We start from the raw sequence: 72,089 nt of genomic DNA on the forward strand, positions 1-72,089 counted from the left end.
TTTGGGTTTTACCAGTAGCTGCTTGCTCTGTGGTTTTGGGGGTTCAATGGCTCAAGACCCTGGGTCTGGTGGAAATTGACTATCAGAAACTCATGATTGGTTTCTGGTTAGCAGGTGCAAAACATGTCTTTCAGGGACTCAAGGCCATCGAACTACATGTGATACCCGACAAAGAACTAATGGGCTTACAGGGGTTAGCTTATCTCCTACAGATTGAGTCGTTCGGTGTGACCGAGTCGTCAAGTCAGGTCCCTTGTTTGGCCATCCAGGAATTATTGAAGCAATACGACCGAGTTTTTCAGGAACCCCAAGGCCTTCAGCCGATCCGCTCACACGACCACCAAATACCTTTGTTGCCCAATGCCCAACCAGTGAGCTCTCGTCCTTACCGCCAGCCTTATTACCAGAAATCAGAAATTGAGAAACAGGTAAGAGAGCTGCTTCACCAAGGTTTAATCAGGCCTAGCCATAGTCCGTTCGTGTCACCAGTGTTACTAGTTAAAAAAAGTGACGGAACTTGGCGCTTCTGTGTAGATTATCGGGTTTTGAATGATATAACCATCAAAGATAAGTACCCAATTCCGGTCATCGACGAGCTTCTGGATGAGTTATATGGGTCTTCTATTTATTTGAAATTGGAACTTCGGTCCGGATACCATCAGATACGCGTACGTGAGCCGGATATTTGTAAAACAGCTTTCCGAACTCATAAAGGGCATTATGAGTTTTTGGTGATGCCTTTCGGACTTACGAACGCACCGGCGACCTTCCAAAGTTTAATGAACGACCTCTTCCTGCCCCACTTACGTAAGTTTGTACTTGTGTTCTTTGATGATATATTGGTTTATTCAAGAACATTAGAATATCACTTGCAACACTTGTCTATTGTCTTGGAGATTTTGGCTACTAGCAGGCTTTATGCCAAAATGACCAAGTGTTGTTTTGGAGTGTCCAAAGTCAATTATTTGGGCCATGTCATCTCCTCTTCTGGGTGGCAGTTGACGATTCCAAGGTCCAAGCTGTGTTGGATTGGCCGACGCCGACGAATGCGAAAGGGGTACGCGGGTTTTTAGGCCTCGCGGGATATTATCGGAAGTTTATTAAAAATTTTGGTGTTATGGCCGCCCCTCTTCATAAATTGGTGGGAAAAACACCCTTTTATTGGGATTCAGTGACCGAAAAAGCTTTTCAGCAGCTCAAGCAATCCCTCACGACCACTCCAACCTTGGGGTTACCGGATTGGTCTAAGCCTTATAATGTAGAGTGTGATGCTAGTGGGGTGGGTGTTGGGGCCATCCTTACTCAGCAAGGACATCCCCATCGCATATTATAGTATTCCATCAAAAGGGTCCATGTTGGCTTGGTCCACTTATGAAAAAGAAATGCTTGCAATAGTCAAGGCGGTGAGGAAGTGGAGATCGTATTTGTTAGGCCGGCCTTTTGTGGTCAAAACGGACCATATCAGCCTTAAGTATTTATTAGAGCAACGAGTTTCCACACCGGGCCAAACTCGATGGCTTCCAAAGCTTATGGCGTATGACTTCAGGGTTGAGTATAAGAAAGGGGTGACTAATAGAGGAGCAGATGCATTATCCAGGCAGACCGAGTTTAATTTATTGGCCATTTCTCATGTGACAGCGGGTTGGTGGGCAGAGTTGCAGCAGGAAATAAAGCAAGCAGCCTACTATCATAATTTACCGGGGTGTTTTCCTACAAAAATTAGATCTCACTTGGTGCAACGAGATGGGGTTTAGTTTCGGGGGAACGTGATTTTGTTAAGCCCAACTTCATCTCTTATTCCTAAAGTCTTGCAACATTGTCATGCGTCTCCTGAAGGAGGACATTTTGGATTCCACAAGACTTTAGCCCGGGTAAAGGAAAGTTTTTGGTGGTCCGGGATCAAAGACGGGGTGAAAAGGTTTATTCAAGATTGTCACATATGTCAAAGATTCAAAACAGAAAGTTGCCGACCTGCTGGTTTGCTCCAACCGTTGCCGATTCCGACTCGAATTTGGGAAGACATCAGTATGGATTTTATAGAAGGGTTGCCTTCTTCTAACGGGTTCACTGCCATTATGGTAGTTGTGGATCGCCTATCTAAGTATGCTCATTTTGTGCTGATCCGACATCCATTTACTACAGCTACAATTGCTAAAGAATTTGTATCACATGTTGTCAAGTTGCATGGCATTCCCTCCACCATAGTAAGTGACCGTGATAAAGTCTTTATTAGTTCATTTTGGCAAGCACTATTTAAACTGCAGGGAATAGATTTATGTTTAAGTTCTAGCTACCACCCCCAAACAGACGGTCAAACGGAAGTTGTCAACAGAACCCTTGAGCAGTACCTTCGTTGTTTTGTGGGGGATCGACCAAAAAAATGGGCAGATTGGCTTCCATTGGCAGAATTTAGTTATAACACATCAGTTCATTCGGCCACCAAGATGACCCCTTTTGAAGTTGTGTATGGCCGTCCTCCTCCTTGGGTTCTTACTTATGTTCCGAGCACTTCTAATGTTCATGCTGTTGAGGAGTTTTTGATTGATCGAGACAAATTATTGCATGATTTACGTTCCAACTTGGTGGTAGCTCGGGATCGGATGAAGTCTAAGGCTGATTTAAAGAGACGTGAAGTCTAAGGCTGATTTTGAAGTTGTGTATGGCCGTCCTCCTCCTTGGGTTCTTACTTATGTTCCGAGCACTTCTAATGTTCATGCTGTTGAGGAGTTTTTGATTGATCGAGACAAATTATTGCATGATTTACGTTCCAACTTGGTGGTAGCTCGGGATCGGATGAAGTCTAAGGCTGATTTAAAGAGACGTGAGGTGGAGTTTTCTGTGGGGGACATGGTATATTTGAAGCTTCAACCGTACCGGCAGACGACGGTGGCAGCCCGTTTATCGGCTAAGGTTGGCCCCAAGTTTTTTGGCCCATATAAAGTTATTGAACGGGTGAGACCTGTTGCGTATCGGTTAGAGTTTCCATCAGGGGCCCTTATCCATAATGTGTTCCATGTGAGTTTATTAAAAAGATGTAGAGGTGATCCTTCCATTCCAGTTCCATCCGAAGCCGGTCCAACGGCCTTGCCACCAGCCGGGCCACAACCAGAAGCTGTCCTAAAAGAAAGGATAATAAAAAAGGGAAAGCATAGGCCCAAGACGGAAGTTTTGGTGCAATGGAAAGGATTTCCTCACGAAGACACTACTTGGGAGAATAAATGGCGTTTTCAGAAGGCGTATCCCAACTTTCCCCTTGCGGACAAGGTGAGTTCAAGCGGTGGGGATTGATGTGTACCGGGCCAATGTTACAACGGGATTTTATGCTAAATTAATTATGTTATGTTATTTATTTATTTTTTCCAGTCAGTTTATGTTTAGCTTGTGTGTCTTAAGGAGTGGTTATCGATGATCTCCTCCATGTGGTAGTGGTTAAGAGTAATTTCCCTCAGAAAATTGTTCCAGATCTTCTCCCTTAGATTCTCTCTGTTTTCCTTCTTAATTTATGGCTATTGAATCAGATTGATCGGACCACATTACTGCCCCTCCCTCTCCCACCATTCTCCACTCTCCTGGTACAGTTGAAAAATCTCAATCGATTCGTGGCTTTTAGTTTGTACCAATGGAGATGTTCTATTTATACGGACGGGTGAGTTGTTTTCCTTCTGATTTGGGAATTTCATGCGTGTTTACAATTGTTGTATGCCTATATTCATTCAACACATGTTTTGTGGGTTCGACATTGCATTTTTTTATACAATATATGTGTGTAACAGTGAGTGAGCTTTGGTTTTAATGTTGGTATGGTAATTTTTTGAGCTAATGCTAATGTCTTTTTAGGTTATCATTGCAGTAGCCTATGTCATGGTTAAATGATTGCATGGTGGTAGTCGAGATGCCTCTAAAGAGTTTTAGGTCATAGTTTATTTATGATTAATACAGTCAAGTAAATAGATTAATCATGACCGTTTATTTTAAGACCTATAGACTAAACAGTACATTCAATCACATTCAGGCTACTGCTGGAATAGAACCCGAAGATGTTGGTAAACGCCTTATTGATTACGGGTTTCACGGTCTAACAATGTCATGGCCAGTTCCAGGAACACTCATGATTGAACCAACCGAAAGTGAAAGCAAGGTATGATGGAGAGACTAAAGTTTACATTATTATTATTATTATTATTAAAGTTTAAATATTTATTTTACTTAAAAGTGTGTAATTTTTTATTTGTAGGCTGAATTGGACAGGTTTTGTGATGCTTTAATCTCCATTAGGCAAGAATTAGCAGAGATTGAGAGAGGAACAGTTGATCTTAACAACAATGTCATCAAGGTACTTTTAGCAATTAGATTATGATTGTTTTGGAGAATATTATTCATGAATTTTGTTAGTTGTCTTAGAGAAATTATTATGTTTGTAGGGCGCTCCTCACCCGCCACAACTACTCATGGCCGACACGTGGACAAAACCGTATTCTAGAAAATATGCAGTGTACCCTGCTCCATGGCTTCATGTTGCCAAGTTCTGGCCAACTACATGTTCGTTTCTCTCTCTCTCTCTTTATACATATAAATGTACATGTGTGTGTGTGTCTTGTATACTATCTTCAGCAACTGGTTGTTACCACTGATTATGATTATTCAAAATCACATAATAACCTTCAAAACATGTATATGCAAACACGCCTAAAAAGCCTATGTTTTTTGTTTTCAGAAGAAACTTATTTTGTGATGTGTCTTTATGTGACAGGCCGTGTTGACAATGTGTATGGAGACCGCAACCTGATCTGCACTCTTCAACCACCACAGGAGTATGAAGAGAAAGCCGAAGCTACTGCTTAAGTAAGCTATGAACTGTCACGTGTTCTTCAAAGTTCTTTCCAAGGTTTATACATGACTCAATTCTTGTATACACATGTTTTTTGTTTCTATGCTGGATTTTATGATATTCATGTAATCATAATGACCAGCTGCTCTTATAACAACAATTCCTTCTAATGTACATTTTTCACTTGTTGTGAAACACATTACACACCCTACGGCTATCTGTTAAATCCAAACACAGTAACTAAAACTTTATAACGGATGCAAGGGTAATTTGGTAATCATAATAATCTTTATATCACATGGTGGTATCTAATCTTTTTACACTTTATATGTGAATTTTCCATATAATGAAGGATGCTTTCACATGTGAACGGGTAACGAGTCAAAACATGTGTTAGTTTTAATATTAAAGCATGTCGGGTTGGGTTTGACCATGAAAGAGTTTTGCTCAGATTGATTTATATTTTTATAAATAGTTAGTGTGTCAAATGCTAACTTGAAGTCAAATTTATATTAAAAATTTGGCATAAATTTTTTAGCTTTTATCAATCTTGAAGTCAAATGTTATTCTTTTTGCCCACAAAAATCAAACAGCCTCATATTGCAGGAAAGATAACTGTTGCTCAGAGAAAGATGCAGCAATTGTTGTAACGCAAATGCTTAAAGTTGCTGCAGAATGTCCATTTACACAGTTTGGTACACCATGACATGAAACCAGAGGTATGATAACACATAATAATACGGACCGCCTTACATTGACCCGCAGTTCATAGGTTGATGCTAACCTTGTCTTGTATTTTATAGAATTTTCTTTTCAAGTCGGGTGAGGACAACTTACAGTTAAAAGGCTACAGATTTTGGTCTATCAGACTTCATAAGACCAGGCTAGTGTAAATGTATAATATATGGTAAATACAACTAAAGTTTGCGGAGTACAAAAATAGCACCAAATCTTAATCACTGTTTAGTAAAACTGACGGGAGTTATATTTTCAACATATTTAGTTAGTCATATGGATATACTTAGGCCTGTAAACGAACCGAGCATTCAGTGGAAAGTTCGTTTATTTTCGTTTATTTAATAAACAAACAAACATGAACAAAAACTTTTGTTCATTTAATTACGAATGAACATGTAAACATATTTCGTTCGTGAACATTCGTTCATATATGTTCTTTTATTCTTTGTACATTATTGGATACTTAATGTATCCAGCTTGTCCGTTTGTGTTCATTTTTGCTTGTTTATGTTTGTTCAGTTGTGCTCGTTTACGTTCGAGAACTGCTCATTTAGATTTTTAATGAAGAGGCATGAATGAACACGAACATGTACGAATATAAAAAAATAATTCGACTAATTGTTCGTGTTTGTGTAGGATTAAAGATAAACAAGCGGGCTCCTTTCATGTTCTTTTGGTTCGTTTGTAGGTCTAGATGTATATTAATACAGAAACCTTTTGTATTATTTGTAGGAAAGAAGTTTATAGATATGTTTGGCAGTGCGTATTATGTTGCTCCTGAAGTATTGAAACGTAAATCGGGGCCCTAATCAGGTGTTTGGAGTATAGGCGTTATCACATAAATTCTACTGTGTGGGCGTCGCCCCTTTTGGGATAAATCTGAAAATGGGATTTTTAAAGAGCTAAATTGCTTTTAGTAATATATATATATATATTAATGATATATTAGTTTTTTACAATATTGCTATGAATTTATAGGTGTTACAAAACAAACCTGATTTTCATCGCAAACCATGGCCTAACATAAGCCCGAGTGCCATAAGCCCGAGTGCCATAGCTTTTGTAAAAAATTGCTTGTGAAAATCCTCGTACGCGACTTACTGTTGTGCTGGCTCTGTATGTTTCTTTTTCTTGTTCATGTTTATTTATGAGCTGAATCACATCCAACCATTATATTTCAAACATCTGTTTATTATAATCCATCTTCAATTGTTTACTCTTTTTCTCTTAATATTAACCATTAAGTAACCTAATGGTTGAGTATGCGTTTTACAGCACACCCGTGGGTACGAGAAGGTAGAAATGCATCTGAGATTCCTCTCGACATTTCAGTTCTATCAAACATGCGTGAATTTTTAAAATATAGTCGCTAAAACAATTTGCTCTACAGGAAAGTATTTCTCTCATATTATAAAGGTGATAACAATTATCTAACAATATTTTCTAAGACTTGATATTATTGCGTAGGCTTTGGCTAGAACACTTGATGAAGAGCAGCTAGCGGATCTCAGATCAATTTTATGCAATTGATATAGACAAAAATGGTGCTATTAGTCTTGATGAAATGAAACAGGTATGTTTGTCTTTGACCCCAAAAGTCGAACAAAACATTATAAACTTATTTCTAAAATAGCTTGGTTTTAATATTCCTTGGAAGATGAAAGAATCGCATGTTTTAGAGATATTAAAAGCAGTAAGCCCATTGAAGGTCAAATATTTGATAAGCTGGCCTTAAACAGTTATAGCTGCACTTTTGAATGTAAAATCACTACTAATTTGTCTTTTTATGAGCAACTTTATGCCACATATTTGAGTTAATTACAAGTGTAGTTTTGTTGATCGTTTGTATGACTAAGGTGGACTTTCTTAAGTTCTAAAACGGATTATATGCAAAAATGAGTTTTGGTTATTTTAAAGAAGTATAGATTTTGGTATGGGACAGACTTCAGGGACTCTGACCGGTCAAAATATGTGTAGGTTAGAACTATATGTAAGCAAAGTGGATTGGGTCATCTTTAATGAAAGCGTGCGTTGAGGTTGATGAATTTAATAAATATTGTTTCTTTCTGACATGAATCACAATTGGATAATATCTAGAATATTGAGAAGCTCGGTCCAAGTTTATATGTTTTTTAGCCCAAAAACTACTATTCTTTCTGAGCTTTTGATCCTGTGTGTGCAAAAAAACTTAATACCATTTTTTGTTTATTTCTTTGTATATATTATACTTTTTTTATATATATTATATGATGCAAAACATGTCTTTATGATAAGATATTATTAGTTTAGAATGATTAACATCTTATTAAAATTTCATTTTTCGCTATTCGGAGATTTTGGATTTATTTTGGCTATGCAATAAAGTATTATAAATATGAAAATAAAAAGATTCTGCAATACCAAAATAGTGATTACATCGAAACAGAAGGCAAGCGAGCAACAAGTTGCGCCGCTATCCCTTTTTAAATTGCAAACCCCGATCTTCATACCCGACTAAATGATGTACACTTGATGTAGGAGCTCAATAACGGGTGGAATTAGTGTACTATACACCGTACGAACTAATACGACTATTTTTGGATGGACTGAATAAAAGGTTTAAAACTAGGAATGGATTGAATCATAATACAAAACAAAATTAAAACTAACAACGTTAAGTTTTTTATTAAATCGCTGCCAAATGTTGATATTTAATTAGTTGCGATAGTAATCCACATTTATTATGAATCTAACTTCATTTGCGGCACCCGCTGCAATGCGCGAGCTCTCCTGCTGGTTAATCTATAAAACAGATAGGAGGCCTTTCAACTACCTACTTTCTCTCTCCGTAAGACGTTGTGTATTATTATTCCCTACCAAGTAACCGGCCTATTGCCATCTCCGGCGTACTCAAGCATAACGTTTTCATCTCGGGTGCATTAAAGGCATCGTCCGTTATTTGTTACCGCAATTAATAATCATTAGCAAGTCTGTTACTAGCAGCTTTTAACAAGTCCCCAGTTTCCCCAAATCTCAATCATTCCGATTCAAACATACGGTTCATCATTCGCATGTATTTGGTTCAGTTATGCTTTGTCTTTCACCTTGTTGTATTCATTTGCAATTGAAGAAATTATAAAGTTAGGCTGCCGGAATATGCCCCAATCGGTTTCAATCTAAACCCCCAGCGATTACTCACCTCCATAAGCTATTGAATACCCCACTCGGTTCAATTGAAGAGCATTTGAAACTTGTAAGCAGTTGCTGGGATTTCTGGAGAAAATCTCTTCATTCTTCTTCTTCTAATCGTGTGCTTTTTGGTGTGTCATTGTGTATGATTTCGTTGTATCGATAATCATGTTGTAGCAATATTATGTGAAATCGTTGAATTATGTTTTGAATTTTGCTTGATGTTTTATATGAAGAGTATTATGTAGATTTGGTGACTGATAATAGAAGAGGTTGATTTTGTGATGAATTTGAGGATTGGGTTTAAAAATTCAATATTGCATCATTAGAATTGGTTATCTTAAATCTGGATATGAAATTAGAGAGGATGTTATAAGATTTCATTTGAGTTGCAAACAAGAACATTTGCATATGATCATTGGAGCATAAAAGTCGAATTTAAAGTCTTTGACTTTTTGCATTAACATATTTGCCTTTGGGTTCGTTGTGTCAGCAATATCTATGATCCTTCTGCCACCGCTTTTCAGCAGACGATTCACATAGACACGCCTAATCTGATTAAGTTCGACTTATCATCTCCGGTCTCACCACCGTCAGGTATTAAATATATTTCTTTCCAATTTAAAGACTATCTTTCCAGCTTAAAATTGTTAATTTATGGTTTTCTTGCTTATATGGTCGTCACAGTTGATTTGCAATTGGCCAGCAATTAGGTTATTCGATAGCCGTTCTTTCAGTTTATGATTGATGAATTTTATGACGGTAAGCCTCGTTTAATACTTTTTTTCAGCTTTCTATTAAGTAAATACGGGAAGATCTTATCAACCGAAAACAAAGCAACATAAGAAGGTGTTGTTCCTGTTGAGGCACCAACACCCACTCTATGTGAGCCAATGGACATCATGTCAGTTTGGTAACCGTTCTCAGTGCAAACACCCTTGGCGAGTGAGCTGGTTTGTCCAAGATTGACTATGACAGCAAGGCAAGGAAAGTGTTCTTATGAATGTTTCTTGAACATGAGCAACTAAACAAATAGAGCTTCTTGTTCGTGTTCGTTCGTTAAGAAAATTAATGTGTTCGTGTTTGTTTATGTTTTGTCTGTTAATAGTATACGTGAACGGTTCACAAACGTAAACAAATGGATGATGTTTGTGTTCGTTTGCTTACGTTAACTGAACAAACAATCGAACATGAGTAGCTAAACAAAGTTGTTTGTGTTTATTCTTTTTTAAAGCTCATATGTTCATGTTAGTTCATTAAAAAATATAAACAAATGGTTTATAAACATTGATGAACGAACATATCTAAAAATATATGAACAAACAAAACTGAGCTAAAACCAATTAAATGTAAATGTGAACAAAGAGTTGGGCCTGAGAAAGTTATTAAAACGAGACTAAATTGTAGCGGGATTTACAATTAAAGCATGTAAACTAACAAACTTAAATAAATGCAAACGAGCGAACTTAACTAAATGAAAACCAAGAAACATAAGTAAACGTAAACTGACAACTCAAATAAATGAAACTAACAAACATAATTAAACGTAAACGAACGAAAATAGGTGAATTTAAATGAACAAACTTCTCGACGAATGGTTCATGAACGTTGTTCAGTTCGTTTATAGGCCTAACACTATGTAACATATTTGTGACATCTGTTTTTAATTTCATTCTTATTTACAATTTCTAATAATTATGACTGACGTCATAAATTTACAGCGTATACTATTATTCTTAATCTTTCAGTATAATACAAAGAAAAAGGTATTTCTTGTTGAATATGAAGTTGGAACCGAAATCGTTTGACTTTCAAAGGTCAACTCTGAACTCTTTTATGTTGGTATTGTATTGTGAATTGGTTTCATAAAGATTATTTGGTTGTTGCGATTAGGTATAAAGATAGGCCCAAACTATTACTTGACACGACTTGATGTTAACGGATACGGAATATGTGGTATTTTATGGAAATGCAGACGCTGAAAGGCCAGAAGCTTACCGGGTTAGAAACTTACAAAGTTTGATAATTTTTTTCTCTTTCAGTTTTTGATACAAGTTTGACCGTTTTGTTGACTTTTAAACATCTTGTTTCCCTTTTGAAGGAATATTGCACAAGACATATCGATGGTTTCTTTGTGAATTCAGAAGCGAAGAGACCAAGGGTGTTCCAATGCCTGTAAGCCATTTAATTTAGTTGTTCCTGTTTGATTGTTTCTTTTAGTTAAATTTAAACGAACAACACATGAACAAGCCCTGTTCATATTCTTTCGGTTCATTTATTGGCAGGCCTATTTGTGCATTATCTATGAGAAAATTATTTTTTAGCTGTATGTTCCTAAGTATAACTTTCAAGTTATTATTTCTGCTTAGTTTTTAATATGAAATTTGCTTTTTTTTGTTGGTCGCAGTAGATACTTTCTACCAAAATATAGGTGTTTTGCTAAAATATCAAAGCCTAAATTGTGTTTCGGTAATGACCAGATAGAATCACCATATATTAATCATTAATCTTTATACAAATAACACAATTTAATAGTTATTGAAATAACACAATTATTATGTTATTTAATTTCTCATGTTTCGTATCGTAAACTATAACGAATAAATTTTTCTATGTTAAATGCTGGTAGGATAACGAACCAAACCCATACGACCGAATCTCTGCTGCAGCGGAGAAGTCCCGGTTTTGCATCCAAGTAAAGCAATTACTTCTTTGCATGTCTATTTATGAGAGATTTTGCTATAAGTTGTGTAAAAAGCTATATCATTCTTTATACAAAAATATATTCGAAGAGTTCTTTCTTTTTTGTGCTTGGCTTGAAGATCATCATTTGTTAATGTTATAAGTGTATTACTATTACTTTTTACAAGACTTGAACTTTACATTATAAAAGTATTAAATCAAATGTCATTTGTTCTCTCTCATAATGAAGTTTGGAGATTAATTAAACTACACAAGGATAATCAATGAGAATCCTACGACCTTGTCATGAAGCGTGGCTTCAACGCTAGAAATATATACAAAAATAAATCGCATAAAACCAAATATGGGGTAACCAATATTTGTCAAATGCACTATGTTATAGTTGAATTTATAAAAGGTTTGTAGTTTGGAATTTGGTTAAAAGCAGTAGTTTGGGCAAGAGGGTCGTTTGCCTCCCTCCACCGGCAACTCGCAACTAATGTTGGCACCATAACGGATCAAAACGCCGTCAACCAATTTATGTTGTCCCGTCGCAACGCGCGGGCACTCGTACTAGTATATATATATATATATATATATATATATATATATATATATATCCAAATCACGCTTAACGGATTGCGATTATGTCATCCAATTCGTTACTTTATCTAGTTTTCTGCCAACGAAAAATTTCTAGATTTTTACCAAGTTACTAGCATGAATTTGCTTTAATACCTACATGAAAAGTCAACGATTAATAAGTAGTAGTTATGTATTATATCGACGTCTACCAACTATAGTAATTTCCTATTAGCGAATGATTTATAAACAAATTAGTTTAATTACCATTTTATTTGTAGTTGGTCTTATGATCCAATAACATGAGAGTGTTTATTAAGATTTGAGATCTTATGGTTTCATATTCGAAACTTGAGTCAAGGGGATTTCCTCCTACTGTTGGAAATAGTGGATCGGTTCGGTTAATTTAACACGACCGACTGAGTTACGACCCTGAGAGTTACACATTGGGCAACGAACTAAAATCCGTTTAAAATTTTTAAACCGGTAAATGACGAATCTAATTACGCGGAATTATTATTTATAATGGTTATAAATAATAAAGTTTATTTACTAATTAAATATACTGGTTCGGACTTTAAACGAAAGTTGGAACGAGTTGGACTTTGGACTCGGTTAGAATTTATTATTAATAAATATAAGATTATGAGATAATCTTAAAATAGTAATAAATCTCATGACTTGGAGATTACTCCATAATTGAATCCATAAGTAAATTGGAGATCTATATATACATATATAGATTGTGACACAAAAAACAGAGGCAAGGAACTTTCTGCCGCAACCAAAGTCCAGCCGTCATTACTATGATCGTTACCGACCGTCGCTAAAGCAAAACACCCGCTGCTGCCGCTACTGCCGTACGCCACCCGGCTGCTACCGCTGCTGTCCGTACGCCACCTGTCTGCTGTCGCTGCTGTCCGTAAGCTACTGTCGGTGCTGCTTTCGTGTACCGCGGTTGCCGCTCGCATTGTTCGGTTCGTCACCTAGCATCGTTCGTTGAACCTCGGTGTCTCAACCGGTTATTCATTAACCGAGGTATTATTTATCTCATCGGTAGTTAAATAATATAGTGTATATTAATATCGTGCTCGTATGGTTTTGTAACCGGATCCTGTCGGGTTTAGTTTTAGTGCTGATTACTCGTTTATATTCCGCTGCGTATTTATTAATTAATACGATTAATTATTATTTGTCACATTTATTGAACCGGGTTTAATAAATAAAATTTTGACTGATCACCACTGAAACCCAACAGTGGTATCAGAGCCTTGGTTACAACGTACGAGTCGATACCGGTCTCTTTACCGGAATTAGAGCACAAACTTTAACTGGCTTTAAAGTTTCTGGTCTAATTAATTTTTAGGGCAACTTTATATTTTGGTCAAAATTTTATTTTGTTTTATTTGACCAAAAGTTTGCCCAAATTTTGGTTGTTTGTTATGCAATATGTAAATCTGGCTCGACCGTGTTTGTGGTTGTTTGTGATGTTTTGGTTTTTGGTTTTGGCCATATGGACGGTTCAAATTTGTAATAGTTAGGGTTTTTCCTTTATTATATTTATTTTTGTAATATTGTATTTCATTTATAAATATTGTAATAAACGAAGACCCGAAGACAAAGACCATGAAACTAAACGGAAATCACGAAGTCAGTGGGAGTTGCTCAAGACGACGATTGGATGCACGCAAGTCCATCCTTGTGGTTGTTTGTGTGTTATAACCCCGTGACCCGTTCGGTCTTGCTAATAGGCTCTAGCAAGATCGAATAATTATTGGCCATATAGATTTACATATTTATTTATTTCTTTTGTGGTTGTTTATTTATAATTGTTATATAATAACCAACTCACACCAATATATATATATATATATATATATTAGGAGTTTTAAAATATTAAAAACAATCATAATAAAACAAGTTCTAAAAGGGGTTTTATAACTTGTCAAATTTTTGTCTTTTAAACAAATAATAACCAATCATGTTTTGCAAAATTAAACTAAATTTGTTTTTCCAAAATTAAATAACTTAATAGGTAACTATTAACTTAAAGTTGGTTATTTATATCGCGACAAACTTAGTTTTAATAGGTTATATAAAACTAAGTGTCCTGAGAGATGAAAGGGTTCATCAAGTTGTCCCGATTAATACAGTAAAACTGAAATTTTACTCTATTCGGTAATATTTAAATTTAATCCCAATTTTAAATTCAATAGTCTATGCCATCCTACTATAAGCCACACTTGAGGTATACTACGAAACTTCAAGTGTTTGGAGCTACATCACCGCACTTGATTTCTAGCATATCCCTTCAAGGTGAAAGGGTTTCGTTGACACATCCGACCCTTTTACGAGTGACTATACTAGGACGACTATTACTTTACTCTCCTGTTACGTGCTACAGCTGTCTGGAGACTAAGGTGGGCATAGATGAGGCTAAACGTATCTACTTAGACAAGTGTTGTCTTAATAGGCCTCATAACTGAGAGTTGTGATTTATTCACAATTGACAATCGTTGTCTATCTGCCTAACCACTTACTAATGTTGTGTGCTACAGCTGCCATTAGTAACTGGAAGCCAGATTCTCAAGTTCCTATTTTGTTAATGTTATTGGGTCATTGATAATAGGATTAAAACATCGAAAATACTAATTAAATTACTTTTTGCTTATTTAACAGATGTCAATTGATAATAACTTCTCATTCACTCTCAAGGCTATTCTTGAGAAAGAAAAGCTGAATGGCACCAATTTTCTTGAATGTCACTGCAATTTGGGACTTGTTCTCAAGATGGCAAAGAAGCACTATGTTCTCGATGGACCTGTTCCAACCGAGCCTGAAAACAATACTGCTGTTGCCAAAGAGGTTCTTGACAAGCATATAGACGACTCTGCTAAAGTCGCCTGTATTATGCTAGCCACCATGTCTTATGAGCTTGCTAAAGGCTTGGAAGATTTTGGTGCCTATGAGATGTTGGAGCAACTCAAGGGCATGTTCCAGAAACAAGCCCGTCAAGAACGCTATGACACCATGAAGCAGCTTATAAGCTGCAGAATGGAACAGGGATCATCTGTTAGTGCGCATGTCGTCAAAATGAAAGGGTACATCAAACAGTTAAGGAAACTTGATTATCCCCTGTCAAATGAAATGGCAGCGGATTTCATCTTGAACTCTCTTCCTAGCTCTTACGACCAGTTCGTAATGAATTTCAACATGAATGGCTGGCTAAAGACAGTGTCGGAGCTTCATGGAATGCTCAAAACGGCTGAGATGAATATCCGTACTAAGACTAATCAAGTTCTTATGGTTCGATCTGCTGGTGTCAAGAAGCCTAAACCCAAGAACCAGGGTAATAACGGTAAAGGCAAGAAAAAGGTTACTGTTGCTGCCAAGTATGTCACCAACACTAACAAAGGTGTTGCAAAGGTACCACCGCCGCCTCCTGAGGAGCGCCAGTGCTACAGGTGCAACAAAATGGGACACTGGAAGCGTAACTGTCCTGACTATCTTGCTGAGCTGAAAAGGCAGAGGACCAATGGTGAAAGTTCCTCTAAACGTATTTCCATTTACGTTATTGAACTTTTCACTGTCTCTAGCAACACATGGGTATTTGATACCGAATGTGGTTACCACATCGTTAATGTCTTGCAGGAGCCTGAAAAACTGGAAGAAGCTGAAACAAGGCAGCATGGAACTCATCGTTGGTGATGGGAAGAGAGTCCTAGTTCTTGCAACTAGCACATATCGTTTTGTTTGTCCATCTGGCCTTGTAGTTACTTTGAATAACTGTTTGTTTGCACATGGTTTGACCAGAAACATTATTTCAGTTTCTTTACTATTTGAACAAGGATTTAAGTACGTTTTTAATGGTATTGCTATTTTTTGCTTACTTGAATGATGTCTTTTATTTTGAGGCTAAACCTCGAAATGGTATTTATGAGATTGATGTTCAAATAAACAATAATGTATATAATCTTTCTAAATGTATCAAATCTGGCATCAATGATACATTTCTATGGCATTGCCGACTTGGCCACATAAGCAAGGCACGAGTTAAGAGACTCCAATCCGAAGGGATTCTTGAATCCACAGGAACAGACTCTTTTGATGACTGCGAATCCTGCTTAGCTGGAAAACTCGCCAAAGACTCCTTCACTCATAAGAATGAACGAGCAAAGGATCTGCTAGGACTCATGCATACTGATGTCTGCGGCCCTTTCAGAACCATATCTAGAAATCATGAAAGATACTTCGTTTCTTTTATTAACGATTACAGTCGATATGCTTATGTGTATCTTATGAAACACAAACATGAAACTTTTGAAAAGTTCAAAGAGTTTCAAAACGAAGTGGAAAACCAACTCGGAAAAACTATTAAAATGCTTTGATCAGATCGAGGTGGAGAGTATCTCAGCTCAGAATTCATAAATCATCTAAAAGAGCGTGGAATTGTTTCACAACTCACTCCACCTGGCACACCCCCAACACAATGGCGTGAGCGAGAGGAGAAATCGAACCTTGCTAAACACGGTCCGATCGATGATGTGTAGAACTAACTTGCCTCACTTCTTTTGGAGCTTTGCCCTTATGACCACCGCCCGCATTGTCAATCTGGCTCTAACTAAAAAGTTAAGCAAAACCCCCATATGAGATATGGCATGGGCATAAACCCAATTTGTCTTTCCTTAGAGTATGGGGATGTGATGTATATGTCACCAGTGATTCTGATGACAAGCTCGATCATTGCAGCGTAAAAGTTATTTTCTTCGGATACTATAACCAAAGCGGATATTATTTCTTCCATCCTGATACAAATGTGATTTCTATCAAAAGGAAGGGCCACTTTCTCAAGAAGGAAATTCTCGATCAAGGAACTGGAAATAATATTGTCGATCTTGAAGAAATTCAAGAACCACAAACAACTGCTGAGGAAGTTGGAACGTCTGATCCACAAGTTGTTGTTGCTGATACATCGGACATAAACACAAGCGTTCGCAGAAGTAATAGGACTCGCGTACCAAATTCTAAATACCTATGGCATCTAGATGGTCCCGAAGTCCTCTTAGTAGCCGAGTCAAGCGACGAACCTGCTAATTACAAATCTGCTATCTTAGATCCAGAATCTGAGAAATGGCAAGATGCCATGAACGCCGAGATGCAATCTATGCATGACAATCAAGTCTGGAACATGGTTGAGCTACCCCCCCCCCCAAATGTCGGGCAGTAGGGCGCAAGTGGATTTTCAAAACGAAAACCAACATGCATGGAATATACACCTATAAAGCACTGCTAGTAACGAAAAGCTTCACTCAAACTCAAGGTGTTGACTTTAGTGAAACCTTCTCGTCCATTGCTATGATCAAATCGATCAAGGTGTGCAAACTGAATAAATCCATTTATGGACTCAAACAAGCATTCGCAGATGGAATCTTTGTTTTGATTAGAAAATCAAAGAGTTTGGTTTTGTCAGAATGAAGATGAGTCTTGTGTTCATAGAAAGGCTAGTGGGAGCACTATATCATTCATCATCCTGTATGTGGATGATATTATGATCATTGGAAACAACATTCCTATCTTAAAGAAGTTAAGAACTGGTTGGGATCTTTCGTAATGAAAGATATTGGTAAAGCTACTTATATTCTTGGAATAAAGATCTACCGAGATAGGTCTAAGCAGCTTCTAGGGATGAGTCAAAGTACATACATAGACAAAGTAATGGCATGCTTCTCAATGGATAACTCCAAGAAAGGAGTTGTTCCCATGGTTAAGGGATATGTTCTTAGTGTTTGGAGGAGTGGAAGAGGAGCTCACTGTAAGGTGTTACACTGATGCTAGCTTCCAGAATGACCGAGATGTTTCTCGCTCAAAATTTGCTTGGATGAAGAAATTCATAGCCCACCTCGACCTGGTTCCAAGTTTTCGGAAACCGATCGACGTAATCTGTGATAACACAGGAGCCATTACTCAATCCAAAGAGCCAGATCTCATCACAGGGCCAAGCACATTCTAAGTAAGTTTCACTATATACGGGATATACTGGAACGAGGAGACATCATAATAAGCAAAGTAGACACAGATCAAAACCTAGCTGACCCGTTCACTAAGCCGATGACTCAGGACAAGCATAATCATCACAGAGATGCTATCGGTCTTAGACTAACTAGTAGTTTGTTTTGATTTAGTATTTGGATGTGTGAACATTTAAACAGTTATACTTTTAAGTTCTCTTTTGATTTAATGGTTAAATGCAAATGTTGAATAATATAACTGTGTTCGATTTTAATACGTTTAATCCATGAATTTTATATTCTAAATTATCCGTAGTCGGTCAGACTAGTGGGAACGACTCTGTTAAGACTATTCTGACTTTAGACTCAAGGAGTTGACTTCCAAACTCACAGACCTCATTATGAAAGACGTTGGATGTAACTCGCATCAAACATCTTCATGGATCTTAGTCGTAAGATGTTTTGATATTGGTATACTCATTTAGTATCCTTAGACCTGAGATATATATTAGAACTTTCGTTTACTAAAGGTTACTCTTTGATCAGTGTCAACCGATGTCGCGTAACTGCCAGCTATAAAGGCATTGGTTGGGAATGATCTGAAGTTCAGTGGGAGTTGTATGTAATCAAGATGGGATTCTGTACTCTTACATGATATGTAACAGTTAGACATCTTGGCGCCCTCGTTGATTCAAACTGTTAAAGTGTGAGGCCTCACCCAAACTTACTATGTGTTTTATTGGACCACTTTGATTCTAAATCGAGAACAATAATGATTGAACGTCATATGAGATTGAATATGATCCATGTCTCATTGTTCAATTGATGTCTTATACAGAAAGGATAGATGACAACGATTACCATAAGCTCATTGTATTGCAATAGTGTATTCCAAGATGTTTTGGTTAATGACTTTAAAGTGTCATAACTTGTTGGGGGCAGCCATGTGTAGCTAGAGCACCGCTGGTTGTCTGCGTTAAGGAACTTAACCGAAAGCCGTCCAAGTGGGAGACTGTTGGAAATAGTGGATCGGTTCGGTTAATTTAACGCGACCGACCGAGTTACGACCCGTGAGAGTTACATCTTGGGCAACGAACTAAAATCCGTTTAAATTGTTTAACCGGTAAATGCCGAATCTAATTACGCGGAATTATTATTTATAATGGTTATAAATAATAAAGTTTATTTACTAATTAAATATACTGGTTCGGACTTTAAACGAAAGTTGGAACGAGTTGGACTTTGGACCGGTTAGAATTTATTATTAATAAATATAAGATTATGAGATTATCTAAAAATAGTAATAAATCCCATGACTTGGAGATTACTCCATAATTGAATCCATAAGTAAATTGGAGATCTATACATACATATATAGATCGTGACACAAAAAACAGAGGCAATGAACTTTCCGCCGCAACCAAAGTCCAGCCGTCATTACTACGATCGTTACCGACCGTCGCTAAAGCAAAACACCCGCTGCTGCCGCTACTGCCGCACGCCACCCGGCTGCTACCGCTGCTGTCCGTACGCCACCCGTCTGTTGTCGCTGCTGTCCGGAAGCTACTGTCGGTGTTGCTTTCGCGTATCGCGGTTGCCGCTCGCTCGTTCGGTTCGTTACCTAGCATCGTTCGTTGAACCTCGGTGTCTCAACCGGTTATTCATTAACCGAGGTATTATTTATCTCATCAGTAGTTAAATAATATAGTGTATATTAATACCGTGCTCGTATGGTTATGTAACCGGATCCTGTCGGGTTTAGTTTTGGTGCTGATTACTCGTTTATATTCCGCTGCGCATTTATTAATTAATACGATTAATTATTATTTGTCACATTTATTAAACCGGGTTTAATAAATAAAATTTTGACTGATCACCACTGAAACCCAACAAAGTGAACGATTAATAAGTAGTAGTTATGTATTATATCGACGTCTACCAACTATAGTAATTTCCTATTAGCGAATGATTTATAAACAAATTAGTTTAATTACCATTTTATTTGCAGTTGGTCTTATGATCCAATAACATGAGAGTGTTTGTTAAGATTTGAGATCTTATGGTTTCATATTCGAAACTTGAGTCAAGGAGATTTCCTCCTAGTGGTGGGTTTCCTCATTGATGGTGTTAATATGTGAGTTAGATCTGAAGCATCAAAATCAGTATATGCGGTTGACATCCCGTCTCAGAAATACTCAATCAGGTATTGATGGTAGTTTCGAACGCTGTTAATATATATATATATATATATATGTGTGTGTGTGTATGTGTGTGTGTATTGATAATTAATGATATTGTGAGGGTAGTTTTTAAAAGATTAGGTTTTGCAATTCAAAAAGGGTAACGGTGCAGCTTGTTGTCTGCTTGACTTCTGTTTCGATATAATTTAATATAATTAGAAATGCGTTTACTATTAAATTGTCAAAACCTACACACACTTTCTCCCCTACATCTCTCTAGAATATTTTCTCTCTCTATCACATGTTTTGAATTTTGGACACCAAGCATTAAAGCATGCCTTAATTAGTCAAAATAGATGGAGTAGCCAGTGGTCTCGCGGCATAAAAATTCCGATGGTGGTTGAGTAGCAACATTCGCGGTATCAAACATTCTTGTAGGCACCTCAACCTCATATTTATGGGGTGCCTTCAGGGATCGAGGAGACATGTATGATGCATATATGGTGAAGAAAAAGGATCTTGGGAATGGGTTTGGGTTTAAGGGGGCCACGAATTCGCTGCTGTTTACAGAGTGGTTGAATGGCATTAAGATTTTTGAAGCGAAGGTGGCCGTTTCGGTGGCAACATTTGACAAATGAGGTGTTGTCTTCGAGGTGAAGATAAGGGGTACTCCGGCTGGTCAGGAGATGCCGATGCCAGTGGGGAATAGAGACAATAGAGTGGAGTTTCAGGCATTCAAACAGTCAGGGGTTTCCTACAAAGAAGCTGTGGAAAAGGGTGGTCCGTGTAAGCCTGGTCTACCTAAGAAGGAGATTGTGTTGAATAATCCCAATTTATGCTATCCCGATCAGGTGAAGGGTAGGGTTGTCCTTGGTGTGGCTAAGAGTATTCAGGCGTTATGTGAATCTAGGCTGTTGTTTGAATGAGTCCAGATTTCCTGACACGACGATTTCGTAAGTTGGTGGTCTAAAGATTTTGTTCATTTTCAATAACCATGAACTGGCACTAGATTTCTTGAATGCAAATGTGCAGGTCTGGGACGGTTCTCTCTAAGGCTTCGATTTGGAATGGCCAGGAGGTTATGTTTGATCGAGTTTTCAGTCTAACATTGGTTGGTCTACCCATTATACTTCAGGATAGTGCACTCTTTGATAAAATTGGAGAATTATTTGGAACCATTGTATGTCCATCAGAGTTCTCTTGGCAAGATATGGATAATTCTACCGGAAGATGCTTTGTATTAACGAAAAGTGGATGTTGAATTGAGGAAAAGATAGTCGTCAAAGGAAAGATAAGGTCTATTCGGTTTGGGTAATTGAAGAAACAGAGACTTGGGTTCCTAATTTATGTGACGCGATAACTTGTTTGAGTTCTGGTGGCTCGGGCAGTGATTTTGTTACAGAAAATCGCTCGTCTGAGATGGAAGAGGGGGAGTTTGTGCCTAACTCTCCAGTAATTCCCAAAGGTAGAGTGACACCGGAAGAACGACCGACGCATTAAGATCAAAATGAAGATGGGAATTAGGCATATATTTCAGCTGCTTTGCATGGGGATTTTGGCTCAATTAATGCAGGAGGCCAACATGATTTTTTGTTAGATGAAATGAAGGGATCGGGCAATCGATGTCAGAAGAATGAGGTTATTGGACAGCCCATGGGATAGACTTTTACTCTTGCTTCTAGAAAAGGGCTTAGAAGAATTAGAGCCAAGGTTATGGAAGCCCAATGGATGTCCTTGGTGGTGGTGGTCTTGGAGATAAGGGCCTAAAATGTCTTCGTTTTTCAGATTTGATTATTCGGTATCTGAGTATGTCGTTGACTCATGTAACACGTCCCTTTTGGATCTTGACGATTTGGCTCCGTCGATAGCAAGGGTTCCGACTTCTGGGGATGGTCGTTCAGGTGTGGGCGATGTCAGTCCCGATTGGTCGGATTCGTTATTTAATGAGGAAATGCAAGAGACGATCCGAGCTGGGGCAGTCCTAGGGTTCAACTTGGAAAATCATAGAGAACTAGTGAGATTGGTTGTTACGGGTTCAAGTTAGTTCCCTAGTCACGTAAGATGGGGTTGTCTTGGGTGGTTCGGTGTATTTCGGGTGTCACTGGATGGACAGATTGGTTTAATGACTTCTTGCTAGAGCGTTTTAATAGAATTTTGTTTTTCGTTAAAAAGAAAAGGGTAAAAAAGAAAAGAGTACTATTAAACTTGAAGGTTGAGCCATGAATTATACTTCAAAGTTCAGCCCCATGAGCTCACATTGAAACCCTAAAATTGAAAGTATGAATATGCTTCCAATTCTCATTCTCTGGTAGCCAATCCATTTCCTTTATTACAATTACAATTCATCAATCAACCCATCAATGGCTACCAAGCGTTACACTCCTCTCGATGACCCACCGTCTGCTTCATCTGATGATGATGATGAAACAGAAGACGATGAGCAAGAAATCATAACCCAGAAATCAATTCACGAGTCATCATCTGATGAAGAAGATGAAGAAGACGAAGAAGAAGTCGACGAATCCGAAGAAGAAGAAGAAACTCCTGAATTCTTTAAGAAATCAACAAACCCCCAAATTCAATACCCTAACCCTAATTCGAAATTGATCCTCGAACCCGAATCAGGATCCGATTCGAAATTTGAATCTGATCTGAATTCGCCGACTGCGTCCGGGTTTGCGATTAAACCCTCCAAAAAGATTAAAGCTTTTGACAGCCCGGAGAACACACCCACGTCGAAATGAGTCAAGAAAGTAAATGCTGACGTGGAGGATGAAAAGAAAGCTGTAGTTAAAAGAGTTTGGAGTGTTGAAGATGAGCTTATGCTATTACAAGGGTTTATTGATTACCAATTGAAAACAGGGTGTTCCCCTTTATCTGATATGGATGGATATTATAAGTTTACGATGAGTTCGCTTCCCGGGTATGCGACCAAGAGCCAGTTGTATGAGAAAATTAGGAGGTTGAAGAAGAAGTTCCGAGTGAATTCGGAGAAAGGTGCTCCGGTGTTTGGTAAGCTGCATGAACAGAAGGTGTTTGAGCTTTCGAGCAAGATATGGGGAGTGAACGGGTGCGAGAATGTGAGTGGTGGGTCGGCTGCGAAAGCTAAAGTTAGGGTTTGAAAGTTAAGCCGAAAGTTGAGGTGAAGGAGAAGGTTGAAGATGATGTAAAGGTGGTTAAAGTTGAGGACTTTGAGACGCGGTATCCGTATTGGAATGCGGGATTGGTTTCGGAAGTTTCGTCGGGTTTGAAGTTTCCTGATGGTGTGGTGAATTTGGTGAAGGAGAATTTGGGTTTGATTGGGGAAGATAAGGCGAAAGAGATGAATGAGAAGTGGGAAGCGATTTTTGAAAATGAAGCCGTGCTGAGGAAGAGGAGGATCGCGTTGCTGAGTAATGTAGGTGGTGTGGAGACTGCATAGGTAAATTATGCAAGTATGGAACTTATGCTATCTGTTGGTATTTAATTATTTACATAGATGCTCAGTTTATGTCTTTATGATATGATTACTGTCTTGGTTCGATGATCACCTGTGAGTTATGATGCTTTGTTTGCCTTGGTCGTTTGAGCTTAAAGTTACCGAAACTGTGTTTTAATGACTAAGCTTATCGGTCTTCATAACCTTTTGCATCTTATGGAAATGATATTTGATTGGTCTTTGCATGGTTTCTCTGTTTGACGTGTGATCTTTTGATCTTCTTTTACCAGGGCGAAAAACAAGCTATATATCAGTGCTAAAAAGTTGTCAACTTTATGGTAGTAATCAATTTGTTGTTGTTCACCCATATTATTGTTTTTAAAGATGTTAGTTTATCGTATTCACTGCTTTTTGTTATGGTCACTCCCATTATGTGTTTAACAACAATTATTTATGTGCGTCTTAAGTTACTTTTGGTCTTTAAGAGCTACATCGATGCCTCTTTACTCAGTTGTGTTGTTTGGATTGCTACTTAGGATGCATAGTTGCTAATCCCTCATAACGACATTTGGTTTAGCTTTTAATAATCTTTTTCAATGTTTATAGGCTGAAGAAATAGGTGATATTGTGGTTCAAGATGCTCAAATTATATCTTTTCTGCTCTTTTATAATAAAAGAAGTGTGTTGAAGCGGCCATCACTGATCACCTATTTTTCTATCATGTTTCATCAATTGTTTGCCCTTGATTATTTTTGAAACTAGAATGCAAATTCTGCGTATATGTTTTAAAGATAAGGGCAACGTGTTTAAAAAATACAGCATTCTGCATTAAATAGGCAAACTCGCTTGGCGTGCGGGTACCCTATTTAATTAAGTATATAATTAAATAGGACAATCAAATTAGTTTGATACCTAAAAAGTTACTTCTTTTAGGTATCAAACTAATTTGATTGTCCTATTTCACTTCAGCAAACTGTTAAGGGTATACTGCAATTAAGTTGATGAGTCAAGTTATTGTGCATATCTTTTCCTTCACTACCACAACCATGATTGATTGATTTTATGAATATAACATAGGGAAGGCTTTTGCATTTGAAACAACGTTATACGCTTACTTAGTCTTTTGCTGTGTTAGCTATATGTTTTTTAGAATACAAACCACCATTACTATCTATCTGTAGTTCTTTTATTTATATCATTATCTCCATTCAATCATTTGTGTACCTGTAACTATTTTGGGAACTACATTTATGAATTTCTCCTCAGGCGTGCGCTTATTTGCCTTGTATTTTTAAGTTTGATGGTTAGAGCGTTAGATGTTTGTTTTTTGATCACCATCTTTTGGTCGCAGTTGCTTATATGCGCACCAGTAATACAGTTCAAACTGCATATCTCGGTTAACTGGAGTTGTTTTCTTTGCTCCGGATTGCATGAAACTTTATTGATCTTAATAATTTTTTTGTGGCCAAAGATGCTATATTGTTGTTAAAAATGCTAATATATAATTTGATCATAGTTGAATTTGTTGAAGTTCCTTTTGATTTTAGTTACTATTACCAGTATATCAACGCTGTCAGTGTAGGGTTAGGCTTGGTTCTATGGATAGCCCTGGTTAACAAGCTGAGGCACAAGCCATGGTTCGAGTCGTAGTGATCAAGCGGCTATATAGATATTTCTTTTGGGTTCATAACTCTTTACTCGCTTTTTATGGTAATAGTGGGAAATAAGGTAAGCTTGTTATATTGATAAAGAGGGGGGGGGGGGGGGGGGGGGGCATTTTCTCTTTTAGGTTTTATATTTTCTCCTTTCGCTTATTTGTTTGTGGATTGGTAATCTGATTGACATTTTGATTATGTTACTTGTTTTGGGTATGCTTTTTATACCAACAAACACACAGGTTTTAAGATTTGCAGTTAGGGTATCAAATCGTGTAGGAATTACTTTCCGGTTAAAGTATCTTAGTGGTATCTTCAATCTTTGTTTTAATCGGATATCAAACATAAAAAAGAAGTAAAATATTTTGGTCTTAAAAATGTGTATCTAAGTTCGTATGTAAGACAGAACAACGGCTTATATAAGCGAAGATCTGTTGTAATTTTTGTTGGAAAGGCACAACTTGTTTAGACTCAGAGCTTGGTTTGTTCTGTGCTTTAATTCAAAAGTTTAAGGCCAAGCCCTTGAGTAGTTCCGAGTTGGACTCCTCTGTTATATATTTTATTATTATCTGTATATTTTTATATCTTAATTTTATTTATAACTTAGAATATATTATTTACTTATTAAATCTCAGTTTTTTTCATACAAATATAAATATATATACATATATATTATATATTTAAAATATTAATAAAGTTTATATGATTAATACTTAATAGGCTTGTTTAGGATCGTAGATCTAATTGAGCTCGTTAAGTGAATCCCGAGCTCGTCTGTTAATGAAACTAACTTATAGTCTTCAGCCTGACCTCGAGCTTGTTTAATTTGCTCAATTCAAGCTTTTTGTAAAGCAATCCCATTTAGCTCATAAGTTGTTTAAGCTCGTTGCTTCCACTGGTACCCTTTGGTTGCTAGATTGTATTGCTCGCTTTTATCTTTCGGGTTTATTGGTGTCATTAGTCATAGTAGTTTCAAACAACAGTATATATACTCGATGCCTTGTTATGATTCTATTTTGACTTTTAAGTAAATTTTTACTTGATGAACGAAATGCGACTTCCCTTACGGAGTCTTTTTAAAGAAAACCTCCATTCAAAATGTTTTTTTTTTCAACTTAATTTTTTCACATTTTACTTTTCGTAGTCCCTCCAAGTAGAGGTGCAAAAAACCCGAAACCGGGCAAAAAAAAAAACTCGAAACCGATTTTTTTATACGTGGGTTTTCATTTCCCGAATACGTACCTGATCCTACCCGCAGGGTACAGATAAGTATGCATTTTAGTATCAAAACCCGTACTCGGTAATACATGAAAATTGGAACCAGTTCCACATCTGGAACTGGGTTTGTTCAATACCCGAAACCGGGTTTTCAAATACCCGATCTATATCCGAAATTACTCGAAAAATACCTGAAAAATACCCTAAAAAAGTGCAGCCCCTTTAAAACCCCAATTTATACCTGAAAAACCCCGAAAAAAACCAAATAAAAAAAACCCGAACTTAAGGTTTTTTCAGTACCAGGAAATAGGATATTCAAATACTCGGTTTTAGAATAACCGGTTCTATATTGACCTGAACCTGGTGCGTATGGTATGGTTTTTAGAGACAATACCTAGATCCGAACCCGACCCGGGTATCGGGTATGGCCAATACCCGGTCATACCCGGAACCGGGTATTAGAAAAAACCCTACTTGTGCACCTCTACTCCAAGTAGACGTGCACAAAATAACCGGTTCCGGAACCGAACCGGTGGAACCGACCCGGAACCGGTTCTAACCCATACCCGGAACCGGTTCCTGACCGGGTATAGGATTTCTCCTCGGAGCCGGTTCCGGAACCGGAACCGACCCGGAACCGGTGAAAAAAACCCGGAGGAACCGGTCAAAAACCCAAAAAAAACCCGGAGGAACCGGTCAAAACCCGACCCGGAACTGGTCAAAACCCGGTCAAATACCCGACTATACCCGGAACCGGTTCCGAAACCGAACCGGGTTTGACTTTTGTTGACAATACCCGGAACCGGTTCCTACCCGGTTCCGGGTTTTTTAAATACCCGATTTGTGCACCTCTACCTCCAAGGCAGTAGACGTGCACAAAAAAACCGGTTCCGGAACCTAACTGGTGGAACCGAACCGGAACCGGTTCCAGTTCCAACCCGGTTGGAACAATACCCGGTTTGGGTATTTTTGTACCCGAAAATCGTACCCGGTTCTCCTATTTGTATGTCAGTACCAGTTCCAACCCGGTTCCTACCCGGTTCTTAATTGGAACCGGTTTGGTTCGTACCCGGAATAACCGGTTCCGACGGGTTTTTTTTGAAGGGTCAAACAAAAGTCAAACTAGCCGTTGGAACCGGTTCCAACGGTAATATAGCCGTTGGAACCGGTTTTTTAGACACCAATTAGCCGTTGGAACCGGTTCCAACGGTAATATAGCCGTTGGAACCGGTTTTTGAGACAATAGATCCGTTGGAACCGGTTCCAACGGTAATATAGCCGTTGGAACCGGTTTTTGATGCCCAAACCTATATATAACTTGTTTCCATTACTTGTTTCACCACCAAACTCAAAAACAAACTACAATACTACTCCTTTAGCAAACCCGTTCCTTTACCCGACCATCCAACTAAATATTATTATGGCACCCATCAAAAAAACTAACAACAAGGCTAAGAAGAGTGTTTTTGTTGCCCCCGTTCCTGTTACGGAGGACCCAAGGGTTGTTACGGTAGTCAACCATAACCGCAACCAAGACATATGGAAGAATTGGGATTTGATTGTGGATGACGAAGGTTATCAAAAGGCTCGTTGCAAACTATGTGGTTCAATATTAAAGCACGATTCCAACTCTACTTTGAGAAAGCACATCGAGAAGCCATATTGCAAGGCGTTGAAAGGGATTGGCGCGACCGATCAAATTGACTTGGGTAAAGATGGTACACTATTTCGTTACAACACGACTCAAGTTCAAGATAGAATGGCAAAGTTCGTTATTCAACGAGGTTTGCCGTTTAACCACTTTGATGACCCGGAGTTGACGTCGTTGATTCGCGAAACTCTACAACCGAGATACACACATGTAAGTCGTACTACCTTAAGACGTCATTGTATCAGGTTGTGGGAGTGTGCTAAAAAAGAGTTAATCGAGTCTTTTCATTCTTTAGAAGCCATGGTTAGTTTAACTACCGATGTTTGGTCGGCACCACACGGGTTGCCCGAATCATACATATGTGTCACCGCTCATTGGGTTGATCCGGTGACATGACAATTGATGAAACGCACCATCGCTTTTGAAAACTTCCCGTTCCCACATACCGCCGAAAAATTGTTTGAATTACTTGATGAAGTTATAACGACTTACAACTTGAGAAATAAAATATTTTCGATTTCGTTTGACAACGCTTCAAACAATACTAAGGCGGCTGAAAAATTTATCATTAAATATTCACCACCTTGTTTCGGGGATTTTTTTCATGTCCGATGTGTTGCACATATCATCAACTTGGTTGTTCAAATAGGTCTTGACAATGAACACATTTGTGATGATTTAAAATACTTTAGACTTATGTTACAAGATGTCTTCAAAAGTGGTAAAAGAAGACATCTTGAATATAAGAACTATTGCAAGTCGGTTGAAAGAAAGTATTTGGGGCCGAATTGGGACGTTCCAACCCGTTGGAACTCAACTTGTCATATGTTAAAGTGTGCTTTTGCCCAACGCCAAACTTTACAAGCTTTTCATAACAATCTTGTTGAAGAACGCGAGGCCGATATGTTTCCGGAAAGCGTTTGGGTCCAAGTCGGTTATTTGTTGGAGTATCTTGATGTGTTCAAAAAGTCAACAACAAAATTATCGGGAGTCTATTACCCTACTAGTTGTTGGGTTTTGCAAGAATTGTACTATATGTCTTGTGTTTTTAAAAGCTTTGCGGAGAAGAACAAACTCTTCGAAAATATTGTTGCGGTGATGAAAGAAAAGTTCATAAAATATTTTGAAATCATACCGCCGGTCTTTACTTGTGCCGCCGCATTAAACCCCTATTGGAATGTTAATGGGGTTGAAACAACGATTGAGGAAATATTCGACAACTTAGGTATGCACGAGATTGACCCGAAGTTGTCGACGGAAGCGAAGGACAAGTTCAACAAAAACCTTCAAGACCTTTATGACAATTATTTTCAAATGTATGGTCCAAGCACGAGATCGTCTTTTGTGAAAAAAACAACTGGTAGGCCGTGCAATGACCTACTTATAAACTTGACGAATGGGATTCGTGAATCGGCATCTAAGAGGCAAAGAGGAAACACACCAAGTAGCGAACTTGGTCGATATAGTGGAGCAAACTATGTTGAGGACGCAACGGTCGACGAAATTCGCAATATTGATTTGTTGGCTTGGTGGAAAGGTAAACAAAACGAATTTCCCATTCTATCCGCCATGGCTCGTGATTTGCTTGCCGTACAAGCCTCAACGGTTGCTTCCGAATCGGTTTTTTCTCTTAGTGGGAGGGTGTTATCTATGCGAAGAACAAAACTAACTCCCGAGTCTCTAGAGGTTTGCATTTGCCTAAAGGACCATTTGGATGCGGTGGATCGTGTACAACACAAGGAGAACTTTGAAGACGAAATACCAATAGAGCGTCATATTCATGATGAGGAGGCGGAGGACGGGGTTTCTTCCGATAACGAAGACGAGGGTGAAGACGAGAATGAAGACGAAGAAGAGTTGTAATTATTTGTTTTGGTAAAATTATTTGTAACTTGTTCAACTAATATTTAGTTTTGATTTGTTTTATTATAATTACTTTTGTTACTCATGATTAATTGTTTGTTACTTTTTTAATAACGACGAACATTTTATTCATCTAAAAAATAACTATTACAAACATTATTAAAACATAAACGATACTAAACATAACAACTAAAACATAAAAAACAAAGTCCGTCGTTTTAATCCGGGAATACTTATTTTTGGGTTGTAGAGCCGGACGACTCTCCCACTTCCGTTTTTTTAGTTTCCAATCTTCTTTTCTCTCGACAATACTTATTCGTATGTTTTCGTAATGTCGAGTTGGACCATGCTTTAAGAAACTTCGAGCAATATTTGCAACGTGCCAACTCATGTGAGTCGGTCATGAGACACAAATCGTAATGAACCCAAACATCGGGGCATCTTGTTGTTTCGATCACCATAACAACGTCATCATTGGTTGCTATTTGTTGTCGGTTTAAGGTTAATTGTGGTTTGGAGTGTGTTTTATAGTTTTGGGAGTGGTTTAACAAGCACACAAACAAACCTTGCTATTTATAGAAAGAAGATAACCTATTTATAGTTAAAAAACTGGTTCCAACGGTCAAAAACGGCTATATAGCCGTTGGAACCGGTTCCTAACGGCTATAATGTTTAAATTTCAAAAAAAACCGATGGAACCGGTTTTTACGTAAAAACCGGTTCCGGTTCCACCCTACCCGGTTCCTAAAAGTTTGCATTTCTGGGCATCGGTTCGGGTCGGGAACCGAACTGGTTCCTGACTGGAACCGGTGTCATTTTGTATCCGGGGTGAAAAAAACCGGTTCCGAACCGGTTCGGGTTTTCAAGGTGAACCCGAATTGTGCACGTCTACAAGGCAGTCCTAAATTAATTCAGCCCAAAGGGCTTCTTTGGTGATGAAGTCACACTAGATAGACTAGTCATTAGATCCGGGCTTAGAATTAAATTTTGATTTCAACCCTCTCATATATTGTTCTCAAAAACCAAATATTTTTTAGATGCCTCTTAACATGATACTCATAGATTATCATAATCTTTTCATCATAATTTGATTTGGTGATTGTTGAGCATCATTTATATATGTTAATCATCAATTTTAAAGCTTGAGCTTTCATTTAAACTTCATCATTTTTGTTAATTTTTTTTTGAAAAATTTTGAACGTTTCTTGAAGTCTTTTCAACCTGTAAACTATACAAACATTTCAAAGTAATTTGGTTTATAATAATTTTGATGCATCTAGTGAACAGTTAACATTTAGTATTGTGTATATATAAAACGCATTTATCAGTTGGATGTTAAATTTGTGACAAGGCTTTAGACAGATTCCTAATTTGCATTTTTCATAACCATTTGTTATTTAGAAATAGGAGATATAACATTATAAAATTTGTTATTGATCACTATTATAAAAACTTATTGTGAAGTAATATTGTCACAATAAAGGATTTGTAGAAAACTATTGTTATAAATTCAAACTTTTATTTAGCATGAATGGAATACCAATCGAATCATCATGAGAGGAAGGAGTAGAGTAGAGTAGATAATGACGATGACAATCAAAGGCGTTCACTATAATCGGCTCAGCTCCTTGTCCGTAGGGCAATGCCTCTTGAAACCATCCAATCCCTACGGGCTAGGCAATGCCCATTGAAACCCCTCGAATAATGGGGTTTGCCTCATTGAACCACTGGGTTCACTGGAGCCACAAGTCGTAATAGTGTTGAACAAGCATGTGCTATAAACCTCTTAACTAGTATCGATGTATATTATGATCTCATATTACGCTTAAGTAAATTCGATTGATTAAACCAAAATGAACTAGTGGTACTAAAATCACCAACATTGATTCCCCAATATAGTGCAATCGTTAATTCACGCTAGCAGCTATACACACAAATACAAACTCATGGATAAATTATATACTCTTATATATTTAAAATGCAAATGCCGGTGCACTCACATTTTCAACTGTTCATCAAAACTTTTGTTTTCCACCTGACGCGTGTTACGTGATTCGTCTTATTTCGCTTCACTCTTTCTTAATTCCTTTTTACCAGCTGTACACAGTTTTGTTTCACTGGTAACTTTTCAAAGTAGGCGAAAACACACACTCTCTCTCTCTCCGATTCACCGTTTCTTTGCCGGTGATTTCGAATCCTCCCACCATCATCACCGTCAGATTTAGCCCCAATTGATGCTCCGGAGGCAGTCGGAAGGGGTGGCGGTATTTTGTATGTTTGGTAGTTCTATGACGGATGACAGTGGAAGAGGTCGGTGACTAATCTGTTGCCGGGTTCGGTTTCGAAACCCTAGGTAGCGGTGGTGGTACGGTGACCTCTTACTGTTCTTTTAATGGTTTTGTTGTTGGTCATTTACCCGTGGGCACGGTTGGTGATTCACCTAATGTTGCCAGCTTTTGTTAGGTGGCGGTTGTCCTGTGGACCGAGAGGCGAGCCGTAGGTGACCCATCGTCTGTTGTCCGAGTCTGATTCGGAAACCTTGGTGGCGGTGGAGTCATCGTGGCAGTTGCATGCTCTATTTTGCCTAACGTCTTTACGGGCGGTTTTGACCTGGCCGGTTTAGTTGATAACGGCTATTATGATCATGTATATGAGTCTAAGGAGATCGTTTATTGTTGCCGATTCGAAAACCTTGGTGTCCTTTTTATTGCCTTCTACTGTGGAATGCATGCTCGTATAAGTTTGTGTTTACTTTTAACTTTGTCTCCAACATTTTGCTTATGTTGCTTTAAATGCATTTTGCCTCTATATTGATTTAAACACATTTGTTTTAATTGTTGGGTATTCTTGCGTTTTGGTTTAAGTATGTTATATCCGCGACTCATCATGCTTGGTTCATTCGAATAAGTTTGTGTAAGATAAAGAACAATTTGTCATATCTGTGATTTTTTTTCAGCTGTTCAATGGAGATAAGAAACCTCCCAAGCATCAGGAATACATTTTAGCAAAATTATGTCAAGACTTTTGAGTTTTGACTTTCTTAGGTTTTCTACTTACGGTTGGGGAAAAATTAACAACACTATGCATCGGTAATACTTCATTTACTAACGAGTCCATTTATTTTCATGTCACGCTTATTACAAGAAACTAAATAGGCGGCACGCGGGGTCACAAACCTTGTGAAAATTATTTTGAAGATTAAATTTGAGTTTTAATATATAACAAATTCCAATATACAACTGCTGCTTGCTTTTTTTATATTTTTTTTATTTTATTAAAGTCCATAAGATGTCTTGCTCCATATATTAGGAACCATATTTAGCAGATAGCATGCGGTTAACATAACATCTCCACAAAACCTTCACTCAAATCGAATACCCATCTCCGTAAGACCCCCGAAGGGGCTCAATCCTTAAGTAGTTAATGCGGAAAAATATCGGATATCGGTCCTAAGATACCGGTTATCACAGTGAGATATCGGTAATTTTAATATCATGTAAAATTCATATATATAACAATTTAACACTAATAATTCCGTATAGTCTCCTACCATTAGCAGATTAACTTAGTGCAACTTACAAAACACTAACAATCATATCAAGTAGGAATTGATTAAGACTTAGAAAACTAGCATTAAACACTAAAAGTTGATAATGAAGACTTAAAACACCAATATCGAGAATATCGCTGATATATCGGTCAAATATCTATCCACTATCGGTCAAATATCGGTCAATATCGCTGATTTTATCGGTACCGATATTCTAACCGATATTTTGACTGATATTTCACCAACGGACCTATAACCGATATATCACTGGTATATCGGTGATATATCGGCGATATCGACTGCATAGCTCAATCCCTTTAAGTTGGACCCATCAAGGACGATGTCCCTTGGACCATATCAATGACAAATATTTACGTGGCTCATTTATGTATTTGTCTTTTATAATGGAATTACTATCCATTGAGTCTGTTCATAGCATAAAATGGCAAAAAACAAGAGATTTTGTGGGAGTTGCTATGGTCTGTAGGCATGCTTGACTTGTCTCTTTCATTTTCAATGACAATGTGTTTTTCTAGTGCACATATATAGCTTTAAATATCTAATAGATTCAAGCTTCTCCGCAACAATGCATCTCCAATGTCAGTTGCAGGTCTCATCCGTATATGTTTGATTAAATATGTCTTTCTGTTCAATTCATGTCAAAACTTAAAAGGTTGAGAAACAAAGATATTTATGATTTTAGTGTATATTTACAAAAAGAAAGATAATAAAATATAAAGTACTAAAAGTTTGAATTTAAACAAGACATGTTTTGTTGGTAAATTAAGAACGATCATACACAATATAGACATGCTTTGTTAGTAAATTAAGAACAATCATACACAATATGATTATAATCTGATATGAGAATTGAAGAACAAGAGACTCAAAAAAACTATGAGAATTGAAGAACAAGAGACTCAAAAAAACTTTCTATTGATTGATGATTCAATGTATCGATCATATTTTTACAACAAGATGTTGATGGGTTTAATAGCCATCCAGAATAACTGTAAAGCAGTTATTAACTTTCAAAAGTACATACTAGGCTTTTGTGCTTTAACAAATACATAAAACATGCTAAATATACTTTCTACTAATGACACATGGACCCCTATATTTAGTTTAACTTCCAATACCCCCCCCCCCCCCCCCCCCCCCCCCTTTTTAAACTAAATATAGTTTAAGAAGGTCTTTAAACTTTCTTGACTTCTTTTCATATTAGCAATGGTTCATCTTCACATGCAAGATGAGCCTCTTCTTTCTTGTCTTCCTTCCATTTAGAGCAATCTCTTGCAAAGTTTCATATTCACCACAATAGAAACATCTAAACTTGCTCTTGTCTCCGATGTTGATGGGCCTCCATCTATATTGCCTTCTTTGCCAACCATGCTTTCTTGCCTTTCTTTCTTGGACTTTTTCTTCCCTATCTTGCGGTTCTTACTTTAATCTTTCTTTTGCTTATTATGGGCTTCCATCTATATTGCCTTCTTTGCCAACCATGCTTTCTTGCCTTTCTTTCTTGGACTTTTTCTTCCCTATCTTGCGGTTCTTACTTTAATCTTTCTTTTGCTTATTACTTGTACCATACAGGTTTTGTTTGCCACACAAGACTAACTTTCTTATCACACGGGACTTCGCCACACAGGACTAACTTTCTTGCCACACATGACTTCACCATACATGACTTATTATTTTTTTTTGTCACACGGGACTAACTTTTTTGACCACACGGGACTAACTTTTTTTTTTATCAAATAGGACTTTGCACCACCGTACAAATACACGGGTTTCTTTCTACTTTCTTAAAATTTTGGATTTGTTTGACTTGCACTCATCAATAAGTAATATATAACATATCAATAATTTAAAACTTTCCAAAAAGTTTGATGCTTAAAATCAATTCCCAATCTTCATATAACTTTGATTTAGATTTTTTATTTGAACAAACAATTCAAACTAACAATCTGCTTTTGCCTTTCTTGAATGATCTTTTTCCATAATATCCTTAATGTTTTATTCAATTCTTGAATTCCCTGAATCATGGAATTTTGAAGCGTAACAAGATAATAAAAAAAAATCAACTTACAGTTTTGTTAAAAAATGATGAACGAATCCCTTGCTTTTGCAAAATCACGCTTGATTCAATTGAACTTTCAATCGATTATGGATTTCTTTTATCAAACGTTTTGCACAAACAAAACCATCATCTTTCTGATTTTTCTTTCTGATTGATGTATGGTGCTTTAATTCAATCGGCTTCTCCTTTCTTTCTTTCTGACCGATTGATTCAACCAGGCTTGCTTCTCTTTCTTTCTTCCTGATCGATTGATTCAACCAGGCCTACTTCTCTTTCTTTCTTTCCTTGATCGATTATATGGTATGATCATAACCCGATCGCTGCCCTTACTTATTTTCTTTCTGATATATTGATTTGAACAAGGCCCTCCTTAACTTTCGGTTTTTGATCTTGTTTCTTTCGATCACCGGCTGTGCGTGTTTCAATCTGATCGATGATCTTTCTTTCCCCTTCTCTCAAATTTGTAACTGTGTGCTCTGATACCACTGTTGGTAAATTAAGAACAATCATACACAATATGATGATGATAATCTGATATGAGAATTGAATAACAAGACACTTAAAAAAAACTTTCTAATTGATTGATGAATTGATATATCGATCATAGTTTTACAACAAGATGTTGATGAGTTTATATAGCCATCAAGAATAACTGTAAAACAGCTATTAACTTTCAAAAGTACATACTAGACCTTCTACTTCAACAAATAAATAAAACATGTTAAACATACTTTCTACAAATAACACATGGGCCCCTATATTTAGTTTAACTTCCAATATGCTTATCCCAACGCCCTAGCAGATTCACAAGCAGTGTTCAATTAGTGTGCATGGTATGATTTTCATACTCAACCCGTTAATATGATTCGTTTAACATAACTTACTAGCAGTTAATTATTATTGTTTTATCTTTTTTAAATAAAAGGTTTTGATATGTTCGTACTAAATATGCTTTTAAAGTTTTAATAAAAATTGTGGTAGTAGCACCTTGGAAACAACAGGTAGGCCATGCTATGAAAAATGTTGGCTTGTGAGAGATACTAGGCCCTGTTGGGAGTGGCACCGTAGGAAACACACACATATATATCACTAAATCAAGCTTTTGTTGTTGTGTAGTTTAGGATAATGACAATTCTGTTGGCAAAATGAGTTTTGATAATCTAAATTATAACACACTAAGGGCTGATTTTGTATTTTGATTAATGACATTCTTAACTCAATGTCAAAAGCAAAACCATTATTACACAAAAGTAACTTTGTACGTCCCTTATAACTAATTTGGTTTATGCTGTTCCGAAACAAGTTACAAATTTTCAATTGAAATAAAAATCACTCTATATTCATTAGAGGCAGGTTACTTTTCCATTAAAGTAGAATTGTCATGGTAATGAAATTGAAAGCTAGAATTACCATTGAAAATATTATTGACCAATAACAATAAGTCCTACTTAGATTATTAAAATTTAAATAAATAAAGACAAAGCAAGACTTTTAAGTGTAAAAAGCTTATGATAATGATTCATAAATTTTGTAAGTGTAATCACATGCAAATTTTGTTGGTATATAACCAATTATGATCAATAACAAATTTACTATAGATAAGCAGATCCAACTAAAGATCAATTTCATGAAATTTCCGTCAATCATGCAAGTTTGAAGAAGCTTTCAAAGACTTTTCAACCTGGAAAAAATTTCCAACATGTACGCTACCCTCTTGTGGGTTCCTTAATACACAAGCATCACGTTGACACAATCAAGCGCACATTAATTAGCTGTCTAAATTAATTAGCTAGCCCACTCATCCACTTTCAATAAATATCCTTACATATTATTTGTCATCTGATTACTCGTCGTGCTAGATGAATTTTGTAACAAAGATGTTCACGTATGCTTATGTTCTTTTCAGCTGTCAATTAGTTGCGGTCTTGATTGTAAATAGTCACCGCCACCAATTTGTGTTATCGTTTATTCTGTTATTTTTTTATTGACGGGCCCTAACTTTTTGACAATCTTGTAAAATCATGGTTAAAACAATAAAACCTTGCTTTGATTGAATTAAACAGGTTATAACTATAAGTTACTTTTTGTAAGATTATAACTAAATAGAACGTTCATCAAATTGTTCATCTAGAGATTTGTTTATTTTTATACCCTGGCAAACTTTTCATTCATTCATTTATTTTCACAAACGTGCGGTAAACGCTTCTCTATGCATCTTTTATATGTTTAATAAATTTATTGATAGGCTACATTTTTAAGTCATTTATATTTTTAAGTTTGTTCGTTTATTTAAATTGATCTGTTAGATCCTACACATGGAATCAAATAATACACAGACCTAAATTGATTAACCTCCCTCCCGTAACCCTACCTCCCGGCCGCCCGCCTCACCTCCCGTAACCCCGCCTCTCTTCCACCCGCCTCACCTCCGACAGTCTCCGCCAGTCTCTCTCCCGTAACCCTACCTCCCGGCCAGTTTCTCTCCCGTAACCCTTCCTCCCGACCGCCGCCACTATTCCCTCTCACCGGAAATCCTCCCCTCCACCTCACCTCCCGGCCCACCACCCTCCACAGTCGCCGCCCCGACCCAGCCTCACCTCTGTCACCACCACTATTCCCTCTCTCCGCCTCACCTCAGTCACCCCAGTCCCCCACCCTGCTGCTTTGACCACGACCCTTGGCGGCATGGATTCAGAAGAATGGGAACATCCACGTAATCGGAAAGGGAAACGGAATGGTCATCAGGCTCAAGGTAATAACAAGGTTTTATCGAAGTTTTTTGTCTCAAATCTTCCCCCAAAGTGTTCTTCGCAAGACTTAAAAGATGTTATGGGTAGCTTTGGTCGTTACGAAGGTTCCTATATTGCTAGGAAGCTGGATAAATGGGGCAAGAGGTTTGCTTTCGTATCGTTTTCCGAGGTGAAAGATGTCAAACGGTTGGAAGATGAGTTATCAGACGTATGGATCGGTTCGTATAAGTTGTTTATTGCGATTGCTCGGTTTGTGGATGGTGGGAATCTACATAGACCCGATTCTGGTAATAGGAGGAAGACGGCCTCGGTCCCTGTTTATAGGCATGCAAATCCTAGTGGTCAAACAAACCCTAGTTCCGAAGGATCCGATAGGAATGGGGTTCCCTATGCATCAGTTGGTAATGGGCGTTCCTTTGTTGATTCCTTGTTAAATCGGAACAAAGTAGATGAGATTAAGGTGGATGATTCGGTGGAACGGTTTTCTCATTGGAAGGGATGTGCTCTTACGGGGAGGGTGGTGAATCTTCACACGTTAACGTCTCTGAAAAAGTTGGTTCGGAAGCATGGTTGGAGATCATTAGAGATTAAGTATCTGGGAGGGCTTTCAGTGGTGTTGGTATTCTACGTTAGTGGGGATAGGGATGCCTTTCTGAATAACAAAGACAAATGGTCAGATTGGTTTGAGTTTTTAGAACCTTGGTCTGATAGAAATGGAGTGGAGGAGGGTCGGATCGCCTGGCTCCAAGTTCATGGGGTTCCGGCTCAGTTGGTGTTAGACGAGGTTTTCGATTTGATTGGAAGCAGATTTGGCAAGGTGGTTCAACCGGCTTCCTTATCAGGTGAAGAGAACAACTTATCGTATACTCTCATCGGTGTGTTGAGTAAACAGTGCAAACGGATTGTGGACCGGGTGGACATTAATTGGAGGGGAAAAATTTTTAAAGTGTGGGTGGATGAAGATGTAGGGGAATGGATACCGGAATGTGTAGTTGAGTTTGAAGAGGATGATGGTCCCGTTTTACCGGAGGAGGATAAATGTGATGATAATATCGTGCAGGATGAGCCCCATAATGTGCATCGTGAAGAGGGCGAAGGTTCTCAAGCTAACGAGTTTTCTGTCAGGGAACATGCTGTTAATGGGTTGGATGGTTGTGTGAACGATAATTCTAACGTGATGGTCGGTGAATTTTCGAACTCCTATGATCTTTCTAATGAGGAGGCGGTTGAGAATGGTAACGTTGATAGCACTAACGTTTCTGTGTTGAAAGGCAAGGGACATAAGAAGTTCAGACGGAAGTCTTTATTTTCTAATCGAAGTGGGGGTAGTGGTTCTAGGGAGCGTCCTAAGAAGAGACCAAGGGAGGATAAAGATATGTTTGATCTTGATAGGTTTATCGGTATTATGCACGTGCCTTCGGATGTTACTAGGGGTATCGAGACAGGTGTTGAATGAGAGTTCTTAACTCCGGATCTTAACAAAGGGATGTCTACTAATACGGAGGTGGTTCGAGACATCGACGGAGAGTCTGAGGAGGCCTCGATGATTGGTAGAGGTATAGATCCGGTGCAACATCAAGGTCCGATTGAGGTGGAGTTGGAGAAGACCATTGAGCTGAGTAAGGCGTTAGGCGTTGAGAATTTGCAAGATTTTGTTTCTAATGTTAGAGAGGTTCTTGTTTCCGAAGGCTATCAAGATGGTGTTCAATGAATGTTTTTTCTCTGAACATCCGTGGGTTAGGGAGTTCTAGCAAAGCCGATTGGATTCGAGGTCTTCGAGTCCATCACGAGATTAGTTTTATTGTCTTACAAGAGTCGCAATTTGTTTCCTTGGATTCTGTGGATGTGGGTCGGTTTTGGGGTTATGGTGAGTATTCTTTTGATTGGGTTCCCTCATCTGGAAGGTCGGGTGGGTTATTATCGATCTGGGATTCTCAAGTCTTTCGTATGGAAAGGGTGGTCAAGAATAATAATTGGCTTCTTGTTTCGGGCACTGTGAAAGGAAAGAGTAGCTCATATCATATTCTCAATGTTTATTCTCCTCAAAATCTAGTTACTAAAAGAGCTCTTTGGGGGGAAATTCGTGATTTGATAGAGGAGGGTAATGGGAGGTGGATTGTGGCAGGAGATTTTAACTCGGTTCGGTGTGCTGAGGATAGGCGGAATTCTTTGTTTAATGTGGGTGAGGCCAATGAGTTTAACGACTTCATTGATGATTCGAATCTTCACGAGTACTCCTTGAAAGGGAGGCGTTTTACTTTTGTCGCAGGAAATAAATTAAGCCGTATTGACAGAATCTTCGTTAATTGGGATTTTTTTATGGAATGGCCGTGTGCGGAGTATATTGCTCTCGAGAGAAATAAGCCGGATCATAGTCCGTTGGTTTTGAAAATTGGTTCTTCCAAGAACTATGGTCCCAAACCGTTTAGGTTTTTCAATTCATGGCTTGGTAGAGAGGATTTTGGGACGTTGGTTAAGAAGACGCTTGTTGATGGCTCGTTTCATGGTTCTCCGGACGCGAGATTGCTGTATAAATTTAAAGCTTTGCGTGCTGCTATTACTAGATGGGCGATCGATTGTAAAGCCAAAGAAAAGGAGGAAAGGGTTTTATTGGAGCAAGAGTTGCGGGACTTGGACCAAACCTTGGAGGTCCGGGATTTGTTGGAAGAAGAGACATGGTCTTTAAGCGAAATTAAAAGACGGCTAGGCGAGTTGGATAATCATTACTACCGGGATTTGAAGCAAAAGGCTCGTTGTAAGTGAGCGATTCATGGAGACGAAAATTCTCGATTTTTTCACGGTTTTATTAATAAACGTAAAGTTTCAAATTATTTTCCGGGTTTGGAAGTGAATGGGGCGTGGGAAACAAACCCGGTTCTCATTAAAAAGGAAGTTTTGCGATTCTTTGATGGTAAGTTTAAAGAATCTATTACACTCCGGCCTCGGTTGATTGGATATGGGTTTTCGGTCTTGTCTTCGGTGGAGGCGGATTTTTTGACCAGTGATTTTTCCGTGCATGAGATCAAGAAGGCGGTTTTTGATTGCGGTGGTGACAAAGCTCCTGGGCCGGATGGTTTTAATTTTAGGTTCATTCGGTTTTTTTGGGAGTTGTTCGAGAAGGATTTTGTGGATATTCTTGATCATTTTCATAAGGTTAAAAGTTTTTGCTCGGGGGTTGGTTCGTCTTTTATCACCTTAATTCCTAAGGTAAACAATCCGTCTTCTTTGGGGGATTTTAGACCGATAAGTCTCATTGGTTGTATCTTAAAGACTGTGTCGAAGGTGTTAGTGAATCGACTCAAAACGGTTATGAATAAGATTGTCTCAGAGCATCAGTCGGCTTTCTTATCCGGGAGATATATTCTTGATGGCCCTTTGGTGGCTAGTGAGGTTATTGCTTGGGCTAAAAAGAGGGAAAGAAGAATTTTTATGTTCAAGATTGACTTCGATAAAGCCTTTGATAATGTGAATTGGGAGTTCTTGTTGTCGGTTCTTTCTCAGATGGGTTTTCCTTCGGTCTGGTGCAATTGGATTAGTGGTATCTTGTTGGCGAGCAGATCGTCTGTTCTTGTTAATGGATCTCCTACTTTCGAATTTGGATGTCATAAAGGCATTCGTCAAGGTGACCCGCTATCGCCTTTTCTTTTTATTATTATGATGGAGGCTTTTTCAGGTATGTTGAAACAAGCCTGTGATATAGGTGCGTTTCATGGTATTACTCTTCCTAACGAAGGTCCTACTTTATCCCATCTTTTTTATGCGGATGATGCTATGATTATGGGAGAGTGGTCTTCTTTTAATTTTGATAACTTGAAACGTATTCTTCGCATATTTTACTTGTGTTCGGGGCTAAAGATTAATCTCCATAAATCAGTGTTATTTGGAGTAGGTGTAGAAGATGGTGAGATCGATATCCAAGCCGGTTTCATGGGTTGTAAGCCGGGTAGAATCCCGTTTACTTATCTTGGGATTATGGTTGGAGCTAACATGAATAGGGTGGTTAATTGGGAACCGGTTGTGTCCAAGTTCAAGAAGAGGCTTTCTAAATGGAAAGTTAATTCGTTATCTATTGCTGGTCGGTTAACCCTTATTAAATCGGTGCTGGATAGTCTTCCCACTTATTATTTTTCGCTTTTTAAGGCACCCAAGAAGGTTACCAATGATTTAGAAGCTTTGATGAGAAGGTTCTTATGGGGAGGTTCGGATGAAGTGAGGAAGATGTCTTGGGTGGCTTGGGAGGTAGTCACCAAACCTATAAAAGAAGGGGGTTTAGGTATCGCTCGTTTAGAGGTTAATAATCAAGCGCTGATTACTAAATGGCTTGGGAGATTTCTAAATGATCAGCACGCGATGTGGAGAAGAGTAATGTTGTCTATTCACGGGACCTCGCGCTGTTGGGGGCTTGCTCCGGTTAATAATGGGGTTCCCGGGGTTTGGAAGAATTGTGTTATGTTCTGGAACAAATTTAAGGTTGATGGTGTGGGTTTTAATAGAGTGATCCGGGCCACAGTCGGGAATGGTCGACAAGTTAGGTTTTGGACGGATTTGTGGTTGGGTTCGGCGCCGGTTATGGACAAGTATCCGTCCTTATATGCGGTAGAAAAACATAAAAATGTCTTGTTAGCTGATCGGTTGGTGGTCACTGGATCTTCTCGTCGCATTGTGTGGGATTGGCTTAGAGCTCCTTACTCCCATCAGGAGGTAAGCGAGAAGCAGGAGTTGGAAGATCTCCTTCAAGGGGTGGTGATGGTTGACCGTGAAGATTCATGGTCTTGGGCGGTTGGTAGCTGCAAAGAGTTTGAGGTTTCGGCGATTAAAAGATGGATGGTGCGGTCCGTTGTGGACGCTGGGAGTTCCAGTTTCCAATGGAGCGATTGGGTCCCGAAAAAATGTAATATTTTTATGTGGAGGGCCGTTCTGGATAGCCTTCCAACCAAGCAGGCTTTAGCTAGACGTCATTTGTATTGTGATGATCATAGTTGCGCTTTATGTGAGAGTAATGAGGAATCGCTCGAGCACTTGTTAACCGGGTGTTCCATTTCTATGGCCGTTTGGAATGCGATTGGTTCATGGTGCAACATCCCTAGACTATTTGTTTTTCATGTCAATGATTTGGTGGAAGTGCATAAGGTTTGTGGTGCGACGGGGAATAAAAGGTTGATTATTCATGGAATTGTCATCATTACTTGTTGGAGGATTTGGCGGGCTAGGAATGAAAAGATTTTTTCGGGCAAGAGCACTAACGTGGCAGAAATGGTTGCGGATATAAAATCTTTGGGTTTTCTTTGGTACAAAAATAGATCTAAGATAGGGGTGGTGGATTGGAAAAATTGGTGTTTATTTGATGTAACGTGATTGTTGGTTTTGGTTTTTGGATTTCAGCGTCTTTCTCCGTCTTGGTGATAGTCGTTGGTTGTGTCTTTTTTTAATGAAAGTCAATTTTCAAAAAAAAAAAAAAAAAATTTAAATTGATCTGTTAAATTAACAAACACCAACACGTGTTTTCTTAAGGAGAAATGTCTTTTTGTTATCAATTTAAATGCTATATTTGTTTACTAAACTCAAATAAACAAACACATACGATAAATAATCAATACAAACCAGTGGCGAAGCCAAGAACTTTTTCCTATGGGTTTGGAAATTTTCGGTGCTCGGTTTTTTTCCAGCGTCAAAAGTTTTCGGGTCCAAATGGGTCGGGTCGCTCATTCATTAAGATATATAAAATGCAATATCACTATCATAACTAAAGGACAACATCAACATTCAATAAAATACAAAGTTATATTAAATAAAAAAGAAAAGTCGGCCAATCCTTGTTGTATGGTTGAAGTCCGACATGTGAGGGCTGAGACCATGAGACGTTGGTTGAAGCCTTGAGGCGAACTGGAAAAGGTGATGAAATGAGGTGAGGGTCGTACCCATCTGGTCGATGGAAACATAAACTGATCGGTCGTTTTTTTTTTACTTTTAGTTAGGTATTATTTTTAAGAATTTTAATTGGGTTGATGAATAATTTTGGGTTTTTCTTTTATAATATATATATATGTGTTGTTATTGACCCATTATAATATATGATGAATTTTATAGTTTTTTTAAAAGTTTTTATATTTTAGAAAAGAAATATTCGGTGCTAATTCTTTTAATTAAATTTATAGCAATCAGCGGGTTCGAATGTATATTTTTTAATGAGAAAGTTATTAGATTAAGTAGCCTTTTACATGATAATAATCTAAATTTGATAGGTATCATTAAATATTAAAACAATAAGAATTGACAACACAAAATCAAATTAAGTGACAAAATAAACATCTTAGTTAATGAAGCGTTCTACAATCAAAATGGAATCAATAAGAATAAGAGTTAATTGCAATTATGGTTCATGTGGTAAAATCTAAAACGTAGGTTTGAACGTCGCTGTGACATTTTCATATACATGGGCAATGTGGTAGTTATTTTCTTGCAATCGGGACCTCGCCGTGACCTCAACGTTTGTTTTTCTGTGAAAAATTATTATAACCTTGCAATTTTCAACCCTATGGTTTTAAATACATGCAATTTGGACCCTCGGTTTGATAAAATATTTTCCCATCAACAACTTAAACCAACCTAATGTTGACTTTTTATGGTTGACTATCTATGACCCGTTGACTCAAATTCAGACATAATGTTTGACCCATAATCTTGATTATGTATATGGTTAACCAATTGAAACACAAAGTTTGACTTTTCTAAGCTAAACTATGACTTTACACAACATTAACCAATTGAAACACAAAATTTGACTTTCCTAAGTCAAACTATTACGTTTCACAACATTAACCAATTGAAACACAAGGTTTGACTTTACTAAGTCAAACAGTGCCTTTCAAGAAATGCAGCTAAATATACTCAAATGCATACAACAGATACATAGATACACACACACATATACATACATACATATACACACAAATACATGCATATATGCAAGCACATACATAACAGACCATTATGCACACATATGCACCCATATGCATGGATACATATAAACACATACATAACAGACCATTATGCCCAACCAGTTGAATATTTAATACACATAAACACACACGCACACACAAACATTATTCCTTAAACATAAAGATTGACATTGCATTACAAGATAACTAAACATTGCACTTAGTTCATCAAAAAACCTAATTACTATTTATTATAGATGATAAGTACTGATATACACAAATAATAAATATATACACAGATACATGCATATATGCATACATAGATACATACATACATACATATATGTGAACACATATACACAAACATAGGCACACAGATACATACACATATACATATATGCACACACACACATGTACATACGCAAATGCATACACAAACATATACACTAATCTGAAATGACATTTATGCCCCTGCACAAATACTAACTAATTATTTATAGAATTTCATTCTAAATATAAACACTAGCTTATATATATACTATGTATATGTATAACTAAGTGTTTTATACTACTAAGGCAAACATATCATTCAGATTTATAACCATTAACCATTAATTTATACACATACATATATACCATATTGTCATTCAAACCATTGTAGTTATATATAGATCATAAAGTAGCTTAATATTTATACTAAAAACATATATTGACACAGTTACTAGTTCATAGGTTTCCAAAATACTAGTTAACATAATACAAAACACCTAATTAGTAGTTATTAAGTTTTTATAATACATATATACAAATACCTAATTATTTATAATACTTAAAAGCAACTTGAAACTAATTAAAAGCTATTCTTACTGATCAAGGCCTCCTGCAGCAAAGTGGATGGTGTAGATCCGTTTTGGGTATGGCTTGATCAGCACAACCAAATCCACCCTGAATCCTGTCCTGGAGGAGTTAACCCACATCGCTGCTATAAAATGATAAACGGAACTGATTTAGCTACGATTAATAGTTGGATTATTCGATTAACAACTTCTTCAAGAATCAACCAACAGTTATGAAAATGACAGCCACCCGAGAGAGCGGCGGTATCCACAAACAACTCGAGTATCCATGCATTGAGTTGATGATGATGATCGACGGGGGATGACGAAGCTGAAGATGGTGGTTACGGGGGATGATGACTAGGGTTGTAATCTGTTAAGTGGGGGGGGGGTTAATATCGACGGGTAAGGGACATATGCTAAAAAGACGGATTTGCCCCTCTGTTTAACGGAACAAACTAACTGGGAGCTAACAGAAAACCAAAATTGAATAAAAAGACCACCACAGGGCCCATATTTACGAAAATGCCACCATGGGGTTCAAACCAGTGTTTTGGGTTTCACCATAGGGACCGTAATTGCAATTCACTCAATCAATAGTATTACAAATCTTATGAGAATCAAAAACCTCCTGTTGTTTTCCAGGTTTCATCTATATTTTAACCACTGGTAACTTCAAACAAACCAAAAATGGCCCGTTTTAAGCCCAATTAATTTCCAAAACAAGTTGTTTCTACTCTGTTATCATAGTGAGCACTCCAGTTTTCACTATAATTTGTATAATATCATCCATCTTTTAAAGAAAACTATGGTTGACATACTCAGCTAATTCTACTTTTATTATAAGGTTTATTCAAGCAAAACTTACAAAAATAATCACTAAACAGTAACCATGATTCATATGTGTTATACTTAATTCAGATAATTATAAACAACATTTATAAATACGTTTTTCAACTGAAGCACATATTGAAAGTCGAATGGTTTTATTCATCAAAAAAGATTTAGTGACTTAAGTCGAATACATAAGCAATTTGGCTATTATTATTGAATAAAAGATAAGATTGACATGTGAAGAAACTTAATGGGCAATTTAATATTTAAAATCCTAACTTGTTTATTGTATGAAAGTACGTATTTATGTCATCTACCACCAATCTACCTGTCATGATCAAAGAGTTTTATTACTCTTGTTTACATGCTTACTCACGATCATTGACCATGACACTGCCTTTCTTCATAAGCTGCCTTTCAATTATCACAGCAAGTGGTCGATCGTACCTTTTTGAGGGTCAACTAATGTCCGATGCATACATATATCCATTTGAAATATAAAATACATTTAATATTACATGTTGTATTTATTTTATATTATAAGCAGAAAAGCTGTACTAGTTAAAAGTATATGTTACACGTCCTAGGAAAATTCTAACCTGGATCCGATTGTGCCTTTTGGAAGGTATTATGTGATATCCAATAATGGAAATATATCAAGTAAACATCTTTTATGTATAGCATAAATCATAATCTTATATGCTTTTGTTTTGTTTCGACTTCTGATTCAAACTTAAGAATGAACCTTTTTTTTATATAAGATTTTCATTGGAAGTAGTTACAACTTGAATTGGATTAATGCTGAAGGTGAAGGTGATTTTAGTAATATCAGACTGTTTGAGTAATCGTTATGTACTTCTAGACCATGGTGGTAGATCCTCTTTCTTAAGACTACCGATCTGGTTGCATCATATATGTCTAGGTGCTCTAATACCAAATACGAAAGGAGAATAATTAATAACATTCACATGATATGAAATTATGAATACTATAGTTAATTTTAATTGTACTAAATATATAGTAAAATAACTGGCTGTTACAGAAAGTAATATAAAGTATAAATATTTGTATAAAAACATATAAATTAAAATGTTAGTATTAGTATATACGAATCTGAGTATTAATAGGGATATGCTCACAAATATCAATAGGCAGGCCTTGAAATTTTGAAACAAACTCGAAACCATATCAGACGAAAATCAAAATTGCACAAGTTTAGCATCATATCAGACAAGAACCAAAATGTGATACAAGTTTAGCAGGTGATAAGAAGACAACCCGTTAAACAAGAAACTATTTATTTCTTTGTATTAATAATTTAAAAGCGAACTTACAACCAAAATAACAAATGTATATAAAAAAATTATGTTAAATTTATGGAATCAATTCATCCTTTCACTTTTGAAATAATACATAAAATAATCAGTTTAAATTGAATTATATATGTTCTAACAATATATATTTTACTTTTATGAAGAAAAAAGAAAATAATGGGAGAAAGTTCTCAAAGTGGCCTAATTCTAATTAGAGATTCCAATTTTGTCCATTTAAATAAAAGTTTTTAGAAATGTCCCTTATAAACACGTTTTTGATAACGTGTTAGGCCTTAACGCATCTTTCACAACCTGTTAACCTCCAACACACGTCTTTCACGGCATGTTAGCCTCTAACATATCTTTCACGACATGTTAGTCCTATTAATTGTTTTTTTAATATTACATTAATTTATTATAATTAATTTAATATGTATTTATCATTTCTTTTATAACTTGTAATATATAAATTTATATATAATTTTAAATATGTCGTTGAGACGTATTTATTTTTCCATGTTGTCATAAATTGTACTCAAAACCGAATGTCAAATTGATATTAAAGTGTTCAGTAAATGTTTAATAAAATTTGACCAGTCTCGTTGTAAATAAAATTTATGCCAATACGTATATAAAAATACGTAAGTTTCAACGGTATGTTTGGAACTTTATAAAACTTCATGCATTACAAGTTATAAAAGAAATGGTAAATATATATTAAATTAATTATAATAATGTAATACTATAAACACAATTAATAGGGCTAACATGTCGTGAAAGACATGTTAAAGGCTAACATGCCGTAAAGACGCGCGTTGTAGGTTAACAGGTCGTGAAAGACGCGTTAAGGCATAACACGTCGTCAAAGACGTGTTTGCAGGGGACATTTCTAGAAACTTTTATTTAAGGGGACAAGATTAGAATCTCCAATTATAATAGGTCCATTTTAAAAATTTTCCCGAAAATAAAATAGGGTTAAAGTGGTCGATCTGTAAAGCCGTCAAATTCACCCGACATGATTAGTACGCATAAACGTGTCCAAAACTGAGTAAAACCTGTTTAAACAAAATCAAACCCATAGAATTTTAAATTAGATTGTTTTCGTGTTACGTTAACATCCACATAGAAATGCCTACAAAGATATACAGTGTTTTTAAATCCTGAAAAAATCCACGTCATACATAGGTCACACTCTTCCCTGTCCATTTCCACAATTTATTAATTTCCTTTATAAATACATCAAGTGATGCCAGTGGCTTATGATCACTTTTCACTTTTAAACTCACTATTAATTAAAGTGCACCTCACTTTACACCCGTGCCCCCTAAACTCATACTTTTACGTATACATAAAATCACCTCCTCATATTCATTAGTGAATCATTTAATTAAACGTTCATGAAGTTTTTCTTCCCGGAGCTTGGCTTTTGTTTCGGCGGTACCGTCTTAACTCCGGAGACAGAGACCGCCATCGCTGCTGTTGTCACAACTAATCCCCGGCGTATAACGCATGGTAACTCCACCAAACACTGGAGGCCAGAGCTCACAACAATTTCTGAAGACGGTGGCGTTTTGAACGTGTGTCAGCAGAGTAATCAATCGGTTAGTGTCGTCGGATCTCAGAAGAAACCATTGAACAAAGCCAAATCTGCGGGAAAAACTCGTTCTCGTTCGTATGTCAGCAGTTACAGGTAAAACATTTTTTTAATGGAAAACTAACCTACTCTTAAATACTCCTATAAACGAGTCATACTTAAAATAAAACTGCTTGCTGATTTCAAATTTCGTACTTTCGTAATTTTTGTTACAAAATTTTTATATTAATGTTTATGTCGTTCAAGATTTTCATAACATAAAATCAGTGGTTTTGTTAAAGAAAATTATATGGACAACATGTATGTTAAGCAACTAATGTGTTGATTTTAATATTGTTTTATATTCCCTTTCAAAATTTTATTAGATCAACCATCACGTATTATGTATACAAAGAATCCAGACTTATTACTTGGCATCATATGTATATTATGCAGGAATTTTAGTCACGCAATGGCGATTCCGGCTTTCTCTCCGACGCCGTTTGTGTTTTGATTACAATGGATATTGGTTTCTGAGTATTGTTTATATTATGGGTTTGTATAACGAAAATTGTGAATAATACATTTTTTACTTTTAATTATAAACTTATAATGGTGTGATATCAAGTCGGTTCGGTTGGGTCAGATCGGATGAAACTATGAAATGAATGGATGGATGTTGGTTTGATATTAGGAAATATTTAATTAAATGATGTTTTTTATTATTCAGATTTACTCTTTGACTTCTTGACATGTCCCTCATCTTTATTTCTTTAACTATACTAAAAATCACTATATCACTTTTCTGTTTAATTAAATAATACTTTTTATATCATTATTATTATAGTTTTCTCTCTCTTCTATTCACAACCAATTCAACAAATATTAAAAAATAACAGGGGCAAACAATGTTTCCCAAAGTTACAAAAAATCACTAACTTTTCTCTTTCCTCTACTCACAACCACTCTTAATATTATCCTCTAATTTGCAAACTTACTCACAAAAATTTAGGGGAGCTGCTACGAATGCTTTTAAAAACTAAACTTATGTCCTGTTTTGTGTCAGGACTGGGAGTCGGGTGAAACCTTCGAAAAGGTTGACAAGAACACACTGACTTGATTACCCAAAGGCCTGCTGAATATCCCGGCGGAATCAGTATATCCAACGAGTGGGAATGAAGGAGTGAAAAATAGCAAATACAAAACAATAATAGATGATCAATAAAAGAACATTAAAAGACAAAGATTCACTGTATTTAATATATCATTAATGGAACAGTGGAAGGAATGTCTAGGGTTTCGTGTGACGGCGGCGACGGCTGTACAAGGAAACAAATAGAATATTCTTTGGAATGTTTCTCGTATTCCGTGTGTACCAACCTTATCCAAATCTGTGCCCTAAATAGAAACCTAAGACCCTATTTATAGACCCTGACATTCCTTCTAGAAGTTCCTAATCATTACATAATGAAATACAAAATAATACAAGTGTTGAGTCCTCGAGCAAGGTAACAATCTTGCTCGAGCAAACTCACTATGCTAGGTATGCTCGATGAGTTTCCTCGAGCATACTTTACCTAGAATATCTTCAGTGAAGATATTCGCTTCCAACAGACTTCATCCTTCTTGACTAGTCCATGCTTTGCTCGAACTAGTCCATCGAGCAAGCTCATTCTTCTCGATGTCTTCAGTTATACTTATTCAGCAATCTTTATCATACTCGGATGTAAATCTTGCTCGGGAACTGAACTGTGCTCGAAGTCCTTGCTTTGATCACGTGACATCTTTTTATTGCATCCATGCTTGTCCCCATGTGCTCGATCATCCTGTGCTCGTAACACTTGGCTAAAACTTGTATGATCAAGCTGTTTGCTTGATTGGCAATCCATGCTCGATAGAAGAATACTCTTGCTCGTTGAAGTGTAGCTTGCTCGAAGCCTTAACACTTAGAAGAATCAACCATTTAAGGTTCTGAAGACCTTGCTCGAAGTAGTAAAACCATGCTCGATCGTCTATGCTTGCTCAAAGTCCATACTTAGCCGTTTTCTGAGGATGTTGAGAAGATTCCAATCTTCCTTATCATAAATCCGACCCAACAATCTCCCCCTAGATTGGAACAAGCTCAGATGCACCAAAACATACCTGCATAGAGTTACACATGTATCAGACATCAAGGATATATCATTTAAGAATATGTCATTTCATTACATAAGTAGGGATTCTGCCACTTGGGCATTACAAATTAAAATTTTTTACATCAAGTACAAATTAAACAATACAAAGATAAACAGAAACAAAACAACCATTGTTAAGCTCCTTTCTGCTATCTCCTCCTCATTCTTGTGTTAGATTCTTCCTTCCATTGCTTGACAAGGGCTGCTCTTTGTTTGATCATATCCAGTTCCACAGCATCTGAGGAGTCATTTGGAAACTTGGCATCAATTAAGTCTTGTAAGTCTTGAGGATGTATGAATTTGAGATCTTCATCATGTCTTATCACAGCAATTGGTATTCCGGACTCATTTCTCAGTGAAACGTTATGTATGTGATTCTCCCATTTTGTTGCACTAATGAGTTTGGTTCCTGCATAACTTCTCTCATAGCTAAGCACTCCTTCAAGGTCTTCCTTTTGTAGTGTGAGCTGCTTGCTTGAGACTTTCGTTTCTTGGTATCAAAAAGGGAGAGTTCTGAGATGTACACTTCACTAATCCTCTTGTTTCTTTTCTCCCTTTCTGCTTGGCTTTGTATTTCTCTTCTCTTTTGTTGCAAGAATGGGAACCCCCTTTCTGCTTGTTCTTTTATAAATCTTGAGAGATCATTTCTTTGCTGACCAGATGGCTGACTTCTGATTTGATTATCATATAGTGTTAGTTCAGCCATCTTGGTTAACTATTCTTTTGTGAAGTTTCTCAAGTCATCTCTAAAGATGATGAGATGTTCTTATTTATCTTCAGTAAGAACCCTCAAGGTCTTGGATCGTTTATCGAAAAAGAGATGTGTGGGCATATTTATATTTCTTTATGGCACGGGCCTCACATTCTCAGACCTTGGGGTTCGTGTAACACCTATGCATTTTCATGCATGAAATCACTAGTCTTTTATACTCGTATTTAATAAGGTCCGTGTATTAGTTCACCATCTATATTCTTATGGATTCATATATTATTTATTTTTAGTTATTAACATTATTTTCATATGTACAATTACATGTTTCTATGTACATTTAGTTATACATGGTTAATCGTTAACGTGACATGTTTAACCGGGAATGCCTAGATTTAATATTTGTCATTGTCAATTTTATCCTAAAGTAATTTTATTTATATCCTTAAATTCAAATTAAGAATAACCTTCTAGAATATTCTATTCTTGATCTCCAAGATTAGCCTTATCCAAATTTGAAGTCAAGTACTAGTCAAATTCTATCTCTAATTCATCATAATCTCTTCTCTAAACACCCCTATAAATAGAACTCCCTAGCACCACTAAAATTCATTCCAAACCTGCATATTCCAAAGCCCCAAGGTTGAAAATTCGTGATCATCATCCTCTCAAAGATTCACAACTCGTTTCCTTCCTAGTAAGTTCTATTTTCCGTTTAATGTTTTGTTCTTTCATTCTGCAGAAAAACCTTTTATTTCAACGCTTAGATCTCGGTCATAATATATCCAAATCACGAATTTCAAAAGCCTAAATTGGTTCTTTATGTGTCTAGTATCTCTGTAATTTTTGGTGTAAAATTTTATAAACTTTAAAAATGTTTTTATTATTTTTCTTTAGCAAAGGGTCTTGCTTAAAATCCTAACACATAACTTTAGCCTCAAAACGAATGTCATAACTCACTCATGTTTACGAATTATGACCCAATTTTTGGATATATTGTATACCTTCTAATTATAAAAATTATCCAACTGGAATCTCCTCAATTTGTTAAAGTATCGATTTTTAGTGATTTTTCTACTAAACTGACTCAGAATCAGACCCCTCGGTAGTCTATGAATTTTATATATTTTTTTTATAAACACTTAAATCTTATAAAAAATATATATGTTAAAAAAACTCATACGGTTACAAGATATAAAATTTTCGTAATCTAACTCAAAGGTTTACTATTTTTAAAAAATTCGTGTCTTGAATAGTAAACAACCTATTCTTTTCTGGAAAAGATAATCTAAAACCCTAAACCATAAAGTATCACTTGAAACCCTAAAATCCAATTGTACTTCCAAACAAACACCAAGTCTATAGATATTCAACCAAGGGTTCTGTCACCAAGGCTACGGTCTAAGGAAAAACCAAGTGGCGTGTCCGGGCGTGAATGGACCCACTTACCTTTTCCTGGGAACCTGAGGTCGGAGATTCTATTCCACCGAAATAGGGTCACATTCTAACAACTTTCTTGATCATTAGGGCTCTAAACAAAAGCGTTACAAGTCTCAATTCATCAACGAAGGTGAGTTCATAGCCCCTTTTACATGCTTTTAAACGTTTTATACTTCGGGGTGGAAACATGCATAATCAATTTGTTTTACATGTTATTTGATTCAAGCTTTATTCATGATATTCATTGTGTGATTATTACAAGTGTATACTTAATCGCATGTACAACCATTAACTTGTAAAAGCCCGTGGTAGTATGATGATATATCTATTGGCCCGACCCGCCCACGCAGGCCTTAGGTAGAGGCTTGTGTGTTCAGAATCCGATGATCGTTAAACATTAAACATAATAGTCTAATCGTGGATTAGACGACTCGCTAAACGTGTCAGAGGTTTGGTTGTAATCACAAAGTATACAAAGTAACTTAACACATATGGATTGCTTTCAACTTCAAACTTATTTTATTAAAACCTATGTTCTCACCAACTATTTTTAGTTGACACTCTCGCATGTTTTTCAGGTATTGGAAATTTGTTTGTTGAAGATTACTTGATGCAAGATATAGGATTGCATGATTGGACCTAGATGACTATAAAACAATTCATTGTATCTCTGTATTGCTTGATATTAAATTAAATTTAACGACTATTGTAACTCGTAGTATCATGTGCTATGAACAATCACCGTCTCACCTCGACGTATTCCGCCATCGGTTGGGGTGTGACAGTTCGACTCGAGCTCCCTTGCTGTGTTGTCTTCACTTTGTCCAGTCCTTCCTCTTCATACTATCTTTTTATAGTTTCATTAGTCTGTACCAGCAACCTTGACATTCTGAATCCTTTCTTGTGAAGAGCACTCATCATTTCAGCTCTTACCTCCTCTTCTGCTCTCTTCATTTCTTTTTGTCGTTTTCTCTGGGTTTTCATATATAACTTCTGCTCTCTGTTGTATATGTCGATTAGTTGGTCATGAGGCATGTTTTCAAACTGTTCTTCAGTCATTCCCTTTTCCATTACAATTTCCTTCAAGGTTTGTACCCTTTTGGGGTCTTCAAACCATTTCTTCACTTCTTCTTCTTTCTTTTTGGCCTCGTCTCTTTCCCTCTGTAACCTCATCTTTAACTCCTATTCTCTCTCAAATCTATCTCTACTTGCCTGATCTTTGTGAGAGTCCTTTATCTGTTGAATTCTTCTTTTTCAATTCTTCAGGAGAAAGGTTTAAAAAATAATTATAATTGTAGCCGTACAGTTGAAGAAATTTGATATCTTTGTGTTTAGCCTTTAAAATTTCATAATCTGCTTCATCATTGGCTTTCTTTTCTATTCTCGTTTTACTGCTATCAGACTCCTTTAACTCTTTTTCTTCCCTCTTCCTCTTCTTTGACACCTTTTCCACGTAGTCAGATATGTCATCCACAAGAGCCCTTTTGTAGAGTCTGTCTATTTCGTTAAATGATTGTAAATTAAGAAATGCAGGCTTATGACCGGCTTTAAGCAGAGTTTCTCTTTTAGACTTCCTTGTTTTCCACCCTTCAGCTTCTTTTGCCATTTGTTCTTTTGAAAGTCTTTGAAGGTGCCTTAAGTCATATCAGAACTGATCAGATAATCTTTGTCTTCATTTTCCATTTCAACCTCCTTTGACTCCTCATCATCTTCATTCTCAACTTCTAAATCAACTGTTTCTTCAAGATTATGGAGAGCCTCAATCATTGGTTCTTCATTTTTTTTAGATTGAGCCCTCCTTCTTTCTTCCAGTTTTTCCAATCTTATCTTGTACACCATTTTCTTTACAGATTTTTGTCTTTTAGATTTGGGTATCTCAGTTTCTGCTGTATGCTTTCGCTGCAAAGATGATTGAGTTGGAGTGGATGTGTCAGATTGAGTTACTTCAACTTCTGCACCTTCAAGTATGATTTCTTCATCAACAGTTTCAGATGTCTTTGATTCTTCTGACTCATGGTCATCTTCATCACAAACCTCATCTATGATTGGTTCAGATGTGTCTGTCAGCAGAAGTTGGCTTTTCTTCCATTGTTCTTTCCTTTGTTCTTCATGTGCTCTCCTTGCTGCAGCTACAGTTTCCGGTCTGAACTCATCCGGATGTAGGAGAATGTCAAAATTAGTTCTGAGCATGACCAATTGTGCAATGAATTTAGCATAAACGTTCCATGGCATCCCTGGTGCTTCATCCTTCTTGGGTTGTTCTCTTAATCCCAGACCAGTCTCTTGTTCTTTATTAGTTTTCTTCTCGGTGTTAACTAGTTCAAATTCAGGTTGTTCAAGTTCAGTTTCCAAAGATTCTTCAGTCTCAGTTGTCACCTGCTGTTCAGCTTGTGTACTTTCTTGTTCATCAACATTCATATTTGCTCTTAGAGCATCCAAAGTGGCCTTAATCGCCTCATCTGCTTCTTTCCTCATCCTCTTATCTTCCTCTTCTTTCTCTTTCATCTTTATCAGTGCTTCAAGCACTTCCTGAGGAATTTTCTCCTCTTCCTCTTGATCCAAAGACTCTAACTCTTCATTTATCAATCTCATAGCAGTCTTCACAGATTCAACTTCTGCTATGTCTGGATCAATTATATTTTCTCTGTGCAATATGTCATCAGATTGAACATTGTGTTGGGGCAGGGGATGTAGATCATCATTAGTAAATGCAATCCCCTTTCCATTTCCCTTTTCTTTTCTTTTCATTATTTCTTCTTCAGTTTCTTCTTCTTCTTCTTTATTCTCCCCCCATCATCCGAATCTCCATCATCATATGCTTGATTGATCATGTTTAAAGCATTTGATGGTCCAACTTCCACAACTTCCTCATCCGAGCTTTCATATAGCTCTCCAATCACCTTTAGGCTCTCTACACCTTCAGAATCACTATTTCCTGGGGTCCTTGGTACATTAATAGCCCCTAGTGCTGGTACAAGCAACCATGGGAGCACATTCCATTCATCATTATCAACAAATTTACTCTTAGCATCTTTCATGCGTTTGCAGATATTCGGATCTTGCAACCTCAAAATATGTCATGTCCTTTGAATTTCCGGTAGTGCTCTGTTTATTAAGATTTGTAGAAAGCGTGGATACATGAGAAATCTTTGATTGACTTGCTTCTCTGCATTTGATGCCAACCCTTGAAAGATAAGTCTGGAAATGTTGAAGGGTTGGTGATATAGTATGGCTACTGTGAGAGTCCCAAGCTCTCTACTCAATAAAGTCCAAGTCCCTCTCCTAGGAGATAAGGACTAGATCACATGATAAATCAGAAACCTGTAGATCAATGGAAAACTCCCTTTCTGAAATTGTCCCTCGTTTACTCCTCCTTGGTATCCCATAGTCTCTTGAAAGACTCTTAACAACCTTGGGACCGAGTAAGATGGCTGAGCACTAAAGTTATCGTTCAGTTCCAAAGCAGCTCGTATAGATGCTTCTGTTATCTCAATGTCATTGTTTAAAACAGATGCCTCGATCCGCTTCCCGTTCACATCACTGACATAGGTTGCTGGCTGCTAAAAGTTTGTAAGATGGTTCCTGTAGATTGTGGGATTCTCTGTCAGCGCCATTCATAAATTGGAGTTGCTTAGAAAATTTATCATGACTTCCAACTCCATGTTTTCATCGTTGAGCTCTAACTGAGCACACATATTATGCCGCTTTTCGAATTTAAAAGCCATCAGTTCTGCAAAAACAAGAAGAGTTGTCAGTACACAAAGTTGCAGAACTAATATATGAGAATAGATAGATGATTAATGGCGTCTTCAATTAACCTGTTCCGTAGTAATATGCGTACCTGCAAGAACAAGTAAACAGTTAGTCAATAGTTCAATTAGAAACCCTAATTCCGAAATCGGTCTGACAATTATCGAGTAACGATGCCTTACCGAAGTCAAAATAGAGCTAATGGCTGTAATCGAAGTAAAATTGTGTATTCGAGCAAGTAGGAAATAGCACGAGCAAAGGGGTTTTTCGTCTAGGTTTAAGAGGAAGATGAAGAAATATGTGAAAAAGTTTCTAAGTCCCCCTTTGATACCTAACGTTTGGGTGGTACAGTACCTCATTTTGTCGTCTAGTACACGACAGTTGTCATTTAATTTTAAATTTAATGTACCTCCTTTGCTCGAGTATACAGCCAAATTAACAGTTGTTCCAACTGTACTCGAGTACATAGTACACCCTTTCTCGATGTACTTGAAATATTCTGCTCGAGCACTAGCACACATGTGAACGTGTGCTCAAAATGCCTTAGCCAAATTTATAATGATCATCATAGTGCCTGCTCAAGTATTAAGCCATACTCGAGGTGTAGTGTGCTCCACTATACTTATCAAAATTCATTCAATACAAATTTCTGAGACATACCAATAATCGAATCTGACTCGACTATGCATCATGCTCGAGATACTTAGAAATCTATCATGACAATGGCCTATGCTCGAGATGCATTCTTAAGTGTTAGAGCCTTTTGCTCGACTAACTTAGATTACAAAAGCTCAATATGCTCGATGTACCCTTATGCTCGAAAGCCTTAGCATATTAAATCATTCCTATGCATGTACTCGAACTCACAACCTAAGTGTCTAGTCCACAAATTTGCTCGAACTACTTAACAAAGTGATCCAGTTGCTTAAGCTCGAACTCTCATGCCGACACACCTAGCGCACTTCTATGCTCGAATCCTTTGCACTCGAATACTTATTAGACAAACAAGAATGCAATCATGCTTGAAACACATACATTACTATTCACTTCATTTCAGGTGCTCGTAAGTTAGATGCATGCTCGAAACACTTAACAACAAATTTTCATCAGTATGCTTGAAGGTAAGATGCATGCTCGAAACACTTGATGATTTAAACAAGTCACATAAGATACTTGACACAAAGTTATCATGCTTAGTAAGCAAATTTCTTTTGCTCGAATTAAAAATAATCATTTCAATTTGATGAACGGACCTAAACAGTTAGTTTAAGGTGAAATAAGAGATCAAAATCCAGTTCAAAATGAAATTCATTTTAGATTATTTGGAAAGATCTCAACATGGGATCAGACTATTTAAAACAACGATCACACCACTTCATGGTCAGTGTTATTATGACTTAAGTCAGGTTGACAGCAGGTATACTTAGCATAATGGTCATTGCTTTCTGGGATACATTTAGGATTCAATTAGAGCATAAGTTAGGAATGGTTATTATTGTATTTTTAGATTGCTTCTAATATCTTCTCAAAGCGTATTTAGCTTTCTCCAAATCACCCCGAATTGACTTCGACCCCCTGATGCCCTGTTCAAAATTGATTTTTGAATAATAGAGCAGTTACTTATTTATATTTTGTCTTTGATAACAGACTGTAAGGTTGAACGTTGGACTGACATGCCATCCGGACTTACATGCCTTACATTTAGGGTGTTTAGGACTTATTTGAATGCCCCACCCCTGTAGTTCCCTTAGTGCCCCTTTAGTCATGAAATCAGATAACTTATTTATTTATATTATACTTTTGATCTTTTTATTCTTTTCAATCACTTTCTTTTTCTTTTCTTTTGAGAAATTTGCCATATAGCAATAATTTACTTCTGCTAAAATACTTTAATAAATATTTTGATAGACTAGAAACACCAACAGGCTCGTGTATGATTGGATAATAACCTTTCTGCCTATCATTCGAAGAGATATGCTAGAGAGCGTACCTTATTTTCCAATGTTTCACAACATCATACTTAGCAAAGTTAAGTGTATATCACATATGATAACTACAGACTATGGAAAGCTACCATACTTTGCCAATGACTGTACTCAAAGCCCTTTGAACTTATAATCCATGGGTTAGTTGTCTTAAACAGTTTTCTATCATTTCCCATTTTAGATTGGATTCGATTTCCACAGAAACAGTTTCTAGCTTCTTTGGAGCTTGGAACTTGGATAATATTATCATGTCTCTTATTAGATATCACCGAAAACAGTGTTGCTTAGTCAAATACTTTTACCATTTTAAAAACCATTTCCTTTTGAATGTTCAATTAAGAAATATTGATTTTCAAAAACAGTGTTGTCGCTTAAGCATGTTTAACTAGCACACATTATCACAGTATCAAAACATATTCATTCAGATAGTAGAAATCCTTCAGATAATCACGAGTCTGTCGAGCATGCTCAGAAGTTCATCGAGCATACTCGAAAGTCACTCGAGCAAACTTAAGATTTATCATTTCAAGTATTGTGCTCGAAAGACTTAGTTGAGTGCTCGAGCAGTATACTTGTGCTTGAATTAATTCAAAAATTTTCACAACACATGTCCATGCTCGACCACCAGTAACACATCATTTGTGCTCAAGTTACTTGAGTAACCTCAAGTATGGTTTGTTTGTGCTCGAAGAGCATTAGACATACCATGCGGCACATAATTATGCTCAAAATACTTGAAAAAGGTTTTTCAAGACAGAATTCTATGCTCAAGCAGCTGAGCTATGACATTTGTGCTCGAATGACTTAGAATAGTCTTTCAAGAGCCTTTGCTTGTGCTCGAGGAGCAACATGTACACTATCAAGCACAGATTCATGCTTGAAGTACTTAGAATCACATAAATACATCATGCAAGCACAGATCAAAGTACCAAAAGCTGTAATGAGCAGTTCTATCAAAATTTCCATACAAAGACAGACACACACATGATTCATGCAATTTGAGTAATCATTCAAGCATAGCAATTCATCATGCAAAAATTCAAGATGAGTAACACAGATAATCAGTAAGCACCTCATTTAAGCACATATCCTAAATCAAACTTCATCAGCGTTTATCATTCCTAGGCACTTTAACAGTAAGAAATTCAGACAATAATCCAGCAGTTGATTTTGAATCCACATAACCTGTGCACAGCATGCAGAGGCAGTAATATACTCAGCTTCAGCAGTAGAGATTAACACTGTAGTTTGCTTCTTGCATTGCCAAGACACCAGCCTGTTCCCTAGAAACTGGCATCCTCCAGAGTTTGATTTTCTACTAATGTTGCAACCATCATAGTCACGTAGGCTATCAAATAAAAAGAAGGGTTCTTTGGATACCAAATATGGTTTTCCCTTTAGATATCTGAAGATCCTTTTAACTGCTAGCATATGTGAAACCTTGGGGTTAGCTTGAAATCTTGCACAGACACACACAGCAAACATAATATCTGGCCTAGATGCTGTGAGATACATCAATGATCTTATCTTGGCCCTATATTCATGTTGGTCCACTAGCTCCCCCTTTTCATCAGGTACCATTTTCTCATGTGTGTCCATTGGTGTGGACACTGTCTTGAAGGCTTGGCACTTGAATTTGTTAAGAATCTCTTGTACATACTTTGATTGATTTATGAAGATTCCTTCTACTTTCTGTTGTACTTGTAGTCCAAGGAAGAAATTCATTTCCCCCATTGAGCTCATCTTGTACTTGGAGTTCATTACTTGCTCAAACTCTTTGCACATTCGTTCATTTGTAGAGCCAAAGATAATGTCATCCACATACACTTGCAGCAGCAGCAGCAGATCTTTGTTTCTCCTTTTGTAGAATAGAGTCTTGTCAATTGCTCCTCTGCAGAAACCATTTTCCAACAAATGATTTGAAAGCTTATCATACCAAGCTCTTGGTGCTTGATGTAGTCCATACAATGCTTTTCTGAGCTTGTAAACTTTGTTGGGATGCATTGGATCTTCAAAACCAGGAGGCTGAGTGACATAGACTTCTTCATCAATTTTTCCATTTAAAAATGCAGATTTTACATCAAGTTGATAGACTTTAATGTTCATTGATGTTGCATATGCAAGAAAGATTATGATAGCCTCTAGCTATGCAATTGGAGAAAAAACTTCTTCAAAGTCCACTCCTTCTTCCTGTAAGCATCTTAGGGCCACCAATCTTGCTTTGTTCTTGATTACAAGTCCTCTTTCATCCTTCTTGTTTCTGAAAACCCATTTTGTACCAATAGCATACTTGCCTCTGGGCTTGTCAACCAAGTCCCATACATGTAAGTCTCTGAATTGGGTTAATTCCTCCTTCATAGCTTCTACCCAGCTGTTGTCTTTCAAAGCTTGGTTAATATTCTTTGGTTCAACTTGGGATAAGAAGCAGGCATACAGGCAGATGTTTGCCTTTTCAGAAGAACTTCTTGTCACTCTTTCATGCAAGTCTCCCTTATGCTCGATCTTCCTGTGCTCGTAACACTTGGTTAAAACTTGTATGATCAAGCTGTTTGCTCGATTGGCAATCCATGTTCGATAGAAGAATACTCTTGCTCGTTGAAGTGTAGCTTGCTCGAAGCCTTAACACTTAGAAGAATCAACCATTTAAGGTTCTGAAGACCTTGCTCGAAGTAGTAAAACCATGCTCGATCGTCTATGCTTGCTTGAAGTCCATACTTAGCCGTTTTCTAAGGAGGTTGAGAAGATTCCAATCTTCCTTATCATAAATCCGACCCAACATTTTGCGGTCGTCTTAATGGATAATAAACCGGGCATTAGTTTAAAAGCCGTTTCGTAACTTCTAAAATACATCCTGAAATATCCGAATTTAATGTGTAGAATATAGTAGATATTTACAAAACAATAGTTCGATACAAATTTGCAAAATATGTACACGGGAGAATTATAGAAAATGATACAACTAGTACTACGTTTATTAAATTGCAAGGTACATTTTAATACATAGTTAAAAAGTCTTGTTTTATCTTTATCAAGAATCTTAATACCAGATTGTAAATATCCATGAATGAATGAAGAGAGAACTCCTATTTTGGTCCGTGTAGTTTGTTGATTTTAACTGTTTTAGTCCAATCGGCAAACCTTTAACATTTTGAGTCATTTAAGTTTCATATTGTAACAGTTTTAGTCCAATTTATTACGGGAGTCATACTTCTCTATCAAAACACATCCAAGTGAGGTGTATTTTCGTCATTACATAATAGGGGGCAAACGAGTTGACCTCGAGCTCGAGCCCTGTGTAAGTTAAATGAGGCGAAAATATCCATCACCTGGATGGGGTTTAACGGAGAAGCATGACCCCGTAAATCAATTGGATTGAACCCGTTATAATATGAAATTTTAATGACTCAAATTATTAAAAGTTTGTCGATTTGACCAAAAGCAGTTAAAATAACAAATCACAATGACTAAAAAAAGAGTTCTCTCATGAATGAATATCTCAACAAATACTCGGCCTGACGTCTGAACGAATTGTGTAACCACTATCATATAGTACAGATTATGATATAAAGGATTTTCTTAAATTTGTCAACACTAAAAAATACAGATTAAATAAATAATATGACACCCTGGTTAAAGAGTACTGGTTTTAAAAGTTGACAAATAGTATTAACAACAATTAGTCATTTCGCTAGTTAGGTTTACCAAATAAGGTATTTATTTGATGGAGAAGATTAAGTGTAAGAATTCTAAGCAATAAATGGGGTCTTTTTCCCTTAACTTCTCTCTCTCTTTGCATTCTTGAGATTACCATTATTGTGGAATAATAGTAGTTATTTCCTAGATCCCAAGCTCAAATTTTACTGGTGATACTCAAAGTGATTCACATCGGTCTTCGTAACATTCTATTTTTATTTGAGCATGTTTAACTGTAAAGTTCTCTTGTCATCCACTAGCATTAAGCCCAACCGGACTCTCATGCTATTTCTACTTGTCACACCCCGACTAGCACAATGCGGAAGCATAAAACGGGAATGTAACAGACACCTCTGGTATCAACACATTGTTTATAAAGAAACATTACAAACTAATTTACAATATATTACATTTCTTTGTTCTATCATTGTTTTACAGTCTAGGTGATACAAACAATACTAGTTCGTTAACTATACATTCTTACTAATAACACTCTTGCCTCTATTCACATAGCATTAACCACACACCTTAAGCAAGTAACAGATCACCAAATCATTCCGATTTAGGTACACCTGAAAAACAGTTTAAAACGGGTCAACTACTAGAGTTGGTGAGTTTCACGGGTTTCAAGAAAACAGTAACGAGTATTCACAAGTCAGCACTTGTAATCATGAAATAAGTATGTATGTATGTAAATGATGTATATGATGTAATTATGCTAAGCTACAGTGAAGCCTGGACTGTTCATGCTGCGTACCTCCATTTCCCACGCTCAATCAACCACTGTGGCCCCTTTCCGCCCACAACATGCCCCGGTAGCTATGTCTAACACTACATAGCTGGTTCGTAAAAAAACAAAATATGGACATGTGCAAACGGGATAATGTCTCAGCAACCGTGCTGGCCCCGTCTGGGTTTGTCAAACCAATAGTACTATTCACAAGCCACCGGCTCGAAGTTAATCACTGTGATCGTGGGGACTTTCGTGTGTTAGCACTTAGATAATTCACATCATCACATGTTTCAGATAAATATATAGATATAAGTAAACATGCTTTTCACCCCAAAAGTTCGTAAAACAGTTTAAAAGTGGGGTCATGAAACTCACGGTTTAGTAGATATTCAGTACTGTATCAGCTCGTGGTTTGTTCGGTCCGCTATCAGTAGTTCCTATAATTAATATTATAATAATATTAATATTTTAATATTATTATAATCTCAATACTAAACTGGGCTGTATAACTAATCTGGGTGTAGCTGGAACACCCAGAAAGTGGCAATAGGCTTAGGTTGTGATGTTGTTCAATGTCAAATACTTAAAACTGAACTTGGCTCAGATTCCCGTTTTCCCAGCTGGGCCAAGTTGTTCGTTTACGCGTTCAGAAAACAGTTATGGGGAAATAAGCTTAGGTAAACGTATTGGTTAACAAAATGATTAAGTTATAAAGAAGGATCACCTATTAGGGTCCCGGATTAGCCACGAGGCCCGTTTCCGTTTATTCATTTTGATTTGAGAAGAAATGCGTACAATCCACCCGGATTGTCCAGGTTTCTCATAGAAAAGTTCATTTTCACTTAATTAATCCAAAAATATGATTTTTGATCACTCTTGGTGTTTTGATATTCCCGCAGGTTCGTTGGTCGCGAACTTACCGGTTTTTATAAAAATTGAATTTGTTTAATATTCAATTTAGCATAATTAATTAACCATTAATCATTAAATTATGAAAATTTAACCACTTATCAATTAAAATATGTAGATTTTTATAAAAATATTTCTGGAATTTATTTACTAATTTATTAATTTATAAAAATTCATTTTATCAGCAATATTTCGCTTGAAAATCGTCCGTTTAACTCAAACAATTTCCAAAAATTCCACAAAAATTCTTGAATGCTCAAATCATGTCCCAAATAAACCTGTAACAATTCCAGAATATAAAAAGCTCGTGCGATATTCTTTTCGGCCCAAATTCGGCTATAAAAATTCACACGAACGCAAATAAACAAAACACCTTTAATCTTCTCCAAATGATCCCAAAATTCGTATGTGATCAAAATACATCAAATCTGAGTTCTCAGAAAAATTTCATAATTTTTGAAGTATTTTAGCTATTTTTCCCAAATAAACGTCCCAATTCGCTAATAAATTCGCCAAATATTCTCGGATGGTCGAAAAATTACCAAATTTTAACAGGGGCTCATTGACAGGTCCCTGATGTCCCTGAAAAATTTCAAGTCTTAACAATATGCACATCAAAACCTTAACCTAATTAGCCCGTAAGCGAGTGTTTCGGCATTACCTTAGCGGGTTTGGCTCGTTTCCGACTTTTTAATCAAGTTTTCAGGTTCTTGTGCTTCTAAGCAAGCTACGTATAATTCCTATATCACAAACCAAGCAATTTTTCATCAACATAACAGCCCTTAACTTAGGGTTTCGGCTAGTGCACAAAAACGAACTTTTGAACCGTAAAAACGCCGTTTCAACCCTTTAATCCGTGTTTATGGCCAAAAAAACTATCAAAACAGGTTCCTTACCGTGTTTATGATAAAAACATGTTTATGGACCATTTTTAGGATTTTTACACGGTTAGGAATGATTTTTAGTAACCAATACATGTTTTTATGGTATTAAACAAGTTTAAACAAGCATAAAAGCTACATATTTAAGCCCCTTACCTTAGGGTTTGAAGGTTTTCTGGAAACTCAGGTTTAGAGCTGCTTGGACCTCAATTTTTATCAACTAAAATGAATAATTAGGCTTGTGGAATAAGTTTTATAAAACAATGGGGGTGGGGTGGCGGCTGCGGCCGGGATTCCTTATGGGCCCCCTTCGTGCTGCTTTGGCCCAATATTCTGATTTCTCAAGCCCAAATATGAAAAGCCCGGTCCAAATTTAGTTCGGGTTCGGTTTTTGGCGCGAAAAACTTATCGGGTGCGTTAAACAGCGCGAAAACAAGTGTTTTTCGGCTAGTTTTGTGTAAAATTATAAAAACATACTATATGTTTGTAAAAATCAAAAATATTTTCACGAATCGCTTAACATTTCAAATAAGTGTTTGGTAAGTCTTTTTCAGCTTAACGGATGATACAATGCTTGGTTTGTAACTATCTTTCGTGTTTAAATCTATAGCGGGTAGTTAAACGAGCATGTTTTCGTTTAACTTGTTTGCTATCAAACTAAGACCATATTTATAATATTTTAGCTTGTATAGATCATATATCACTTATAGATGCCCCCCCGAGATATCTGGGTCATAACCCGACCCGTTCGATTAATCGCTCGTTTATTATGCAAAAGGCGTTTATTTGCTTAATCGGTAATTACGTACTGAGGTGTACCTTGTTTTGGCTCAAATGTCACACTACCTGAGCATGCTTAACTGTGAAGTTCTCCTCTCATCCATTAATATTAATCCCAAAACTCATTGGTGATTTAAGAAGCGGGGCGTTCCTTACAATCACCCCCCCCAGCAACGGTCTTCGTAACATTTTATTTTTACCTAAGCACACTTAACTGCAAAGTTCTCTTCTCATCCACTAGCATTAAGCCCAATCGGGACCTCATGCTATTTCTACATGAGCATGCATAACTATGAAGTTCTACTCTCATCCATTTACATTAAGCACAAAACTCGTTAGTGATTTAAGAAACGGGGCATTCCTTACAATCATACCCCCACCCCTTTTATGGACTCATTGTCCTCTATGAGGTTTGTCCCACCATCCGATCCAGGATGTGAGATTTGCCTAAGATGTACCTCTCTTCAACCCAGGGACTCACCATTCTTGATAAGGCACAATCCCCGAACGGCACAGGAGTGGCTCTGATACCATTTATAACATTCGACCCCCTCGTACCACAAATATTGTCTGCTTTAACCACGAAGAGCTTACAAATTTGTTTTTGGTTGCCGAGGTGGAGACTTCCCAGGAGGTCACCCATCTTGATACTACTTTCGTATGAGCATGCTTAACAAAGGGGTTCTCCTCTCATCCACTAGCATTAAGTTAAAAATGCGTTGATAATTTAAGAGGCGAGACATTCCTTATGAACCAAGAATCTTTCCTAGTTCACAACCTATGTGGGATTTACCTAGGGTGTTACAGTCTTCGATGACAACAATTGCAAATCAAGAAATTGAAAAATCCGTAAAATATCATGAGAGGATATTGTTTCATTTAGTAGCTAGTCACATCAAATAAACAAGAATGATTTATGACAAAATTAGAGATACAAAAGGAAAAGAACCAGCACTCGCTTTCTAATATTCAAGTAATATTGGGATGGGTAGTTAAGAACTTAGATGCTCTTACAATGATACATCAACATGAAACCGAAAGGCAGAACCGGAGGATGATCAAGAGGGTCCACTGTCCCTTTAATTATCATAATTGTCAATTATTTTATATAAAAATGTAAGGTTTTTATTTTTTAAGAAACCAAGAGTTAACTCGTTAGTTGTATTGTATTCGAAAAAGAATAAAACATTGTGATAACCTTTTGATCTGTCATTTGACAAAGCTAAAAGTCTTGGAACCCTTGGTGAATATATTATGTGTGGATGGGAGTTTAAGATTTCACTCTAAAGAAAATGGTGATAATGGTGATGATATTGTTTTAGTAATCCGGTGTTGTTTTTGTATATGCTTTGCAAGTATCCTCCTCTCTCATATATAGGAGAGAAGGTCCAATCTTTTCTATTACATGCATTTCCAATAACTTAGCTTAGTAGTTCTTATCCTCCGGTTTCCTTGCTTCCCTGCCGAGTCTTCATCCTCGGTCTTTTTTCTGTTGTACACAAGTTGGGTCCAGGGAGCATGCTTGCCTTGAGCCTTTCACATGGGTTAGGAAATAGTAATCTCAAGCGGGTCTCCTGATGGGATTTTTCTTTGACTTTATCCCCATTCTTTTCTCTTCTATTTGGGCCTTCCTTATTGGGAATTCACTATTCTCCATAGCCTGTCCGTTTGGGCCGCCCCGACAATCCGTATCCAAGGTAGGCTCTTCATGTCCCCCTATTCTACTATCCTTGTTATTTCTGACAAAGATAATGGACTTATGGAGTCTAAATTTTTTGCTTTTAGTCCATCTTTCACTTGACCTATTTTTCATACAATTACTTTAACATCTAGATGGCCTTGGCCCAAGCCCAACCGAGGCCCATTTAATTCTGGCGACACACTTTGAAATTGGAAAGTTTGCGGTCCACAAATTCCCATAAAATTATCATTTCCCCTTACACCCTATTATTTCACCATAAAAATTTCTCACCTTCCTCCCTTCCCCTTTCTCTCTCTTCTTTCCGGCGATACTCCTTCCTCCGGTGGTGATTGTATCATCGACAGGTTAGTGTTAATTACTCCTTTCCTTATTAAATCATGAGTCGTGATGGTTTATCTACCATAACCTTTTCACTTACCCAAGACAAGATGCTCTTGTTATGTTCTAAATACCGCATTCCTTTATCGGTGTCTCCATCTCTTCTTATTCGTACCGACACCGGGATTAGCCGACCTAGATTCATAGCCCTTTACACAAAAAATTGAATTCTCTAACATTCGGTACCCTCTGACTACGTTCCAGTTAGCCCTGCTAAAGCATCAAAGGCTTTGTTTCTTTTAAGTTCATCCGCTACAATTTTTACTGGTGAGTCACTTTGAGGTTGCTTGCCGGGCGTTGGGAGGATTAGCCACAATTCCTCTATTCTGGTGGTTTTATCATTTGAAGGTCAATGGTGACTGGTTCACCTTCGAGCATCGCTCGGGTGGAAAGCACGCTTCTTGTTGCTTAAAAAACCCAACTGATTTCTATCCTCGCGAGTGGAAGGATAGCTTCTTCTTTGTGTCCTCATCCTTCGCACCTGGCTTGACTCGTCGTCTTTCTCCTTCATAAAAAATCGATGATCCGGCCCCTGGTCCTCCCACGAGCCAAGACGGGTTGTACAAACTATTGGTTGAGAACAAAACGGAAGACATGACTTATCTTTAGCCTTTGTTATATTTAGCTGGGCTGAGCCAGATATGGTCTGACCTGTTGACTTGCCCGACTATGCTCGAGGGTGGCAGAGGTTGGTAACCGTCGCATTTCCTTGTATTTATTAAAATTGCATATTTTTGAAATCTGAGGCTTGTTGTTGTCGTTCTTGTTGTTGTTGTTGTTGTCGTCGTCGTTGTTGTTGTTGTTCTTCTTCTTCTTCTTCTTCTTCTTTGCAGAGATGACACTGATAGAAATTCTTTAAAAGTGCATGTTGAAGTCTGCTGAGTTTGTTGCGTTCCCTGTTTCTTCTGGCTGGTACGGAAGCTGCTACTCCTACTGCATTGGTTTCTCCTGATCCAGCTCCCTCTAGTTCTGCCCTCGAGGCTTACCCTAAAGTTGCACCGAAATGCAAGAACCCGGGTTCTGACATTTTCGATGCTTTGTTGAAGATTACGTTGAGGCATTCTAAACGTCCTTATTTGGGAAAAGTGAATGTTCCTGAGACATCGGCTACTACTCCCATCGAGATAACTGACGAGGATTCCTCTGAATTCTCATTCCTTATTGTTCCTCCCTCAGGAGGAGTTTCTAGATCCAACTCTCCTCTGATTACCGAAGCTGACCCGAAAGGTAAAAAACTGAGAAACCATTTATTTGCCGCCTTCAAGGTGTTAGCCACCGCAACAAAAAGCTCACAATCCACGAATATAGCATCCCGCATTTCTAAGTGAATTACCCTATGACATAGAAGAAAGTAGAATGCATAACTTCATGCCTACCACAAGAATGCCAATTTAATTAAGCAAGTAGTTATAGTAAAGTATACAGATTAGGATTAACTTTGATTTCTCAAACACTAATCCTAACAAGTTTTAAGGAACTATAGTTTATTCACATATTCCCCCTTGATTGATTTAAATAGATTCTAAATACGCATTCCATTAGCATATGTCTTTTTTAACTAGCATGGAAATCTAATCAATCATACTTAACAATCTTATTTTAGAATTACCAACTCTAGAGAAATTTATCATAACATGTATCTCATCTTTTCAAAGTCTAATACAAAGCAACATGTTTTGGATAAAATATCAAGATCTTTTTTTTACCATTTCTAGTATCCAAGAACATGAGTGAATCATGGATGATTATAAAAGTTTGTTTTAAAGATATTAATCATCAATCTTGAATTAGTGGATTAAGGTGACAAAACAAATTTCATCAAAAGATAATTGTAAAATAATCATCACTTCATCAAAACTAAATCACATATTCAATACAATCATCAAATTGAGTTGAGTTTCATCATATATTTAGAAGGTAAATGGAAGTTTAGCTCATAATGAGCATGATGGTCAATATCAAAGAAGATGAAGATGTTAAATACATGATTAAACTAGAACAATCTAACCAAATTATTGATGTATCTTCCTTCTAAGATGATGATGGATGCTTCCAAGCCTTCAAACTCCTTGATTGATCTTCAACTTGAATGTAAAGTGAGTGTTTCTAAGCGATAATCATGTCCAAAACCTTTCCATGCACACCCAAAACAAATAGACATGCAAGCTATTTATAAGTTGCCTGGATAGCCACGACCCCGTGGATCATTTTGCATGTGGATTAGTGCATGTCAGATCGTACACGCGATGACTAATCATGGGGGCGTGTTACATGGGGCACGACCCTATGTTTTGGCTGCCAATTTCTTGCATTGATGTCTCATCTAGGCAAGGTGACCACGTGGGCATGCTAGGTGAGGCACGGCCCTGTGTTTTGTTCATCAGATTTTGTCTTTTCTTAAGGTGACCATGGGGGCATGGTTGCTGAGGCACGATCCTATGTTTTACTCAACGGATTTTGTTTTCTGGAAAGGTGACAATGAGGGCATGGTTTGCGAGGCACGAGGGTGTGCTTTGCTGACTGATACACAATTTCTTTATTTTTCTTCCTTTTTATTTGTGTACCCCTTCGTTTCTTAGTTTGAGGTAGAAATAAACCTAAAAATAGAAAATAACATAATAAACAGATATTTGAACTAAATATTATAATAAAATATATTATTTTGGAGATTATTTAATGTCTAAAAGATGTATATTTTTATATACATAAGAAAAAATGTACATCGAAGGAATAAACCAACCCTAAAAAAAATTTCTTGGATTTTATATATTGTCATTACAAAACACACAACAATTGGAAACTGTCTCGTTTGGAATATGAAAGGAATTTTTTTGTCAAAAAATAAGTCCAAATAACTCTATGTATAAAAGTATGTATTTCAATGTTATTGTCAGATATAACCTCTACCACTATAATACGATTACGATGTGCTTTTACTTGTACCTTTGTTCTATAACATAATCCATTGTTCTAATGTTTTGTGGTAATATAACTGGGACACCAAATATGGTAAGGAATAATGAGGCTAAATGGGAAGGTCCTTACATCACCAGTATCAGAAACACCACCTTCAGTACCATCACCTTAGGA

General features: G+C 37.0%; 1 pseudogene; it reads left to right on the top strand.

Annotated features, from left to right (window-relative positions):
- Positions 1 to 22,546: 22,546 nt before the first annotated feature.
- LOC143594012 (STOREKEEPER protein-like) lies at positions 22,547 to 23,716 on the top strand (annotated as a pseudogene).
- Positions 23,717 to 72,089: the final 48,373 nt, after the last annotated feature.

The sequence above is a fragment of the Bidens hawaiensis genome, unplaced genomic scaffold, assembly GCF_021521415.1.
Source record: "Bidens hawaiensis isolate Kalapana, Puna unplaced genomic scaffold, B.hawaiensis_p1.1 tig00043000_1, whole genome shotgun sequence".
NCBI lineage: Eukaryota > Viridiplantae > Streptophyta > Magnoliopsida > Asterales > Asteraceae > Bidens > Bidens hawaiensis.